The 72089-nt window shown below is 41.4% G+C and overlaps 1 protein-coding gene and 2 long non-coding RNA genes across 3 annotated transcripts; 1 reads left to right on the forward strand and 2 right to left on the reverse strand.

Moving 5' to 3' along the window:
• Positions 1-3393: 3393 nt before the first annotated feature.
• On the reverse strand, positions 3394-16986 carry LOC116982521. The gene is made up of 3 exons (XR_004414482.1): positions 16591-16986; positions 10424-10429; positions 3394-3406 (listed from the first exon to the last, which is right to left on the reverse strand). It is a non-coding gene; the product is annotated as an uncharacterized LOC116982521 (long non-coding RNA).
• LOC116982522 lies at positions 10448-32922 on the forward strand. Its single transcript, XR_004414483.1, has 3 exons — positions 10448-10529; positions 16905-16911; positions 32912-32922. It is a non-coding gene; the product is annotated as an uncharacterized LOC116982522 (long non-coding RNA).
• Positions 25649-58799, reverse strand: mphosph6 (M-phase phosphoprotein 6). The gene is made up of 5 exons (XM_033035773.1): positions 58534-58799; positions 50656-50768; positions 32202-32292; positions 29467-29564; positions 25649-26614 (listed from the first exon to the last, which is right to left on the reverse strand). The coding sequence occupies exons 1-5, from the start codon at positions 58582-58584 to the stop codon at positions 26482-26484; spliced, it is 486 nt and encodes a 161-aa protein (XP_032891664.1). The 5' UTR covers positions 58585-58799; the 3' UTR covers positions 25649-26481.
• Positions 58800-72089: the final 13290 nt, after the last annotated feature.

Genomic DNA, 72089 nt, shown 5'->3' on the forward strand with positions numbered 1-72089 from the left:
ACAGTGCTCCAGGTGTGTTCTCACTAGGGCCCAGTACAACTGCAGAAGAACTCTTTGCTCCTATACTCAATTCATCTTGTTATGAAGGCCAACATGCCATTGGCTTTCTTCACTGCCAGCTGTAGCTGCATGCTTACTTTCTGTGACTGATGTACAAGGACCCTGAGATCCCGTTGTACTTCCCCTTTTCCCAACTTGACACCATTCAGATAATAATCTGCCTTCCTGTTTTTGCCACCAAAGTGGATAACCTCACATTTATCCACAGTGAATTGCATCTGCCCACTCACCCCACCCATCCAAGTCACCCTGCATCCTCATAACTAATGCTATGTTTTAGCTACTTGTATGGTTATGTGCCGAACAACATAGTTGTTTATGCAGAAATATTAATATAATTATAATCATGGAAAAGGTTGCAGATTATTATAATGCTGAATGATTTAATTTATGAATTATTTTAGAACACAAATCAACAGTTGTGAAATTTTAAGAAAATCATATTCAATTTTGCAATGCTATTTTATTGAAAGGCTGAACAAAACTGAACAAAATTTCCCCAAATGTATCTCCCATCTGCGACAAATGTTTATCGCAAGAAGCATCTGTAACGCACTCCTACGCCTCTTGCATAAAACTCCATAAATTTTGGAAAGAAATCTTTGAAATCTTCTCAAAATTATTAAAAAACAAAACTGGACCTCCATACAGAATTGATTATTTTTGGAACAACAGGTACCTGCTCTGAGTTATCGATATTTCAAAGATGTTTCCTTAATTACGGCCTGATAATGGCAAAAAAACATATACTTAAATTTTGGAAAAATGCATCCATCCCAAGGCTTAAAATGTGGATCACAAGCATGTCTGAGACGCTACATCTTGAAGATATGAGACTCGTCTTCGCAGGAAAATCAGAGCAATTTTTAAAGATATGGTCTCCTTTCATTGATTCATTACAAGTATAGCAACACAACTGGATTAAACCGATTCACGAACAGGGTGATGGGTGTGGTGAGAAATGAAGCAGGTATATCAACACGTAAGGGTCCCTTTTTTCTTTTTCTTTATTATTTTTGGTTTTTGTCTTCTTATTCTTCTATAGGCTTTTACTCGTTCACTCCTGGACTGCACTATCTGGTAGTCTAGGGGTTTACACATCACTATTTCTTTCACTTTCTCTCTTTCTCGCTCTTTCTCTCTTGTTCTACTTCTTTCTTGTTAAATTTAAAATAGAAGATGTACATTAAATGTATTTTGTCATATGCCACGGTTTATACTACTGTACATTGCTTCTAATAAAAATACAAATTAAAAAAAAGAAAAGTCATGTTGAGCCTAGTGAAACCAAGGTGACAATGTCAGGAGATTCAGCAAGTTTTTGTTAGAAAGGGTTTCAAAGATATGGAGTTAAATTTATCGGGACGCATCTCGGCATGTTTTGGGGACAGCTCCATCCAAGACCGCAAGAAATTGCAGAGAGTTGTGGAAGCAGCCTAGTCCACCACACAAACCAACCTCATTTCCATCTACACTTCATGCTGCCTCAGTAAGGCCATCAGCAAAATCAAGGACAAGTCTTACCCTAATCACTCCCACTTCTTCCCTCTCCCATCAGGCTAAAGGTACAGAAGTGCAAAAACGCATACCTCCAGATTCAGGGACAGTTTCGTCCCAGCTGTTATTAGGCAACAAAACCATCCTCTCACCAATTAGAGAGTGGATCTGACCTTCCATCTACCTCATTGGAGACCGTTGAACTATATTTAATTGGATTTTACTGGACTTTATCTTGCACTAAACATTATACCCATTATCCTGTATCTTACACTGTGGATGGCTTGATTGTAATCACGCAAAGTCTATTCGTTGACTGGATAGCACACAACAAAAAAGCTTTTCACTGTACCCCCGGTGCACGTGACAATAATAAATGAAACTAAAGTAAACCAGACTAAAACTAAGTGGTAGGCAAACAGAATCTAGAGGGCGAATTAGTCTAGATGCACTCATTGGACTATGTTATGTTTCTGTGATGGCTAAAGATCAGTCAAGCTATTGGGCAGCAAATCATTTGCGATATTATATTTGTTCAACGGTGGCAAATTATCACTATTTCCATCATCAACACCCACTTGAAAATGTACAAAAACTGGGATCAAAATTGTGAATTAAAACAGAGATAAAAATCAAAAGCACATTTGTGAACCAGTTATATTCAGTAGGTTCCTGTTGGTCGTGGCAAAGGGAGATAAGTGTAAGTAAATTCTCAAGAATATTCAGATAAGCAGAAAAATGGAAACATTACCTTGTTCTTCACTTAACGATTGCACAAAGTAATTTTAAACCTGAGCACCATATATTGGTCGGCAGGATAATTAGTTGGAATTGAACCTCTGCCACTAGTTGCTTTAAACAACAGCATGTCTCTGCATTTTAGAAAAAGGTGTCAACAAAAAGTCATTAATCTGTAACATTAACTTTTTTTTGCTTCGTATGCTGCCTCCCTCTTTATCACTTTTGCCTTCCCAACAGTCCCAGATTAAAAATTAAAAACAAGCAGCCTTATATCAATTACTCACAGAGTTTTCAAGGTAGATGAAATGAATTACATGGACAATGGCAGGGTTTACTTGGATGAAATATAGGGTTTCTGGATAGAAGGAAAGGGTGCCGTTTCGACCCAAAACGTCACCCATTCCCTTTATCCAGAGATGCTGTTTGTCCGGCTGAGTTACTCCAGCATTTTGTGTCTATCTTCGGTATAAACCAGCATCTGCAGTTCCTTCCTACACATGATATATAGGATTTACCAGGATGGTTCTGCATGTGGTATAATCATATAGCCATATAACAATTACAGCACGGAAACAGGCCATCTCGACCCTTCTAGTCCGTGCCGAACACGTATTCTCCCCTAGTCCCATATACCTGCGCTCAGACCATAACCCTCCATTCCTTTCCCGTCCATATAACTATCCAATTTATTTTTAAATGATAAAAACGAACCTGCCTCCACCACCTTCACTGGAAGCTCATTCCACACAGCCACCACTCTCTGAGTAAAGAAGTTCCCCCTCATGTTACCCCTAAACTTCTGTCCCTTAATTCTCAAGTCATGTCCCCTTGTTTGAATCTTCCCTACTCTCAGTGGGAAAAGCTTATCCACGTCAACTCTGTCTATCCCTCTCATCATTTTAAAGACCTCTATCAAGTCCCCCCTTAACCTTCTGCGCTCCAAAGAATAAAGACCTAACTTGTTCAACCTTTCTCTGTAACTTAGTTGCTGAAACCCAGGCAACATTCTAGTAAATCTCCTCTGTACTCTCTCTATTTTGTTGACATCCTTCCTATAATTAGGCGACCAAAATTGTACCCCATACTCCAGAATTGGCCTCACCAATGCCTTGTACAATTTTAACATTACATCCCAACTTCTATACTCAATGCTCTGATTTATAAAGGCCAGCACTCCAAAAGCTTTCTTTACTGTGCACAGTTATTCCCAGATCCCTCTGTTCACCTGCATTCTTCAATTCCCTACCATTTACCATGTACGTCCTATTTTGATTTGTCCTGCCAAGATGTAGCACCCCACACTTATCAGCATTAAACTCCATCTGCCATCTTTCAGTCCACTCTTCCAACTGGCATAAATCTCTCTGTAGACTTTGAAAATCTACTTCATTATCCACAACCCCACCTATCTTAGTATCATCTGCATACTTACTAATCCAATTTACCACACCATCATCCAGATCATTGATGTACATGACAAACAACAGTGGACCCAACACAGATCCCTGTGGCACCCCACTAGTCACTGGCCTCCAACCTGACAAACAACCATCCACAATTACTCTCTGGCATCTCCCATTCAGCCACTGTTGAATCCATCTTGCTACTCCACCATTAATACCCAACCATTGAACCTTCTTAACCAACCTTCCATGAGGAACATTGTCAAAGGCCTTACTGAAGTCCATATATACAACATCCACTGCTTTACCCTCATCAATTTCCCGAGTAACCTCTTCAAAAAATTCAAGAAGATTAGTCAAACATGACCTTCCAGGCACAAATCCATGTTGACTGTTCCTAATCAGACCCTGTTTATCCAGATGCCTATATATATTATCTCTAAGTATCCTTTCCATTAATTTGCCCACCACTGACGTCAAACTAACAGGTCTATAATTGCTAGGTTTACTCTTAGACCCCTTTTTAAACAATGGAACAACATGCGCAGTACGCCAATCCTCCGGCACTATTCCCGTTTCTAATGACATTTGAAATATTTCTGTCATAGCCCCTGCTATTTCTACACTAACTTCCCTCAATGTCCTAGGGAATATCCTGTCCGGACCTGGAGACTTATCCACTTTTATATTTCATAAAAGTGTCAGTACTTCCTCTTCTTTGAATCTCATAGTTTCCATAGCTACTCTACTTGTTTCCCTTACCTCACATAATTCAATATCCTTCTCCTTGGTGAATAAGTTCAAGTTCAAGTTCAAGTGAGTTTATTGTCATGTGTCCCTGTATAGGACAATGAAATTCTTGCTTTGCTTAAGCACACAGAAAATAGTAGGCATTTACTACAAAACAGATAAATGTGTCCATATACCATGATATAAATATATACACACATGAATAAATAAACTGATAGTGCAAATAACAGAAAGTGGTTGGTAATAATCAGAGTTTTGTCCGAGCCAGGTTTAATAGCCTGATGGCTGAGGGGAAGTAACTATTCCTGAACCTGGTTGTTGCAGTCTTCAGGCTCCTGTACCTTCTACCTGAAGGTAGCAGGGAGATGAGTGTGTGGCCAGGATGGTGTGGGTCTTTGATGATACTGCCAGCCTTTTTGAGGCAGCGACTGCGATAAATCCCCTCGATGGAAGGAAGGTCAGAGCCGATGATGGACTGGGCAGTGTTTACTACTTTTTGTAGTCTTTTCCTTTCCAGGGCGCTCAAATTGCCGAACCAAGCCACGATGCAACCGGTCAGCATGCTCTCGACTGTGCACCTGTAGAAGTTAGAGAGAGTCTTCCTTGACAATCCGACTCTCCGTAATCTTCTCAGGAAGTAGAGGCGCTGATGTGCTTTTTTGATGATTGCATTAGTGTTCTCGGACCAGGAAAGATCTTCAGAGATGTGCACGCCCAGGAATTTGAAGCTCTTGACCCTTTCAACCATCGACCCGTTGATATAAATGGGGCTGTGGGTCCCCCTCCTACTCCTTCCAAAGTCCACAATCAGTTCCTTGGTTTTGCTGGTGTTGAGGGCCAGGTTATTGCGCTGGCACCATATGGACAGTTGCTCGATCTCTCTTCTGTACTCTGACTCATCCCCATCAGTGATACGCCCCACAATAGTGGTGTCGTCAGCGAACTTGATGATGGAGTTCGCACTGTGGTTCGCTACGCAGTCATGGGTATAGAGTGAGTACAGCAGGGGGCTGAGCACGCAGCCTTGAGGTGCTCCCGTGCTGATTGTTATTGAGGCTGACACATTTCCACCAATACGAACAGACTGTGGTCTGTGGACGAGGAAGTCAAGGATCCAGCAGAGGGATGCGCAGAGACCCAGTTCTGCAAGTTTGGTAACCAGTTTGGAGGGGATGATTGTGTTAAATGCCGAGCTGTAATCAATGAATAACAGCCTGACATATGAGTTTTTGTTGTCCAAGTGGTCCAGTGCGGAGTGGAGGGCCAGCGAGATCGCATCCACCGTTGATCTGTTGTGGCGGTACGCGAACTGCAGTGGGTCCAGGTTTTTGTCGATGTAGGAGTTGATTTGCTCCATGATCAACCTCTCAAAGCACTTCATCACCACCGGCGTTAGTGCCACTGGTCGATAGTCATTGAGGCATGTCACCTTACTCTTCTTGGGCACCGGTATAATTGATGCCCTTTTAAAGCAGGTGGGGACCTCAGACCTCAGAAGTGAGAGGTTGAAAATGTCCGTAAAAACTCCCGCCAGTTGGTCCGCACAGGTTTTTAGAACACGACCGGGTATACCATCAGGACCAGGTGCTTTTCGGGGGTTCACCCCTCTGAAGGATTTCCTGACATCGGCCTCTGTGACTGAGACTGAAATGCCATCGCAGCGAATGGGGGATCGGGAAGGCACATCAGTATTCTCCCTGTCAAAGCGTGCGTAAAACGCATTGAGCTCGTCAGGGAGTGATGTTACACCGGCATTCGAGCTGCCTCCTGGTTTTGCCTTGTAGGAGGTGATTGCATTCAGACCCTGCCACAGCTGCCGAACATCTGTCTCGTCCTCCAGTTTGGAGCAGAAGTCCCTTTTGGCCTTTTTGATGGCCTTACCAAGGTCGTATCTGGTCTTCATGTAGGCCACTGTATCATCGGAGGTGAATGCCCTGTGTCTGGACTTCAGGAGAGTGCGGATCTCAAAGTTCATCCAAGGTTTCTGATTGGGAAACACTCGGAAGGTTTTTGTAGGGATGCAGTCCTCCACACATTTCTTTATGAAGTCTGTAACGACTGTGGCATATTCGTTCAAGTCCGTTGCCGAGTCCTTGAACATTGCCCAGTCTACAGACTCCAAACAGTCCTGGAGTTGTTCTTCTGCCCCCCCCGACCAGCTCTGTGCTGTCCTCACTTCTGGGGGTGCGCTCTTTAATTGCTGCTTGTAGGCAGGAAGAAGCAGCACCGCAGTATGGTCGGATTTACCGAAGTGAGGGCGAGGGCGAAGAAAATAAATTGTTCAATATCTCCCCCATCTCTTTTGGCTCTGCAGATAGCTGTCCACTCTGACTCTCTAATGGACCAATTTTATCCCTCGTTATCCTTTTGCTATTAATATAGCTGTAGAAACCCTTTGGGTTTACTTTCACCTTACTTGCCAAAGCAACCTCATATCTTCTTTTAGCTTTTCTAATTTCTTTCTTAAGATTCTTTTTACATTCTTTATACTCCTCAAGCACCTCATTTACTCCATGCTGCCTATAATTATTGTAGATCTCCCTCTTTTTCCAAACCAAGTGTCCAATTTCCCTTGAAAACCATGGCTCTTTCCGATTTTTACTATTTCCTTTCAACCGAACAGGGACATAAAGATTCTGTACTCTTAAAATTTCACCTTTAAATGTACTCCATTTCTCTTCCACATCTTTCCCATAAAACAAAATGTCCCAATTTACTCCTTTTAAATCCTTTCGCATCTCCTCAAAGTTAGCCTTTCTCCAATCAAAAATCTCAACCCTAGGTCCAGTTCTGACCCTTTCCATAATTATATTGAAACTAATGGTATTGTGATCACTGGTCCCGAACTGTTCCCCAATGCATACCTCTGCCACCTGACCCGTCTCATTTCCTAACAGGAGGTCCAGCACTGCCCCTTCTCTAGTAGGTACTTCTATGTATTGCTGCAAAAAACTATCCTGCACACATTTTACAAACTCCAACCCATCCAGCCCATTTACAGAATGTGTTTCCCAGTCTATGTGTGGAAAATTGAAATCTCCCACAACCTCTACCTTGTGCTTACTACTAATATCTGCAATCTCCTTACATATTTGCTCTTCCAATTCTCGCTCCCCATTTGGCGGTCTATAATACACCCCTATAAGTGTTGCTACCCCTTTCCCATTTCTCAGTTCCACCCAAATGAGGTATGAGGACAGGGGAGAAACAACCATATGTAGGTTTGGGCTATGAGTCTTGTGGTTATGGAAATAATTTCTTCAGAGGAAATGAAGTCAGTGATCCTCCAGGAGACAGCGGCCTGTTGTTCAATGGTGGAGTATTGGTGAATTTGGGAAATTTGGGGAAGACTCTGAGAGCTTTCTTGGGAAAGTTGGTGGAAATATATGGCTAGGTTACAGTGAAACTAAATGTGAAAGTGTGATTGCTTTGTGAACTGGCATAATAACAATGGGCTGAAATACCCTCGTTCTATGCTGTAAGGAAATATGAAAATGCACAAATATGGAATTGTCATAGAATTTAAGTGTAATACGGATAATTAAGGGTTACATTTTAGATGAAGACGTAGCAAAGTCATTATTGGTCATCATTTTGGTGTGAGATGAATGAATAGGTACTACACTGAAATACTCTATTGTAGGAAAAACAGTACTATAACTAAAGGCCACAGGATATATTTTATCCCTTAAATGAAATAAAAAGTAATGATGGGTAACGACTGATCCTTTGCTTTGAAAATACAGTCAGAAGCTATTATCAAGACATCTTTAAGTGACACTCCAATCCAGGAAAGATGCTATTAGCAAGATCAAAGATTCTTGTTAATGTTACATGAACACAGAAGTAAATGCACTGAATGCAAGGTTCATTAAAAATTCTGTTCTCAGTAAGTTTCATGACATTTTATGGCAAGAGTTGAAATTCATTTATTAAAACAAGCTTGTAGAAAATGGTTATATTTGATTCTGATTTCCAGCATCTGCAGATGTTGTTTTGGCTTTAGGAGTTTCTTAATCTGCGGATCAACTAGTTAACCAGATGAGTTTTTAATATGAGGGTTTGTAAGACACCAGAAGGCAAGTTTTTTCTAAAGAAGGTACACATGCCAAGTCCAATTAGTGTCAAATAAATCTTCTGAATGTAAATTTTTATCACAGATGCATTAAAAAATAATTCTGTAAACACCAATTAAGATTCTTGTGAGCAGGCAGTGAAATATTTTCTCTCCTCCAAAATCAGTCGAAGTAACTTATTGAAAGGTAAAACATAGTGAGAATTAAGGAAATCTTTGCAGCAGGAATGTATTAATCTTACAAAATGATTTACAATTTAAGTTAAATTTTATTGTTATGTTGAGATTATAAGGTAGATTACAATGTGGCTTTATTTACATTTTGTTTAACCTTACATCAGCATAAAATTACAAACATAAATCAAGTAGAACAGACCAAATGTTTCGATAGATTTGGATCAATTTTATAAATCAGTTTGTAAAAAGAACAAATATCAAATGTCTGTATGTGCATTGGTTTGGGCGATTTTAAATTCCAAGGCTATTGGATATCACTGTTGATGGTTTTGAGCCACAATTTTGGCATTGCCACATTAATCAAATTAATGTGTGAATGTTGTAGTATCTTAGAATCAGTTTATGGCAATCATCACCAGATTGGAGCAGCTAATTTCAACATTTAGATATCATTTTTTAGGGATCCGCACTGTTCATATAATTTCCAGTAAATTTAACTTGCATAAAGTATTTATTTTGCAATTTTCAACTCTACATCATCTTTAAAATCTGCTTTATGAAACTAGAAATTGACATTCGAATATTTGAAGAAATAGTGTGCCTCATTGATCTTTCAAGAGTATTATTTTTTTAATGCATTATGAAAAAACGGGAATATCAGTCTTTCCTGTTCCAAACCATGACTCATTCAAAATGCCACGCACTGGAATAAATGACATGATTTTCTGCAATATGCTCCATGGATAGTCAATTAAACTCTGTTCCGGGGTGGAAAAGTTAAAGACTGGAGAGCATAGGTTTAAGGTGAAAGGGGCAAAGTTTAAAGGAGATGTGCGGGTCAAGTCAAGGTTGTGGGACGTATTATCATGTGTAGCAGTAGTGGCGGAAGATGCAATAGTGGCGATACAGAGACTTTTAGCTATCCCCATATGGAGGGATAAGGTTTATATGCTGGCAGTTGAGATAATTTTATCTTGGCATCATGTTCAGCAGACATTGTGGGCAAAAGGGCCTTTTCCAGTGCTGTACCTTTCTACGTTCTATAAATGCTTGTATATAAAGGACAAATGACATTTTTTGTCACATACACCAATTGGTGCAGTGAAATTTGAGCTACCATGCAGCACACGAATAAGATAAACACAACACTATAGAATTTAACATAAAACATAAAGCACCCCCCACAGCAGAATCAACGCTTCCCACTGTGAGGGAAGGCAATAAAAGTTCAGTCGTCTTCCTCTTGTTCACCCATGGTCGGGGCCTATTTGAGGCCTCCGCAGTCGCCGCTACGGACGGCCCGATGTTTCAGGCCCTCTCGCCGGATGATGGTACTCCGTATATATGCATTAAGAGAACTCCAAATTATTGTCAAGTCATTCACTATTGGTAAAAGAAAGGTTCTATGGATCCAGCACTACCCTTTTACAAAAAATATCAACAACTCTGGGGATTGATGGAAGATAGACACAAAAAGCTGGAGTAACTCAGCGGGGCAGGCAGCATCTCTGGAAAGGAATGGGTGACGTCTCAGGTCGAAACCCTTCTTCAGACTGGTTAGGGATAAGGGAAACTGACAGACAGGAAGCAGCATGTGAGGCTGGGAAAGCACATCTCGGACCCGCACTCAGCATAGGAGCACCGCAAGGCTGTGTACTCCGCAAGGCTGCGTACTCTCACCTCTCCTCTACTCTCTCTACACCAACAACTGCACCTCCACAGACACCTTCTCAAGTTTGCGGACGAAACAACCCTGATTGGACTGATCCAGGATGGGGAGGAATCTGCCTACAGACAGGAATTGTCACAGCTGGCTTCCTGGTGGCGTAGCAACAACCTAGAGCTCAATGCTCTTAAGAAAGTGGAATTGATTGTAGACTTTAGGAGAGCCCCCCCTCCCCTCACCCCACTCACCATCAACAACACCACAGTCACATCTGTGGAGTCTTTTAAGTTCCTGGGAACCATCATCTCCAAGGACCTTAAGTGGGGGGCTACCATCGACTCCACAGCCAAAAAGGCACAACAGAGGATGTACTTCCTGTGGCAGGTGAGGAAGCACAATCTGCCACAGGCAATGATGGTCAAATTCTACACGGCCATCGTAGAGTCTGTTCTCACCTTCTCCATCATGGTCTGGTTTGGCTCAGCCACCAAGCATGACATCTGGAGGCTGCAGCGAATCGTCCGATCAGCAGGGAAGATTATTGGCTGCAACCTTCCCTCCATTGATGAACTGTACACTGCAAGGGCCAGGAAGCAAGCGGGCAAAATCATCTCTGACCCCTCTCACCCTGGCCACAAACTCTTTGAATCACTTCCCTCTGGAAGGCGACTCTGGACAATCAAAGCTGCCACAGCCAGACATAAAATCAATTTTTATCCACGAGTAGTTGCTCTACTCAACAGCCAAAAATCTGTAGCCTACCTTTGATCTGGTATTTTGTTGGTTCACATGCTTGATCAATGGTGTTTTATCATTAATGTTTTATTATTATTGATGTTTAGTGTTTTCTGAGTCATTCATAACTGTCACGGTATGTCATGTTGTTACTTGTGGGCGGAGCACCAAGGCAAATTCCTTGTATGTGAATACTTGGCCAATAAACTTACTTACTTACTTATATGGAGAGATGAATTGAATTGAATTCCTTTATTTAGGTATGTTGCAAAGCCTACCTGAAGCGTCGCTGAAAATCTGTCGCAGCGGGTGTGCGCGATTTTGGCGCCGTTTAGAGGGGGCGGGATTAAAACGCGATTTTCTCTAGGCTGTTCCAATCGAAGATGTTCAGCCTTGTAAAATATTAACGAAAAATCGCTGGAAGACCCCGTCGCAAAAGCTATTATTAGTTTTAAAGGCCTTGAATAATAGTTATAGTAGTTTAAAAATCAATCTCTAAACCCGCGACCACCAGCAACCGCAGGGTCTCATAAAGTAGACAACTGAAGGTAGGCTGTATATTTTTACATTAAAAAGGGCTTCTAAAGATCCCTTTATACAAAGTTTAATATTGCGAGTAGCTCATTTTGCGCCCATTATATCCCGCAGTATTTTTCTGGGCATTTGGGGGCACAAATCTACCGCAATGTGAACGTTCTAAACCAGCGCGTTCCACAGGGACCCACTGGAAAGCTGATTTAAATGGGCATTTATTTACAGCAATTGAACACTAAATTCCTTCCATTTGGTCTATAAATTAATGTAAATGAGATTTTAAAATCATGTTTTATTGTGAATTATTTGTGAATATTATTTGGACATTTAGGCTATTTAAAAATGTTAATCATTTATTAAGAAATGGATAGATGTTTAGATCTAGTAATTGAAGTCTGAAATTAGCTACAATTAGGTAACTAACTAATTATATGCTTTAATTTCAGGTCATCCAAGTAAGATTATTTTATAATTGTTTCAGAATGCTTCAATCTATGATAACTGAAAATTTCATTCAGTTCTCTTAATATTTAAGAAAGTTATGGGCTTTTGACAGTTCACGATCACAGCTTTTTTGTTATGTCCATAGAAAATCAATAGGGAACAAGATGCTCATTTCCGAGTATGAAAATGGCCATAACTTTTTTAATACTTGAGATATGAAAGTGAATTAGGTGTCAAATTAAACTTATTTTTATGCTTTGTCTGATGGGATAAATTGCAGACTTGATTTTTAAAATCTCAAAATTTTGTAACATTGCTACTTTATTGTCATTCAGACCTTACGGTCTGAACGAAATTTCGTGCCTGCAGTCATACATACAATCATACAATAATAAACAACACTAAACACAAATTAACATCCACCACAGTGTACACTCCAAGCACCTCCTCACTGGTGGAGGCAAAAATCTTAGGGCTGCAGTCTCTTCCCTCCTCTTCTCCCTCTGCAAACAATGAACAATGAATGAAAGATATGCAAAAAAGTAACGATGATAAAGGAAACAGGCCTTAACAGGAAATAAGCTGTTTGTAGGGTGGAAATGAGAAGCTAGTGCGTCTTGGTTGGGGGAGAGATGGAGAGAGAGGGAGTGCCGGGGCTACCTGAAGTGAGAAAAATCAATATTCATACCACTAGACTAAGCTGCCCAAGCGAAATATGAGATGCTGTTCCTCCAATTTGCATTTAGCCTCACTAAAGGGGCTATCCCACGGCGGCGACCTAATTCGCGAGTTTAGAAGAGTTTAAGAGAGTTTGAAAAAATGTCATGTTGATCACCACCTTCGACTAAGTAAAAGACCTCCTTCGACTATGTTGAAGACTAGCTTCGACTAGCTTTGGGAAAATTGGACTCCAAATAGTGGAGAGTGAAGACGACCTCCTTCGATCTCCTTCGACCTCCCTTCGACTATGTTGAAGACTATCTACGACTGCCTTTGATTACCTTCGACTACCCTTGATTACCTATGAATAACATGCCGACCTACTACGACCTGCTTCGACTAAACGTACGAGTAAAAAAAAGCATCGATTTTTTCCATGGCGGCCTTTTTTTACTCGTGGGCATTTTTCAACATTGAAAAATACGCCGCGACCTAGCCGAGGCCTCGAGTACGCGGGGACTACCGTCGAGTTTGAAGGAGAGTTACAAAGACCTCTTAGGACCTTGTGTCGGCCATGCTGCGAGTATGAGTCGAGAGCAAACTCGCCAGAACTCGCGGATTAGATCGCCGCAGTGGGAAAGCCCCTTTACAATGGAGGAGACTGAGGACAGAAAGGTCTGTGTAGGAATGGGAAGGAGAATTAAAGTGTCCAGCAACCAAGAGATCAGGTTGGTTCATGCGGGCTGAGGGAAGGTGTTCTGCGAAACGATCGCCCAGTCTGCGTTTGGTCTTGCCGATATATGAGTCCATATCTTGAACAGATACAGTAGGTGGGAGGAGGTGCTAGTGAACCTCTGCCTAACCTGAAAGGACTGTCGGGGTCCCTGGACAGAGTCGAGGGAGGAGGTATAGCGACAGGTGTTGCATCTTCTACGGTTGCAGGGGAAGGTACGTGGGGAGATGGAGGTTTGGGTGGGAAGGGATGAGTTAACCAGGGAGTTGCGGAGGAAACGGTCTCAGTGGAAGGTGGTGGATATGGGAAAATGTGCCTAATGGTGGGATCCTGTTGGAGGTGCCGGAAACTTCGGAGGATTATGTGTTGTATGCGACAGCTGATGGGGTGGAAGGACTAGGGGAACTGTCTCTGTTGTGACTGGGAAGGGGGAGCAAGGGTGGAGCTGTGGGGTACTGAGGAGACATGAGTAAGGGCCTCTTCTATGATGGGAGAGTGGGACCCCGGTTACTGAAAGAATGAGGACATCTCGGATGTTCTAGCATGGAACACCTCAACCTGGGCGCAGATGGTGCGTAGATGGATAGATGGATTGTTTTCAGATCTTGGAACCTTTTCACTGGAAACAATATCAGCGATGAAATTCACCATCATCTCCAGCCTTTGGCATTCTGAAGAAAAATGTGCTTGAAGATCAAGAACTCAATTTTTAGATTTAGGTAGATTTAGGAGTAAGAAATCTTACAAAGCGACTCACAAGATTCTCTTGGAATAGAAAATAATGCTGTAAATTGTATTATTGATTAACTGCAGGATTGTATTGTTTCTAATTTTTTATTATAATTATACCCAAACAGCTCTAACGCAGAGTGCAACACATAATTCAGTTCTGAGACAGGGATCTCCTTCCATTTAAGCCAAATACACAATATGTAGATATCTCAAATACATTTTCTTGTCACCATGCTGCCCAAGTTGAACTTCATCCCTTATCCTCTAAAAAGATTGCATATACTGAATCATAAAAGAAGCAATAACATATTTTAATGCTGCCTATATTGAAATTAGCCTCAGCTTTGTTTTAGTTTTAGACATACAGCGCGGAAACAGGCCCTTCAGGCCACTGACTCAGCCCGACCATCGATCTAGTTATATCCCACACCCAAGGGTCAATTTACAGAAGCCAATTAACTGACAAATCTGCATGTCTTTGGAACATGGGAGGAAACCGAAGCACCCAGAGAAAACCCACATGGTCACAGGGGGAACGTAGAAACGCCATACAGACAGTGCCAGTAGTCAGGATTAAACCTGGGTCTCAGGTGCTGTAAGGCAGTAATTCTACTGCTGCTCCACTGTTGAAACTGCACATAAACTAGTGAAAATTACTCAAGAGTCCACAGTAACTGAGGTTGAGGAGGTGGTAGATGAGGAAATAGAGAAATATAGATTTTTTTTTTAAGTCTCCTGAATTTGAAACATTGTTTGGTGGAAGTCAATGGCTGATATTGTTATACAGAAATAACAGTTCACAAATGGAGTAGGATTACAGTTCCCAGCACACACGTGCAACTCACAAAATTCAGAAATATGCCGTATGTTTATATTTACCACACTATTTGAAAGTCATGCATTCATTTAGTGTCATGCTGTATTTTTGAAATGATATCCAGTGGTGTACCAGTCATGCAGAAACATTTGACAAACATTTGATCTCAGGAAGATTTTAATAATGACAAAATAACTAATTTATTTTCCGGGATGGATTATTGGGCATAATACAAGAGGAATGATTGGAAATTCCTGGGATCTTTAGCATTCTTCATTTAAATCAGAAAATGCAATATATGTCACCACGGTACAAGAGCTTTGGCTCAAATCAAAAAGGTTGAGTCTGAGATAGGAATGGTACTCTGCCAAAACGATTTACTTGGAATGAAAACCTTTGTGAAAAATGGGTATAATCTACGTTGACAATTATGGAAAATGCTCTTAAAATATATCGCCAATATTTTTTGCATCAGACCTTGCAAGATATAAATTTAACATTCAGCCCTTAAAAAGCGACTCAGCAGTTTGTTTCTTTTCAAAGTTCCCAGCGGTCTTTGAATGTTGACAATGAAAATCGATGAAATCTTTGCTGCATTTATAATGCAGAAATGCTTTGTAATTCACAGTCGTGCTGCAGTATCCCTAATAGATTTTCAGATAAGTGTTGATCACTGTGTCTAAAAGTAGTAATGACATTTATTACAGTGCAATCTCCATACAACTTTGTCTCTATATTCAAGATTCACAAACTTTTGTTTTCTTGACAATAAGATTTCCTCATGTGGTCCTGCTTCTTCTAGAAAGTACAGCCCATGTGCAGATGAGCCAGCAGTTATTCCGCATTTGTTCACAAATACCAAAGGAGTGTCTAATTTAATGAAAATGATTCTGAAAATTATCATAGCCATTGATAACCATGACAATACTTTCGCAACAAGCTATTTTGGTTGTCTTTTAAACAGTTTTTCTTTCAGTGAATTATTTCAAATAAGATCTTAGGAGACTAAAACTAAACGATCAAAGTCAGGGGGCTGCTCTTATGCCAAAAGATTGCATATAATAAATGAAAAAATGAACTGCTTTCACAGCATTTTGCATTGTCGTTATTGAAATCCAAGCTATTGCAAGGATAGAATGAGAAAATACCTTTTTTTGTACCACAACATATCTAAAAGATCAGTCCTTGTTGTACAATGTGACACTGTTAATTTCCAATACAAGATAACAATTAGGCTCTCTGCATAGATTATCAAATGCAGATCAGTGCAGTGGCCAGACCGCGACTTAAGACTCACCCAAAGTCACTGCATATAGATGCCATTCCCAGCATAGAATATTCTTATTCCAATAGTCTGGCCTTAATTTCAACCAAGTCTCAACTCCTCCATTTTCTATATTTTTATTTGACCACAAACTAAAATATCCTGTGAAAAATGGAATGTGGCTAGAATATGAAAAAATATCCGAACGTTCTCGATTATCTAAAGTTTCACAATTTGTCAAATTATTCATGTTGATTTGATTACATTTATTCGGGCAGAAAATAAAAAATCCAATTTTAAACAGCTGCTGTTAAAATGAGAACCAGCCACTTCACTCTATTATTGTCTCAGGTCTTCTCAAGGTCATGCTGCTACATGGCGAAATAAAATACACCACGATAAAAAACTGATCTGATGTTACCCATGTTCAAAATTCATCTGGTAAGTTATGCCGTTTCTTGCTCTCAACAAGTTCCATCAGCGTCCGATGACTGGACTTGGACTCTTTAAGTGGATGCATGACCTCAGTACTCAGTTGGACTCTCCACTAACTCAATGAAATGTTTGAAATCCCCAAAGCTCAGTTTTTGCTGTTAAATTCCATTGTTCCAAACAGTTCATAAGTCACAGGAGCAGAATTAAGTCCATTTGGCCCATCATGTCTATCACCATTCAATCATGGTTGATCCATCTTTCCCTCTCAACCCCACTCTCCTGGCTGATCCCCATAACCTTTGACACCCTTACATAGAAACATAGAAAATAGGTGCAGGAGTAGGCCATTCGGCCCTTCGAGCCTGCACCGCCATTCAATATGATCATGGCTGATCATCCAACCCAGTATCCTGTACCTGCCTTCTCTCCATACCTCCTGATCCCTTTAGCCACAAGGGCCACATCTAACTCTCTCTTAAATATAGCCAATGAACTGGCCTCAACTACTTTCTGTGGCAGAGAATTCCACAGATTCACCACTCTCTGTGTGAAAACAAATTTTCTCATCTCGGTCCTAAAAGACTTCCCCCTTATCCTTAAACTGTGACCCCTTATTCTGGACTTCCCCAACACCGGGAACAATCTTCCTGCATCTAGCCTGTCCAACCCCTTAAGAATTTTGTAAGTTTCTATAAGATCCCCCCTCAATTTTCTAAATTCTAGTGAGTACAAGCTGAGTCTATGCAGTCTTTCTTCATATGAAAGTCCTGCCATCCCAGGAATCAGTCTGGTGAACCTTCTCTGTACTCCCTCTATGGCAAGAGTGTCTTTCCTCAGATTAGGAGACCAAAACTGTACGCAATACTCCAGGTGTGGTCTCACCAAGGCCCTGTACAACTCAGTAGAACCTCCCTGCTCCTATTCTCAAATCCTTTTGCTATGAATGCCAACATACCATTCGCTTTCTTCACTGCCTGCTGCACCTGCATGCCCACTTTCAATGACTGGTGTACCATGTCACCCAGGTCTCATTGCATCTCCCCCTTTCCTAATCGGCCACCATTCAGATAATAGTCTACTTTCCTGTTTTTGCCACCAAAGTGGATAACCTCACATTTATCCACATTTTACTTCAGAGTCACGTGAGTGACTACGTGAAGAACCCCGTCCAGCCGCACGTGCGTCATTACGTCAGACGCATTGGTGCAGGCGACCGGTTGGAGCAGCAGAGCTCTTCCAGCGGGTAAGTTTAAACTTCAGGTAAGTTTGTATTTCTTACCTGCTTTATTTTCTTGCAGGAACCTCTTGTTGCAGAGGTTTCCTGCCGTATGATTGGCGAGGGCCGACGATGGAACCAGCTATGAGCTGAGGGGAAACCCCGGTTCTCGTCGTGGAAGCGGATAACTGGGGAATGTCGGGTTTCGCGAGTTCGGTCGCTGACGGGGTGGTCAGTGATTCCAGGCGCTCCGGGTGCCGGGAGGGTTTCCTTCCGATAGGCATGTAGAGGCTGGGGTTCCTGGGGAGGGGACCTCCAGCAGACCGGGTGCCGGGAGGGTTTTCCCTCCAATATGAATATAGATTCTGGGGTTCCCGGGGAAGGGACAGCCAGCAGACCGGGTGTCGGGAGGGTTTCTCTCCGATATGAATATAGATGCTGGGGTTCCTGGGGAGGGGACAGCCAGCAGACCGGGTGTCGGGAGGGTTTCCCCTCCGATATGCATTTAGATGCTGGGGTTCCCGGGTAGGGGAAATCCAGCAGTAATGCGGCTCTCAAACCGCAGGGGTCCCCGGCATAGGGGTTAAACGGACCAGAACGGTCAGCCCTGGTGCCGGTAGGGTTTCCCTCCGGTAATACATATAGATGCTGGGATTCCCGGGGAGGGGAAATCCAGCAGCAATTCAGTACCCAGACCGCAGTGGTCCCCAAGATATGGGGTAAATCGACCAAAATGGTCAGCCTTGGTGCCGGGAGGGTTCCTTTCCGGTAATTAGAAAATTTGGAGGTTGGCCAGGATGAAGCTCCTAATGGAGAGGAGGCTCCATCTAGATACACTCCAACAGCAGGAGTTGTGTCAGCGCGGGTCTATGGGAGAGCCCGCGCCAGCAGCGCTTTGGACAGGGCTGTTTAATGGGGATGCCGAGTCTATGGCAGTGTTGGGCATATGGGAGAGCCCGTGCCAGCAGCGCCTTGTAACAGGGCTGCTTAATGGGGATGCCGAGTCTATGGCAGTGCCGGCCTATGGGAGAGGCCGCGCCAGCAGCGCCTTGTAATAGGGCTGCTTAATGTATGGCAGCAGCACCTGTAGAAGGGCTGCATAATGTCTCCCTCATGGAGGAGATGAGCTTACCGGGGCAGTTTTGTTCTGACCCTGAAGTTGGAGGTATTGCAGAACAGCATACCACAAGGCATGGAAGCCGCCGGGTCAGTATTAGGCTGATGCCGAGCCAATGCCAGCGTTGGCCTGTAGGAGAGGCCGCGCCAGCTGCGCCTTGTAGCAGGGCTGCTTAATGTCTCCGTCATGGAGGAGGAGAGCATGCCGGGTCAGTGTAAATCTGACGCTGAGACTGAGGGTGTAGCTGTGGAGCATACCCCAAGGGACGTGTCAGAGGTACCATTCCTGGCAGCAAGGTTGCCATCCCAACACAATGCAGTGAACACCGCTATCAGGGGACGTTAGAGCCACCCGCCGAATCTTCTATTCAGGTAAGACCTATTCCACAGGCAAAACCTGGAGGACGAAGCATAAGCTGTTGGACCAATCAGGCAAACGACGAGCAAGGCTTCATAGTTTCGGTGACAACGCACCCTACGGCTTCATCGGCAGTAAGCGGTTCACTAAAGTTGGTAGCAGCATGAAAGCTGGCCAGAGGGTCCACGCACTCTGCCAGAGTTACTCTACAACTAAGGGACCACGTACAAGTTGGTAAGATTTACACAATACACAATACATTGATTGCACAATACACAAATGATTAAGACATTGTCATCTACTCAGAGGCATTTAACCAGGTAAAACTGGACATTACTAGCATTCCAAGCAGGTTGGAATTGGGCCAGAATTGTGTTGAGGCAGGTTCAGTATTTTAGCCAGGTTTGCCTTCGATACAGGCTCGGAAATATGGGCAGTATAGTCTTTCAAGGCAGGGTCAGAATTGTGACAAGAGTTGTCTTGGGACATGTTAGAATTATCGGTAATCGGGCCAGAGTTGCCGTTCAGGGCAGACATGAAATGATGGCAGGTGTGGCCTGTTCATTATGAATGAAGGGTGATTAAACTGATTTCATAGGGTTTCCATTTACAGTGATCATAGGAGATATTTGGAGGCATTGCTATGATGAGGCAATTTAACAGTATGATGACAATAAATCATTCAAAGAGGACTACTCAGAGTTCAAAAACACTTGTTATGTATTGTCTGGATATTTTGACGCTGTATTTGGCTAAAATCCACTCAATCCCAAGCTACTTGAGAAATTGGGCTCCTCTGTCCAGTTAAAATTAAGTTGTTATCAAATGGATAGTTGGCCTGTGACTCCGCCCTGGGCAACAGATTGGAGTCAATAGAAACCTGGAACAGCCTTGTTGTTATAAAGGAGCTTTCTATTCATTAGACTAATTGGCAATGTAATAGATGTGATGCAGCTGTACAAGGGGGAGAACTGACAGCATGCTAAATGGCAAACTCTAAAGTGCCATGAAGGTCATTGATAACACACCTTTGCTAATACCAGCTGAAGCTACTAAAGTCACTATGATGGACAAACAGTATTCAGCATTGCTCCAGTAGTTTGATCAATAAATATTTCATTATATTGCAAAATGATGCTAATGGCCTAAGGTGGGAATTGCGAATGTCATCTCTAGTTGGAGGTGGAGGAGATTTGCATGAGTTATTAACTCTTCAGTTAGTGGTATCAACTATCTATAAGACCCTACGTGCATTTTATGGGTTAAAGAGTGATTGAGCGAATATGCATATCTGCATGCTCAACTTCATGTTGATACACTATGATGGTGGCATATGATAGTCACGTGGGTGCAATAAGGTAAAAGAATCCTGTAATAAGTACATAATCTCATTTGCCACTGGAGTATCATCAAGTACAGATCAATGACAACACAGAATGGGTGTTGGACCACACCGTATTTATGAAATTCTGATTCAATGCAACACCGAATATAGATATGTTGTTTTCATGCTAATTCACAGGTTGCAAAAATATGTGGCATAACAGTGGCGAAAGATACATTCTCGCTACAAGCAGGAGAAATGGTCTTTTATGTCTTCCTCCATTTTGCTTCATCAGTCGGGTCTTCAAATAAAGTCATCAAGAGCCCGCTTTAGGTTTCCTGCTGTGTGATTGGCCTATGCAGTTTGATTCCCAATTTGTCGGGAATAATAATAATGCAACCTTATATGGTCATTCTAAACGTAACTTTGCTGGTTCAGCCTGTGGCTCGGGAAATCAGCCGTTGCATGATAAAATCAATTTATGTTCTACAGATTCTCAATAGACTGCCTACGGCTTGGGTTGTCACACCTATTCTTGTATGTATTCAAAGTGCTGGGATAGTACCAAAAAAGCAGTACTTTGCCTCTTCAGGAGATGGGAAGCGTTTGTTTAATGCTCATGTTACATTTAAAATGGTACAGATTTCTGAGCTCTTGGAGTTCATTTTAAATGGCCTTTGACAATATTGAGTTATAGGGTCATTAACTGTGCCAAGGCAGTTTCCATCAGATTTGCTGCAGCAAACGAGATCCACTTTGTTGGGTTCACCCCGGATATCGAGTTAGTAAAGGATATCTTTAACACAAGTTTTCCCAGGACAAGTACAATGCAGTATGGGATGTTGACATTGTGTTAACGCTATTTCACCAGGGAGTTCCAGCTACGTTCTTAGCTTTGGCCGGATCTCATTAGGTAGTTATCCTCCTGGCGCTGGTTAGCGCACCAGGCCACTCGCTACATAATTGCGACAGGACAGGATGATTACATCTGTAAATAATATGTATAGTATTTTATGTTATAATTTATTTAAGCAGAGCAGTAGGGGTGTCAGGTCTCAAAATAGGTCAAGGCATACCCAGGGACCTTTCGTTATGTGAGGGCACACATATACAACAATACGTCAAGGTCACCAAGAGCCTTTGAGGCTCTGAGCTAGCTATGATTGTTAGTTACAAATACTTTATAAGAACTTATCTGTTCAGACCATTTCCAGGTGTTAAAACAGAGTTGAGTTATGCAGGAGTAGATACTGATTCCAGATCTCACTCCACCAGGGCTGCTATAACAGCAGCAGCAAGGGTTAATTACGTTCTGCTGGACCACATCCTAACGGCTGCAGCATGGTCAAACGAACGAATTTCCAAACATTTTATAATAACCCGTTGCCAGACCAGGGGTATTTGTCAGCTTTATTTTACGTTCTGTTATAGGTTCCATCCGGATGAGAGATGTGACTATTAATATTACTTCATTTAACAGCATCAGCATGTTTAAATCTATGTCATGACTGTATGCATTATGAATGTTTTCCCTCATTTGTCAATGGAGCAGTTGAGGTTGTGTAGACTTGTTTCTCATGGCATGAAATCACAGAGTTTTGAAATCTTCACGTAGTCAACTCACGAGACTCCAAAGTAAAATAGTAAGATTAAATGAGAACTTACCAGTTTGAATTTTGATCTTTATTTTATGAGAAGTTACGATGAGGGACTACGTGCCCTCCGCTCCCAACCCTCATAAAGGTCATCTGGTAGTTCTAGTCTTCTCTCATCTTACTATTATACTTCAGTCACTATTATCTGTGATTTCACACCGCTGCTTTGAAGATTGACGCACGTGCGGCTGGACGGGGTTCTTCACGTAGTCTCTCATCGTAACGCCTCATAAAATAAAGTTCAAACTTCAAACTGGTAAGTTCTCATTTGATCTTACTATTATACTGCATATGCCATGCATTTGCCCACTCACCCAACCTATCCAAGTCATCTTGCAGCCTCCTAGCATCCTCCTCACAGCTAACACTGCCCCCCCAGCTTCGTGTCATCTGCAAACTTGGAGATGTTGCATTCAATTCCCTCATCCAAATCATTAATATATATTGTAAATAGCTGGGGTCCTAGCACTGAGCCTTGCTGTACCCCACTAGTCACTGCCTGCCATTCTGAAAAGGACCCGTTTACTCCTACTCTTTGCTTCCTGTCTGCCAGCCAGTTCTCTATCCACATCAATACTGAACCCCCAATACCGTGTGCTTTAAGTTTGCATACTAATCTCTTATGTGGGACCTTGTCGAAAGCCTTCTGAAAGTCCAGATATAACACATCCACTGGTTCTCCCTTATCCACTCTACTAGTTACATCCTTGAAAAATTCTATAAGATTCGTCAGACATGATTTACCTTTCATAAATCCATGCTGACTTTGTCCAATGAATTCACCACTTTCCAAATGTGCTGCTATCCCATCTTTAATAACTGACTCTAGCATTTTCCCCACTACCGATGTTAGACTAACATAGAAACATAGAAATTAGGTGCAGGAGTAGGCCATTCGGTCCTTCGAGCCTGCACCGCCATTCAATATGATCATGGCTGATCATCCAACTCAGTATCCCGTACCTGCCTTCTCTCTATACCCTCTGATCCCCTTAGCCACAAGGGCCACATCTAACTCCCTCTTAAATATAGCCAATGAACTGGCCTCGACTACCCTCTGTGGCAGGGAGTTCCAGAGATTCACCACTGTCTGTGTGAAAAAAGTTCTTCTCATCTCGGTTTTAAAGGATTCCCCCCTTATCCTTAAGCTGTGACCCCTTGTCCTGGACTTCCCCAACATCGGGAGCAATCTTCCTGCATCTAGCCTGTCCAACCCCTTAAGAATTTTGTAAGTTTCTATAAGATCCCCTCTCAATCTCCTAAATTCTAGAGAGTATAAACCAAGTCTATCCAGTCTTTCTTCATAAGACAGTCCTGACATCCCAGGAATCAGTCTGGTGAACCTTCTCTGCACTCCCTCTATGGCAATAATGTCCTTCCTCAGATTTGGAGACCAAAACTGTACGCAATACTCCAGGTGTGGTCTCACCAAGACCCTGTACAACTGCAGTAGAACCTCCCTGCTCCTGTACTCAAATCCTTTTGCTATGAAAGCTAACATACCATTCGCTTTCTTCACTGCCTGCTGCACCTGCATGCCCACTTTCAATGACTGGTGTACCATGACACCCAGGTCTCGCTGCATCTCCCCTTTTCCTAGTCGGCCACCATTTAGATAATAGTCTGCTTTCCTGTTTTTGCCACCAAAATGGATAACCTCACATTTATCCACATTATACTGCATCAGCCAAACATTTGCCCACTCACCCAGCCTATCCAAGTCACCTTGCAGTCTCCTAGCATCCTCCTCACAGCTAACACTGCCCCCCAGCTTAGTGTCATCCGCAAACTTGGAGATATTGCCTTCAATTCCCTCATCCAGATCATTAATATATATTGTAAATAGCTGGGGTCCCAGCACTGAGCCTTGCGGTACCCCACTAGTCACTGCCTGCCATTGTGAAAAGGACCCGTTTACTCCTACTCTTTGCTTCCTGTTTGCCAGCCAGTTCTCTATCCACATCAATACTGAACCCCCAATGCCGTGTGCTTTAAGTTTATAAACTAATCTCTTATGTGGGACCTTGTCGAAAGCCTTCTGGAAGTCCAGATACACCACATCCACTGGTTCTCCCCTATCCACGCTACTAGTTAGCTCCTCGAAAAATTCTATAAGATTCGTCAGACATGATTTACCTTTTGTAGATCCAGGCTGACTTTGTCCAATGATTTCACCACTTTCCAAATGTGCTGCTATCCCATCTTTAATAACTGACTCTAGCAGTTTCCCCACTACCGATGTTAGACTAACTGGTCTGTAATTCCCCGTTTTCTCTCTCCCTCCCTTCTTAAAAAGTGGGGTTACGTTTGCTACCCGCCAATCCTCAGGAACTACTCCAGAATCTAAAGAGTTTTGAAAGATTACTGGTCTGTAATTCCCTGTTTTCTCTCTCCCTCCCTTTTTAAAAAGTGGGGTTACATTAGCTACCCTCCAATCCTCAGGAACTACTCCAGAATCTAGAGTTTTGAAAAATTATCACATGCATCCATTATTTCTGGGGCTACTTCCTTAAGCACTCTGGGATGCAGCCTATCTGGCCCAGGGAATTTATCGGCCTTTAATCCATTCAATTTACCTAACACCACTTCCCGACTAACCTTGATTTCACTCTGCTCCTCCATCTCATTTGACCTCCGGTCCCCTGCTATTTCCAGCAAATTATTTATGTCTTCCTTAGTGAAGACAGAACCAAAGTAGTTATTCAATTGATCTGTCATGTCCTTGTTCCCCATGATCAATTCACCTGTTTCTGACTGCAAGGGACCCACATTAGTTTTAACTAATCTTTTTCTCTTCACATATCTATAAAAGCTTTTGCAGTCAGTTTTTATGTTCCCTGCCAGTTTTCTGTCATAATCTATTTTCCCTTTCCTAATTAAGCCCTTTGTCCTACTCTGCTGGACTCTGAATTTCTCCCAGTCCTCTGGTAGGCTGCTTTTTCTGGCTAATTTGTATGCTTACTAATCAAGTACCTGTCAATCTCTGCTTTAAAAATACCGAAAGGCAGCCTCCACAGCTGTCTATGGCAATGAATTCCACAGATTCACCACCCTCTGGCTAAAGAAATTCCTCCTCATCTCCTTTCTAAAGGTACATCCTATTATTCTGAGGAGGTACTTTTGTAGTTAAATGTTGAAGTTCCAACCTACTCAGCAATAATATATCTTTTAACTTAGATATATAAATTTACCATTAAAGATCAATAAAATCTATAATAAACATCTACTACTTTTTATATATAGAGGCATTCAAAAATTCAGGATTTTTAAATGTACTTTAATTTTTCAAAACAAGCTGAAGGTTAACATGATGTTCAAATATGTTGTATTATACATTGCCTGTTAAATAATGTAATGGTTCTGCTGTTACAAAGCAGCTGACCTTCCAATTTGCCGTGAAAGAATGATTTCAGTGGTTCTGAGCAATGTTCCTGGTGGAAGGGAAAAATCACACAACCACCCCATTGATAGAGAGGGACAGTCTAACTAGCAGCATGTACAAATCTAATCTCAGGATTTATTTGGAAACCTGCTCGGCTACAGAGACTTCAAATCCTCACATTCTTGATTCAGCTTCCTAATGCGTATTTTCATTTCATAGAAGGGATAAGAAACCTGAACATTCTCATCACAGGATATTTATATTTTTAGTAATTTAAGTTATTATCAGTAGAAAAGTCCATCGGAAGGGAAGACTATTTCATTTCCTGTGAGAAATATAAAATCGTATATATTATGTTTGGATCTTTATATACTGTCATATATATACTTGGATATTTCTGTCCCAAGGTAGTTTTCCCTTAAAGTCAACACTGAGCATAATTGAACTGATCACTTGAGCAGATGCTGTAACATACCACGGGTATGCAAGGGAAAACAGCCAGTATCCTTTCAATACAAGGAAACAGCAAAATAATTTCCCTTCACAAATTACTCAGTGCAACAACCTGCAACACTTACCAACTCTAAACTTCGATGCAAACAAAGCATACATTTCCTTAATTAACAATAAACAGCCAGCTGCTGCAGTTTCAGACAGGAAGTCTATCTTCTTGTTTATGAAAATATTTAAAGCCACACTTGTGTCATTTATTCTTGAGGCTTCATGAATGTCTTCTTGACTTTGCCACCTCTCTTGCTACCTTCTGTTTCTTCTTGAAGAGTTGATCGATCTCGCTTCTTGGTAAACTTCCTTTTTATGGATCCCACTAAGGTCTCGTATCTGAAAAAGACAAGATTTGATAACTCTTCACTGAATGCAGTATTAACACAGCACAAGTTCTAAATTACAATTTTATGCCGTACTCTATATCTAACACCAGAGAATAAATCACAACAAATGTTTTAACCACCTGTGCATGTACAAGGAACGTTTGAGTTATTTATACCATAATTCATAAATCAGAATGGTACCAGCGTTGCAAAGTCTAGGATGCAAACTGATATGGCAATTGGGGAGTATTCATTGACCTTGATAACGAAGGAGAGAATTTGAAGGAACATGGAAATCTGTCCAAACAGCAGAGATTGAGCAGGAATTGGGTATTAGGATCAAGATCAAAGGATATCATATGTGCCTTTAAATAGGTAGCGAAAGAAACAGTGTTGAAGACATTAGAGAAAGTAGCAAAATTATTGATTTTAAGATACAACAATGCCGAGGATTGATGAAGAATGGCGGTATAAGGGCGGTAGTGCCCTGCAATTACAAGAGTGTATTTTCATGAGGAGAGTGATGATAACAGCATTGTGAATTATGCTACAGGGAGCAAAACCCAAAATGTTTGAAGAATTCATTGGGTCAGCCAGAATCTATGGAGGGAATGGATAGGTGATGTTTCAGGTCTTTCTTTCTTCAGACTTTGTCCATTCTCTCCACTGAGACTGCATAAAGTTTTGTCTTTTGGGGTCATCGAGAAAATTACCAGTGCGGCAGAGTGTGGCTATAAATTTGGCCAAGGTGTTGACAATCAGTCTGTACCACAGATAAGCACCAGACTTGGAAGAAGTAGGTTTGCATGATAGAAAAGAGAGAGGGTGACAGTGCTCAACAGAGAAAAATATAAGTAGGATGGGCTCCAAAATAAACCTAAAGCCAAAAGGAGCAGGCAAATATAGAGGAAAATTCAAATCAAAGGCAAACCACATTGTATTATAATTATAAACACATGTTAGAGAGGAGATTATATGATAGACTACAAAGTTAAATTTTGTGATGAGGTACAGATATAATTATACAGGTCCTCCTCAACTTCCAAATAACCAAGCAATGTATAGCCCGTACATACAAATGAGCATTTGGGAGAAGGGCAAGATGGATGAGCCGGCTGCGGTGGGACTGCAAGTATCTTCTACCGTGTGGGAACTCAGTTTGTGACCGAATTTCCGACTTGCAAACAGTTCTCAGGAATAGAACGCTGCCCTAAACTGGGAAGGACCTGTGTCTAGGTCTATTGTCATGGAGGGAGTGAATCTATGAGGTGGCCAAGAAACAAACAATCAGTGGATGCTTTGTTGGAAATCATCCGTGGAAGAGAATTGAGAAAGGTTGGACATGATCATGAACAAGCCAAGGTACATTGTAGCATCTGCTTCCAGTGGCATCCATCCATATATTTACCGTAGCAAAGAGCTTTCGGAGTGAAATTAAAGGATGGACAACAACAAAGCCCAGGGTACCAATCAAAGTCAGGATCAGAAGCTTGAAGAGTTTGTGGGTTCTCAAACAATTCAAATGTGAAGAATTCCTGGAGATTATACAAACGATGAGTGAAGTTGGTAACCGCAAGAAACAAAAAACAATCATTCAGTAAAGATACATATCTCAGCAAAATGCAACCTGTTTGAGAATTGGACTTCCCTGTGTCTCACAACTCCACCCCTCCCACTCCTCTGGCTCATCTTTCACTCTGGTTTGGGTGGGAAGGGATGAGCGAACCAAAATGTTACGAAGAGAGTGATCTTTGTGGAAGGTGAAGATGGGTGGAGCTAGAAAGATGTAACTTCCCAGAAGGGTTTCCCCCCTTCTGTTATAGATGGATCTTTCACTCACATATCCTCTGTGCCCCGTAGTTCTGCTCTTGCTCTCCTTCCCCAGACACAAGGATATAGTTCCCCTGGTCCTCACCTTTCATCCCAGCAGCCTCTGCATTCAACATATCATCCTCCAACATTTCCGTCACCTCCAACATGATACCACCACCATAGACCTGTCCTCTACCTCCTGCCTTGCCTCATCCAAGGACCCCAAGTTTGCATACTCTATTGTATGCAAACAGCACCTCATATTCTGCCTGAGTAGCTGATAGCCCAACAGTAGGAACATCGGATTCTCCAATTTTAGGTAATCTCCTATCTACCACATCCCCCATTTTTCCTCCTCCCTCCTCATCTCCTCCCGAGCCCCACCTGGACTCCCACCTACTTCTCACCCCCCATTCACTCCTGCTACTTTCCTCCTTCAAATTTTGCAGGTCCTTAACCTAGATTCACACTTGATTTTATTTCTGGCCTTTGTTCCAACTATCTGGCTATCAAAATTAAACACCTCGTCTATGTCCACGTATTACCTGCCACACTTTGTTCTGCATCTTCCCTCTTTTAGCTTTCTTCACCCCTTTTCAATCAGTCTGAAGAAGGGTCTTGACCTATGATGTTCTCCAGAGATGCTGCCCGAGCTGCTTAGTTACTCCAGCACATTGAGCTCAATTGCTTTGGATGACATTTTTGTTTAATATCAAAATAATGGCACCAATAAATCTATGAATCCATTTTTTCCTTGAAAGCTAGAATAATTTATTCTATTTAAAATTCAGTGACTCTCTAATTCTTTACTGCCTAAACTTCAGCATTATTTTCATGGTTTATGATTTTTACAACAGGAGAAATAAAAACATTTGCGAATGATGTACTGCAACACCTCAAAATTAGGTGTAATCTGAACATCCATTATTTGTCTTGAAATACGCATTTAATCTGAAACTGAAGTTGTTAAATACATTCTGTATTCCAGGTTTGATTGATGAATTCAACCGAATGTGTTGAATTGTAAGTTTAAGAAATATATTAGCTTACCTCTTCGCCATTTCTTCATCTGAAACGTCTACTTCCATATTAATTTGATCTTCAGGCTCTTCATTTTCACTCTGAGAATACATCCGTGCTACTAGTTTCTGTAATAAAAGTAATTCTTCTGCATTATTTGAACATCCAACATTTTGCTGAATGCAATTATATATTTGGTTGTCTCGAACAAATAGCTCATAAATTTTTGTTGTGGTGTTCTTTCTTAATTTAAAACAAGTAAAGGATGGCAGAGCTGTTGAGATGTAATTCACTGGTATTTGCAAAACATTAAAATTAATAGGATGATTTTAGTTCTTAGGCTTCTGCAGCACTGACAATCTCTATCAATAATCAAGACTGCAAAGACTGATATTGATTCCTTTACATCTCACTGGTTTACTCGGCTTCTTCAGATGACTAATAGCGAACCATACTGTGAGATTGAACTTGTGTACCCCAGTGTAGGCACTTTGAAGGATATTAATGAGCCGGGATTCTTTTATTTCAATAAAGAGCAACTAGTTCATAAATTACCAGATATATTGACCTCAATTTCAACTCCATAAGTAGCGATAGTGTAAATTTAATGAATGAATTTGATTTTCTGAGTACTGCAAAAACTATATAATCTGAATTTTATTTCAGACCAAGCTAGACCAACAAAAAATGGTTTCATCTCATCGCAGTATGCCTTCTGTTCATGGTGGGTACTGTACATATTTTGCCGCTGCAATCTTATTCAAATTCCAATTTAAAAAACAATACAATAAAGGGAATTGAATTGAATTGAATACTTTATTGTCACACGTGACAAGTCAGTGAAATCCTTTCCTTGCATACCCAAGGTATGCAAATAGTTATCACAAAAAGTTACAAAGTATGCTTAGTTACAAACATCTAATGCAAAATGTTTTCATAACTGATAAAAGCCTTCTTTAAAATTACTCTCTGCAATTACTGCAGCCTCTGCCAGCCTTGTCCCTCTTTCATTCTCGTCTTTTCTGCTTCACCTCTTGTACTACCAGTTGCAAATCTTGTTATCTCCAAGGTGCTGTTTGTTGACTGGCTCCAATTCTCCCCACCATGCATATTTTTTTCTCTTGTCTCTAAACTCCACTAAACTCACTTGGTGCTGTTCATTTGTGCTCCTTTAAAGGCCTGTCCCGCTTTCGCGACCTCTGACGAGTTTGCCTCGACTCATACTCGCAGCATGGTTGTCACAACGTTGTAGGTAGGTCGTAGGTAGGTCGTGATGCTAGTCGTAGGTACTCGTGGCATTAAGTAGGTCGGGCCATTTTTCAAGCCTGATGAAAAATGTCCACGAGTAAAAAAGGTCGTGAAAGTCGGACAGGCCCTTTATGTTTGTTGACTGGCTCCAATTCTCCCCACCATGCATATTTTTGTGTCTTGTCTCTAAACTCCACTAAACTCACTTGGTGCTGTTCATTTGTGATCCTTTACCTTTCATCGGTGCCTGTTTAAATTCAGTCTCTTCCCAAAATCACTCCAGTGGTAGCAACATTGGAGACTTATTCTTAAGCTCACTTATGGTATCTAAGGAATCATGAAATTTGACAGCACCGGAGGAGGCTTAATCCATCATGTCAACGCTGGCTTTCTGAATGCTTTTTCACATCAATGCACTCCTTTTGACATACCCAATTCCTTTTCAATTTCAGTTTTCAAATGCTTCTCCTACATTTCTTCAAAATATTTTCATGGAATCACCCGACTATTATTTTGGTGATACATTATGTGTTATAATGTTCTTGTGAAAATTAAAAAAAACTGTGAACTTAAGATCTCCATTCTTTGCAGTGCCAGTACTTTGGGTATAAATTTAAAATTACTTCACTGAACAGCAAAATTTGAGTAACAATGAATTAATTTTTTACAGGCATTCAACTAATAGCATGATCCTTAATAAATGTATAATTCATGGCATGACCCTTAACACCATTGGTATTCAGAGGGATCTTAAGATCCTAGACCATAACTTCCTGAAAGTGGCAACACAAGTAATTAGAGCAGTAAAGAATGCATATGGTCTGCTTGCCTTCATTGGTCAAGGCAATGAGTATAAAAGTCAGGAAGTCATGATGCATTAATCTTGGTTTAACCACATTTGGAGGACTGTGTGCAGTTCTGGTTGCCCCATTACAGGGTGCAGAAGAGGTTTACCAGAATGATGCCTGGATTAGGGGGTTTAATCTACAGCAAGGGGTTAGGCAGGCTTGGATTGATTTCCCTGGAACGCCAGAGTTGTGGGAAGATCGGATAGCAATATATACAACAATGAGAGGCACAGATAGGGTAGACAGTCACAAACCTTTTACCCGGGATGAAAATATCAAATATTAGAAGGCATAGCTTTAAAATGAGGGGGGCAAAGTTTAAAGGAGATGTACGGAGTTTTTTTTAACATAGAGGGTGGTGAGAGCCTGCAACGAGCTGCTGGAGGCGTTGGTTGAGGCAGCTACAATAGTGGTATTTTAGAGACTTTTGAATAGGCAATTGGATGTGCAGGGAATGGATTATGGGCAGTGAGATAAAATGTAGCCTTGGCACCAAATTTGGCACAAGACTCTGCGGTCCTTAGTTCTATGTTCGATATAAGCATACTGACATCCAGCAACACCTCCTATAATATGTTTAATTTAATTGTATGATGTTCAGACTATTTGTTGGTGTATAAAAGCGCACTAAAGTCATTCAGCATTCTGAACTCAAAATACAAACCATACCTCAATCTCTGGATTAAAACCTTTAAAAGACATTCGGCCAAACAGCAAGTCTTCACAAGGCACAAAACTTTTTTCTTCAATAACATGATTTCTAAAACAAATAAATATGTTGGCAGCATTAAAAATAAAGAGAATCCAGTGAAAGAAAATTGCAAGTAACCATTCATATTCCTCTGTAATCAATATACTACATTTATTTGAAGATGGGTCCCGACCCAAAACATCACCTATCTATGTTCTCCAGAGATGCTGCCTAACCCATTAAGTTACTCCAGCACAGCGTATCCCGTTTTTGTAAACCAGCATCAGCAGTTCCTTGTTTTTCTATTGAACTTTTTTCATTAGGTCTGCATGCATTGATCTTTAAGCAAGGTCCACCATGAAGTGTGTGTGTTGTGTGTATATATCCTCCACTTCTACTTCTGCATACTGTGGCATAAAAGTACAGAAGGTCCTGGATGCGAGATGAGGCAACAGCTGACGCTCTGATTTGCCACTGGACCAGATACTGAGCTGGGAGGATGGATACTCTTTGTATCAGTAACCCTGACCTAACCCCACAACCCCCACTCAGCATGTTACCACATGTATGTGAATGGGAATCACTAACCTTCATGGATATGGTGCTGTGTAAATGTGTGTGTTAACTAAAAATATATATTGTTTCGCTATTTAAATATCTTCCAACTGTTTAAACATGCTTCCTGGAGCAATCATGGAGACATTTAGAAATAGTGAAAAAGACTGTATGGTCATCACGAGCCATCATAAGGTAACTGAGCATCTGTTGCCAATGCATGGAATGGCTGTGGCACTGATATGTCCGAACATTGAGAGTTGCAAGGGTGCTGGGATCCTGCAGGAAGAGGACATGGGCTCAGTCAAGTACAATCTGGCCCACTGCTGTTGTGCCAAAATCTGACGAGATTTCAACACACCTCCCATCTCAATTAGTCTGAAGAAGGGTTTCGGCCCGAAACGTCGCCTATTTCCTTCGCTCCATAGATGCTGCTGCACCCGCTGAGTTTCCCCAGCAATTGTGTGTACCTCCCATCTCAATTATACATCTTTAGCTGACAAAGTAAATGTCAACACAAACTTGTGTCATAAATCACTTGAATGATTTTCCCTTTCTGTCCCAAATAATAATAATGTAAAAAGGAAACAAGAAAGTACCGAGGCATTAATTACTGTAAAACTGGACAGTCAAAAGAGCCAATTGAGAAACAAGAACTGCAGATACAAAAAAGACACAAAGGGCTGAAGTAATTCAGCAGGTCAAGCAGCATCAAGAGGGACAGTGGCTTTGACAATGAGTGAGGCAGGTATGAGGATCTTGAAGGGACTACTGGAGGAAAATGAACCTTGTACTTTCCTTAAAGATTGAGATTGTAGGATGAGAAACTGAGATTGCAGGGTGAGAAGCAAGCTGATAACAGCACTATGGTACAAAGAAGAATGAGAAAGAATTTGGCGGTCGGATACACGACAGTATAGTGAGGGATATAGTGAGTACAGTAGTTCTATACAGTTGCACATGCGGCTCTCAAAGGTTGTGTGCCTATTTAGTGCCAGGTCTAACGACTTCTCCTTGGGGCTGGTGATGTCCTAAGAATAGAAGGGAAAAGGCCTAGTTCTCATGGTTCACATGGGAACCAATGTCATGGGCAAAAGTTTCTGCTGAAGATATATGAATACAGAATCACAAAGATAATCTCAGGATTATTAACTAGACAATACGATCAGAGAGCCAAATGTGGAGTGAAATGAGTTGAGGTCGGCAGGTGGTAGAGTTGCTGCCTTACAGCACCAGAGGTCCAGGTGCGATCCTGACTACAGGTACTATCTGTAAGGAGTTTGTATGTTCTCCCTGTGACCGCATGGGTTTTCTCCAAGTGCTCCGGTTTCCTCCCACATTCCAAAGACGTCCAGGTTTGTAGGTGCTAGTAATAGTGCTAACGTATGGGATGATCGCTGGTCATCACGGACTCGGTGGGCTGAAGGGCCCATTACCACACTGTATCTCTAAAGTTTCAAGTAAAGTCTAAAGAGTTTCATATCATTGTACCTATACTGGGGAAGAGGGTGTTGTTCCACTTGGATCAGCTTGGGACCGAAGCCGAGAACAAACAACTAGGTCTATAGACCGATCTTGAAACAAAATAGTATTCGAGTAGCGGTTGTGATAAGGGAAGGCTCAGCGAGGAGCGATTTGAAAAAGTTGGAGAAGGAATAAGCCAAAAGTCCAGAGTAGTGAAATGGTAACTACTCTGCACTTTGCAGGAAAGGATAACATGTACAAACATAAGTGTATACATGATTAGAATCAGAGCAGGGGAAATGGTGAAAAGACAGTTTGAATACCCACTTTATGAATGCATTCAGCATTCCTGACACAATTACTGAATAAGTAGGATAAACTGAAATAAATTCATCTAATAGCAATTACAGACACATAGTTTTGAAATGTCTAAGAATGAGGTCTGAATAATCCAGAGCACTTGATTTTTAGAAAAAAAGAAGCAAAATGAAAAAGCAAAAAGGGCAGTCCTGATATTATTGCTCAGAAAATCAAATGAGTCAGTTTTGATGGAGCAAATAAACAGTAACAGGCAGGAAACATTGGTGAACATTGTATGTAAATCTCCAATACAGATCATACCATTTATCAGGGAATTTCAGGTAAAACAAGGGTAATGCAGCAATTACATGGGACTTTAATCTCCATGTAGCAAAACAAATTAGCAGTAATGGTACAAAGGATAAATCCATGGAGTGCATAAAATTTGATTTTCTAGGTCTGTATGCTGAGGAACCAATGAAGGAACAGACTATTATAAATCTCATGTTTCGGCTGGAATACTGCCACAAGCAAGATTTTTGCTGTATCTACACCTTGCCGTACATGTGCAGATGATAATAAACTCGATTTAATTCACAATCTGGTAATTAAGGTGCTTTTGGAGAACAGTGATAAAATTTCAAATAATTATTTCAAGTGATTCCGTTCATTTTCAACAGGATTCTTAAATTGGACTCAAGCAACTACAACATGTAAATTAGTTACAGTAAATAGAAATAGACAATAGGTGCAGGAGTAGGCGATTCGGCCCTTCCGCTATTCAATGTGATCATGGCTGATCATCCACAATCAGTACCCCGCTCCTGCCTTCTCCCCATATTCCCTGACTCCGCTATCTTTAAGAGCCCAATCTAGCTCTCTCTTGAAAGTATCGAGAGAGCCGCCCTCCACCGCCTTCTGAGGCAGAGAATTCCACAGACTCACAACTTTTTGTGTGAAAAGGTGTTTCCTCATCTCCGTTCTTAATGGCTTACCCCTTATTCTTAAACTGTGGCCCCTGGTTCTGGACTCCCCCAACATCGGGAACATGTTTCCTGGTCTAGCGTGTCCAAACCCTTAATAATCTTATAAGTTTCATTAAGATCCCCCTCATCCTTCTAAATTCCAGAATATACAAGCCCAGCCGCTCCATTCTCTCAGCATATGACAGTCCCACCATCCCGGGAATTAACCTTGTGAACCTACGCTGCACTGTTAGTCGATGCCGATTTTCAGAACGCACCTTTCCAATCAGCACTCCCGGCAAAGATAGATCAATACGTAGACCAGACCTGTTTCACTACCCCACCAATTGGATACCAAATCTGGACAATGGGCCACTCCTCGCCCTCGAAGCGCGTCAGGCTATCGTCTGCCAACTATGACCAAGTTTTGGGCCACTCCTCGCCCTGTTTTATGGGCCCCTAACCCAAAGGAGTGCTAACCACCCCCGTTCTTGCTAGACTCTGTTCTAACGATCTCGATTGGACCCTTTCCCAAGCCCGCGAATGATCGATCCGCTCCGACTATCGAAGTGCTGAAAATCAATGTGAAAACTGCACAGTGGGCCCGATTTCTGCACTCGCGATCGAAACAGCTCCACACCCTTGATCACAAACTTGTGTTTGGGGGTCCGTTTGGATCCCAGACGAGCCCCCAATGTAAATAGCTCATTCTAAGCTTCCCCCCAGTCTAGTTTCAGTCAATAATCACTGACTCAAGCACTTGCGCAACTAATCTTTATTTTCACAAAACACAATTACAGTTCTCACCACTATACCTAACCACCGTGGGTTTGATCCTCGTATCTGCCTGGTCAAGCCCTCTCAGCCTCGTTCCAGCAGAGACACTCCAGAAGGTCACACAGTCCCAAGCGTTCTCCCAGAAGATCGATACAGGACCTCGTGGGAGCGGCCTTTTATAGGTCCCCGAACTTTGAGGGGCCGAACCACATGGGGGTGGTCTCATTACAGTCCAATAACCAATAACGATTAACCCAGTACATGATAGACATTTCCCCAACCCAATAATACAGTGACTAATACAATGTATTCAAACGGAGTTTCTGAAAGGAAGCAAACATCGCAACATGTGCCTTGATATTCAAGAAACCCAGACAAGTCTCAATACTTAATCCAATCAACATCTAGCAAAGTAAAGCTTTGCAACATTATTTCCAATGTATATGTCTGGTTTGCATCATCCAACCCATTCCATGCAATTTGCACCTAATTGTCAGGATCTGCAGATGTCCCATTCTCTTCCTGCAGCTCTTATCTGGGCTCTAGACAAATTGGCACCATTCTGCAGCTTGTCCTATTTCTGCAGAAGGCACATTTAAATTGACCAAATGGCCTAGCAGCCCAGAAGCCTTTACTCAATGTTAGTGTCCTGGCCTCTCCAATTTGGCCAGAATTAACAAAGCGACCTAATCACTGAGTATATTCAAGGCATAAATGGTTAGATTTTGGAAGATGAAGGTATACGGGGTTAATACAGGTAATTGACATTGATCTAAATGGTCAGTTATTCTCTTAATCAAGGCTGAATGGTCTACTCTTGCTTCTGTTTCTAAAGTTTACACATAATTGGATTATTCATTAATCTTGCATTGTTCAACGCCAAGGAGATATCAACTGCCTTACATTTCATTGCTTTGTAAATTACACATTACAAAACATAATTTTATAAGGCATTTGCATTTCTTTTTGGCATGCCTAATGTACAGCATTGCAATAGCATTTGTTTATACATTGGCTCTGAAAATGAATTTGTGATTTACGGAATTTATAAATCGGTATTAGAAGTTTTCAAACATATACAATGCACCGAAAAGTATGATATTACTCTTCACGGTTAAAATTATTCAGTGACAGTCTTTTGCATAATAATCAACAGGCTATATAAAACAGAACAGACAGGATCATAGTACAGAATGTGCTTTCGTAATGTGTTTTTTTTAGAAAGATCAGTGGTGGGAACGTTACTGAAGGGGAATCTGAGAGACAGGATCTTTTGGAACAGCAAGAACTAATTTTTAAAATAAACTTTTGGAAGTTAGAAAGACAGAGTCATCTTGGTAGAGAATTTCAAACAGCACATTTATAGAACTGAATGACTTGACATGAGCATGAACTGGAAATTAAACAGTATATGCTTTGGACATATAGTGCAGAAACAGAACCATCGGCCCACCGAGACCGTGCTGACCAGCGATCATGCCGTTCACTAGCACTATCCTATACAGTAGGGACAATTTACAATTTTACAGAAGCCAATTAACCTACAAACCTGTATGTCCTTGGAGCGTGGAAGAAAACCGGAACACACGGAGAAAACCCACGAGATCATAGCGAGAACAAACAAACTGTACTGAGAGCACACATAAATCAGGATCGAATCTAGGACTGTGGCGCTGTAAGGCAGCAACTCTACCTCTGTGCCACTGAATTATAATTTCTGCTGCAGGAGATCAGAAACATGTAAAGTCCAATAAAGCAAGAAATAATGGAATTCCAGTGTTTACATTTTCATTCAGCATCATTAAATCACACAGTATGGGAACAGGCCCACTAAGACCATGCTGACCATTAAGCACCCATTTTACACTTTCCCTTCACATAGCCATTTTTTTTCTCCTCACATCACCATCAACATTCATCCAAATTCCACAACTTATGAAAACCTGGAGGAGCAATCTACGGTGGCCAATTAATCTGCCATCCAGCACTTCTTTAAGATTGTAAATCAAGTGGACACATACAGAATGCATATTCCACACAAACATTTATACAAAAGATTGTTATTCCACAATTAAAGTGTGGGTTGATAAAGGTTGTTAGAAAATCTCAGGTAACCTATTTCATCCGGGCCATTGAAATCACATTTCATACAGAGTCAATTCTTAAAGATGATGGCAAAGGATGAAAACTGTACTCAGCGGCACAGTGGTGCAGCGGTAGAGCGGCTGCCTTACAGTGCAAGAAACCCAGGTTCAATCCCGACTATGGGTGCTGCCTGTACGGAATTTATACGTTCTCCCTGTGACCTTGTGGGTTTCCTCCCACACTCACAAAGGTTTATGCAGGTTTATCGGTTAATAGGCTTCTGTAAATTGTACTTGGTGTGTGGGATAGTGTTAGTGTACGGGGTGAACGCTGGTCAATGTGGATCGGTGGGCCTGTTTCCACACTGTATAAAGTCTAAAGCTTTGAAATAGTAGATGCATTTCAATGGGTGCATTAATGGATGAGGAGAAATGTAACACAAAATGATGGAAATAATCAGCAGATCAGAACCATCTGTAGAATGAGACACATTTCATGAATGAGACCTTTCCAGGATATTAGATTCTTTTGACTGTCATTAAATGGAGAAATTTAAGTTTGTTTCTAATTATTATTCTGCACTGAGATCAAGTCTGTTACGAGATCCATTGCTTAGGATCACATTGCATGCGATCATGAAATTGACTGAATGTTGGACACAGATTTCTGTAGGCAGTACAATTTAAGGAGATACCATGGTTCCTCTTGACTAATGAATTAAATGACTTCTGTGAAGACCAAAAAAATGCTATGTACAGTGTTTCATGTTGGGGAAAGGCTATTTGGGAGGACACACACAATGCCTTTGCTAGTGGTAAACAGTAGGAGACCCCTCTGCAATAACCACAATTAGATGTTGCCATTCCTGAAGAATGGTCTCAACCCGAAACATCACCCATTCCTTCTCTCCAGAGATGCTGCACTATCCCGCTGAGTGATTCCAGTTTCTTGTGTCTATCTTTGCCTTTCTGGAAGATGGTCGCCATTATGGAATCTCTGAGACCCTCTGGCATGTTCTCCTCTAGCCAGACCTGGAATTTGAGATTTGGAATTTGTGCCTAAAGTTTCTCTCTGCCAAATTTTAAAATGGCAGTTGGAATGCAATCTGTTCCCAAGGCACTGTTGTTTTTCAGTTGGCAAATGGCCTGCCAGCTTCTTGTTGAGAATGGTTGCAAATGGATAGCTTGTTGTGGAATGACGTCAAAGGTGCTCAGATCAAGGGTAGAATCACAGTGAAGGGGTTCTTCAAAGTGTTCTTTTCAGTGAACACCTACTGCCTTAAGAAGCTTAGGAGAAAGCAAAAATGGAAATATTTCAACATGTATACCAATATGTGCAGTCTACCACAGAGTCCTTCTGCCAAATGAAATATCAGCTAAGAATTAAGCTCTTCATGTAGACTGTATGCTACTAATTCAGCATAAATGAGGCTGATCAGAGTAATTGACTGAAATGAAGTCAGAGGCCAATATCTTTTCATATTGGCAACACTGCAGAATTTAAGCAAGTACTGCAGAAAGAGTATGTATTTTTTTTTCTTTTGTTCAATTTTCATTATTGGCAAGGCCAGCATTTATTGCTTACCGCTAACTGTCTTTGAGAGTCTTAGGAATATTCAGCATAAAAATGGTCTGTTACAACCTATCTTGTCCTTGCTGACCATACCAATCTATTATCAAACCATTTGCCTGTATCCTTTTTCTCCCTGCCTATCTAAATACCTTTCCAAACGTTTATTTTTAAAACACAAGACGGATTTAAGCCAGCAGTGATGAAAGAACAACAAAATATTTCTAATTCAGAACAATTAAGTGACTAGCTGGGTACATACAACTTGTGGCGTTCCTCGCATCTGCTGCCCATGTCTTTGATGGTTGAGATCCCAGGTTTGAATGGTGCCCAATAGGTAATTGCAATGTAAATGATAAACATTGTAGCCAATGTGCACTGGTGGTGGAGGGAATTAATGTTTCGAGTGGTGACTATAAAAGAACATCTGGGCATAGGTTTTGGCAAAGAAAGTGCCATTTAATGGCACTGCTAATAATAGATTTTAGCATTTATCCTGGTCTTCGAGAAGATCAATTGGGCATTAATTAGCCTCATTGGATTTATCTTGCTTTTTGTGAATAAGCAATATTTGGACAAAAGGGTAGACACTTCTATTGTAACTTCTTGAGCTGCTTCGCTAAAGGTACAGTATAGGTTTTCAGCGCTAGAGCTGGAATGTAGTTGGGTCTCCTTGCCTATACTTATTACCTTCACTGGTCCCTTAATATTATGATTAATCAATATTATTGAATTAGTTAAAGTCCAGCTTTTGGATGGCAAGGATCTTATGAGGAAACCAAGATGGATCTGCATGAATGCTGTTGCTAATGTTTCAGCCTCATTTTTTTAGGAAATGCATGTTGGCTTTATCATTATTGATTATGGTGATTTTCTTGGACCCTCTTCCTCCTGTCAACTATAATTGCCCACCATCACTCATGACCATATGTGACATTTTGATCTGATCTGCTGGTTGTGAGATTGTTTAGCTCTCCCTGGTTGTATGTAATTTTGTGGTTCAGCAGACACAAATTGCAGCTTCACTACATTGGCAGTTTATGCCTTAATGCCTCCAGTCATTCACCATCATAAAATGTTTCGACATGCAGGTCATGACACACATTAACTCTCACATCCCAGACAGCCTTGACCCACTGCAATTTCCCTACTGTTGCAAGCAGATGGCGTCCAGGACAGATGCCATGTCCCTGTCCTATATTCATCCCAGAACATCTTTGTGCTGCCTCGGGAAGGCAACCAATATATCCAAGGACCACAAACACTCCAGTTATTCCCACTTCTCCCTTCTCCCATTAGGCTGAAAATACAAAAGCTTGAAAGCAAATACCATTAGATTCAGGAATGCTATTTCCCTGGCTATTATTAGACCACTAAACAGACCTCACATAAGCTAATGGTGCAGCAGTTTTGCCCAACTTCTGCTCCCTGCTCCGGGAACATTTTGCTGTGAAGTGACATCCCTTCTCCCTTCCAAGGGATTTCACATCCATCATCATGACTGCGATCTACATCTGCCTCAGATGTTTGGCTAGCACTGAAGGGGCTGCACACTGCAGTCAATAAACACTTGACAGAGTACTCAGACGCCTTTCCTATCACAATCTGGAACTTCAACACAGCTAGTTCGAAGAAGTAGCTTTGTAATTGCTACCAGCTGTATCCTGCAGTAGCAGAGGATCAAATACTCTTGAACATTGCTACTCCATCACTAAAGATCTCAGTCGCTCCATGCCTCACTTTGGAAAATCAAACCACCTGGTTGTGCTTCCTCCTGCATACAGATGAGGATTGCATAGATCTGATCATGGGAGGCAGAGGAATGACTCCACAACTGCTTGTCGTTGGTAGACTGGGCTATGTTCAAGGTCTCGGCAATACACTGGATGAATCCACCAAGGTTGTTACGGACTTCATAAGGAAAAGTATGGAGGTGTGTGTTCTCACCAAGATCATGTGAGTGTTTCCGAATCAGATGCTTTGGATAAATCAGGAGGCCATAATTTACTGAGGACAAGATCTTGGACATTCAAATATGAACCCGGACGGTGCACTTTACCTATACCTTCTTCCCAATGGCAGGAGTGTCAAACTTATCAAACTCAGAGAACTGGGTCTCTGCTTATCTCTATGTAACTGAATTTCAACCTCTTCATCGGCAAACCACATTCAGTATGAATTGGCAACACTTCCGCCTCGATAACATAGAGACATAGAAAATAGGTGCAGGAGTAGGCCATTCAGCCCTTCGAGCCTGCACCGCCATTCAATATGACCATGGCTGATCATCCAACTCAGTATCCTGTACCTGCCTTCTCTCCATACCCCGTGATCCCTTTAGCCACAAGGGCCACATCTAACTCCCTCTTAAATATAGCCAATGAACTGGCCTCAACTACCTTCTGTGGCAGAGAATTCCATAGATTCATCACACTCTCTGTGTGAAAAATGTTTTTCTCATCTCGGTCCTAAAAGACTTCCCCCTTATCCTTAAACTGTGACCCCTTGTTCTGGACTTCCCAAACATCGGGAACAATCTTCCTGCACCTAGCCTGTCCAACCCCTTAAGAATTTTGTAAGTTTCTATAAGGTTCCCCCTCAATCAACACGAGAACCTCAAGGCTATGTGTGCTGCTCCCCTGTTCTGCTGTCTCTTTACTGATGTCTGTGTAGCCAGATACAACTCGAACGCCATCTTTAAATTCACAGCAATACTCCCATCAGTGGATGATTAATGAGTAGAGCCAGGATGTTTAGGCACTTAAATACTCTGAAATAGGCAGGCAAAAAAGCAAAATACAATTACAAAAAAGGCACGAAAAAGGCATTTATTGACAAAAAAGGCATTTATTTCCACCACCATTATATTAAAAATAATAATATAAAGGGCCTGTCCCACTTACGCAACTTTTTAGGCGACTGCCGGCACCCGTCGTAGGTTGTTGCAGGTCAGCGAAAATTTTCAACGTTGAAAATCCAGCGGCGACCGGAGCAAGGTACGACCTTTGGGCGACTACTCACGACCATACAGGCTTCACCACGCGACATGTCGCCAGGGTGTGACCTTTATGGTTGTGAGTAGTCTCCTCAGTCACCCAAAGAGTCGTAGCGTCTTTCTGGTCGCCGCTAAATTTTCTACATGTTGAAAATTTTCGCAGACCTGCAACAACCTATGACGGGTGCCGGCAGTCACCGAAAAAGTTGTGTAAGTGGGACAGGCCCTTAAAGGTATACTACATTAAATGACCAAAGTTGCCTGGTTGCACATAATTACTAGCATTTTTTTCAAATTATCTTGTGGTAAACTATGCCGTCTGTCAGACTGAATATGCTTCAGTTGTGAAAAACTTCTTTCTACCCCAGCTGAGGTCACTGGTGCATACCCGAAACAAGCTACAGACTCCATATTCATGTTGATAACTTCAGCATTACAACTACCTTTGAGAACTTTAGCTATGTTTTCTATTTCTTCAAGATCTTTGTTAGCTAAAATCACTCTCTCACATTTTCCTTGCATGTCTTTACTTACATCGCCAAGAACTTTACGAATATCGTCAGTTACTTTGTCGAAAACCTGCAAGTTATTCACTAATGTTACGCCACATTTATCAAGGGAAGTGATAGCTTGTTGGAAGTTTGCAAAATTGGAAGCAATAAACAAAGATCGCGGTGGAGGGACTTTTTCTGCATGATTTCACTGACGATCCTGACTGCAGCAGATTCATCTTCTTCAAGATTTATGTTATCTTTTCAAAATTTGCCGCATAGTAGAGTACAGCAGAGAGCCTTGTACCCCACCTAGTCAAAACGGGCTGAGGAGGTAGCGGAATCTTGGGTGCTATTTCCTTGAACAACTGCACACGTGACGGTACTTTGAGGAAGATTTTCTTGACATTGCCTAGGCGATCAACATTTGGAAACAAGCTACGTCTGTGCTTGGCAATTTTATGAAGTCCTTGAGCTAAGCATGTCAAATGCAACATTTTGGGGAGTAAAACTTTAAGTCACAAACAGAAGTACATTCTCGTGTTTTATACATTCTGGCCAAAGTACAACAAGTGAAGATGTAAACAACTGAGCAATAGTTGAGCTGTTTGACCTCCAATACTTCTGATGTCAACAAATACTCCTTTGATGGTTGACCTCAGTGTACAGATGACCACATTGGCAGCATATCTCCCCTCAGCATCGGTTGTCTCGCCTATTGGGATCCATATTTTGGTGCATGCAACTTCATCTCTAATTTTCTGCACAACAATGTTGAAGTTGCTGTCAACGTAATTTTTCCATAATGATGACTCGCTTGATATATGTTCCTCTGTGTCTTTCTCTAAAAAACCTTACAGTTTTGTTCTCCAATTTCCAAAGTGGAATTCCAGCATCAATGAATGCCTTGCACAGATCACTCGAAAACTCAGATTTGCGACTGGAGCCAGCAGTAAATGTAGTGAGGAGACAAGCTTGGGTATTTCGCTTGGCTAGTCTGCCCCCAGTGGTATCAACATTGACCTCTAATTTTAGCTGGCCCTTGTCTTCTCCCTCCTCCCCCTCTCCAGCTCTCCTTCTAGTCCTACTGTCTCCACCTCTTCCTTTCTTCCCCCCCCCCCACATCAGTCTGAAGAAGAGTGTTGACCCGAAACGTCGCCTGTTCCTTCTTTCCGTAGATGCTGCCTCACCCACTGTTTCTCAAGCATTTTTTGTCTACCTTTGATTTTTTTCCAGCATCTGCAGTTCTTTCTTAAATAGATCTTGGAGTAAACTGAACCAGAGGGCAGCAGCACGAACGAATGAACGACCAACGGTGGAGCCCCCGGTTTTGCCCCCGTGGTGGAAGTTTTCTTGCAAGTTATACTATGTTAACACGTTAATAATAACATTAATATTAACGTGTTAACATAGAAAACGTCATTGTAATCACGGTACAACTAGAGGAAATAGCATGACCTTTTAGCAAAACAGCAGAAAAAGGCTGATTTAGGCACTTGATCGTGAAAAAGGCATTATCCTGGTGAAATCATCAAAAAAGGTATAAAAACACATGGCATTCATGGCAAAATCCTGGCTCTATTGATGAGTAATTAATCAGTAAGGATCTGATTGATAACCAGGAGGGGAAATCCGATGATCCATAAACTGGTCATCGATGGGACGGCAGTGGAAAGAGTCAACAGGTTCAAGTTCCTGGATGTGTATATCTGCCCTGGGCCCAGCACGTTAATACAATGCCATAGAAAGCTCATCAACCCCTCTACTTCCTTGGAAAATGGAGATTTGGTATGTCAAAGATTCTATTGAACTTCTACAGGTGTCTGGTAGAGAGCACACTGACAGGTTGCATTACGGCCTGGTTTAAAAATTCAAACGCCCAGGAATGAAATGGATTACAGAGAATGACAGACACTGCCCAGTCCATCACAGAGACTGACCTCTCCGCTATCGAAGGGATCTATAGGAAGAAATGCCTGACAAGTACAGCTTGGCCACACTCTCATTTCGCTCCTACCATTGGGAAGAAGGCACAGGAAATTGAAAACCATGACTGCCAGATTCAAGAATAGTTCTGACCAGCAACCTTCAGGGTCTTGAGCATTACACAACACTAACCTCAGCAACTCAGAACATTTATTGGCTGTGCCTTTGGTTGCAATCAGTATTTATTTGTGCTAGTATCACTGTTATTAATTAATTTTGTTAATATTATTATATTTTTCTGTGTGTACTGTGTTTACTAGCATGTGTAGTTGCTGTAAGAAATAATTCATTGTTCCATTGTCAGTACATATGACAATTAAATATTCCAGATTCTCCTGAACTAACCTTGATCTGTCAACCAACGTGGTTGCAGCCCTTCCACTGTTTTAATCAGCAATTTCTCTGTATCTGTAACAGTAAATTCCACACTCTTATTTTTCTCGTACTTCCTGTTGTACCTGTGTAGGGCTTGAATGGGGTCTAATATCACCAGGTAGCAACCAAAACAAAGTTTTCACTGGTGGTACATGTGACATTAATAAAGCAATCCCAATATTATCTAGTCTATTCAATAAATATAACAGACCAGAGGAGGCATATATCATGCATCAAGGAGATCCTTGGATACTCTGGCAATGGTGCCAACTAGTTAGGTCAACTGCAAAATAGTGCATCCTGAGCAGGATGAAAACTTGTGCCAGTGGAGAATTTAAAAACAGACAATATACAATATTTTTTGTTTAAATGAAAAAAAAACTCAGTAGATCAGCCGGCATCTGTGTACAAAAAGTTGTCATTGCATTATTTCTCAATATATTCATAATTAGTGTCCAATCTAACAACCAGAAGCAATACAATACAACTGCAGCATACATGGAACATCAGGAATGCATATAAACCCAGAAAGAAACTAATATTCAAAATGGGACCATCTATATATCCCCAGCCTAAATTACTTTCTGTTTTCTGGATGAGGCACTGTGCACTTCTTACTGCATAGGGAGATGATAATGATTTGTTCTATGCCACAATGAACACAATATAATACAATGAATATTATTTCCCAGTAATAAACTGGGAATGAATCTTGCATCCCACTGATTATCATATGATAAAACTGCTGTGATTATGTCACAGCCGTTGATGCTTCATTGCAAATATCATCAGGTAGCAACCACATCCAGAATACTGATCACAATATTTTTCTCTGGTAAACAAAAGAACATACATTTAAAACAGGCTAATAAAACTCAGAAACTACACAATACATGAACATTAATAGCTGAAAATATACAAGGTGTAAGGGAATAAATGCATAGCAGAAACTCAGATTTGGCATGCTGACATTGCTTAAAGCATGTTTACACACACCTCTGGAACATTAGCAATTCTTGGAAAAAGTTCGTATTCTGAAATTTCTAAAGTAAAGAAAGCAAATAATGGATGCAAACAGAAGTGGAGCACTTGGGAGCGTTGACAGACTAAACAGTGAAATGAATTATCTGCTATGAAACTGCACAATAATGTGTCTTTTTTAATTCTTTTTTTTGGGGCTGCAGTTCTCATTGGCAAGTGCAGCAATTACTGTCATTCTCTAAATGCCCTTCAAAAGGTGATTGTGAATCATCTTGAACATTTGCAGTCTTTGAGGTAAAGGCACTCCCGTAACACTATGGGATAGAAAGTTCCAGGATTTGGATCTAGTGAGAATGGACAAACAGCAACTTTATTCCAATTCAGGATAGTGAACGACTTGGAAGGGAAATTGCCCAAAATTTGTTCCATGCATCATGTACCCTTGTCTTATGAACTTACAAATTAGGAGCCGGGGATGGCCACTTGGCCCTTCATGACTAATATTCCATAAGATCTGAAAGAAAACTTGGAAGGAAACTTGCAAGAAATTTGTTCCCATCTGAATTCCCATGGTAACCATTCATCTTGTTATTTATCAAGAATAAAATATTCAAGAGTATGTTTCCACTGTTCGAGGAAGAGATTTCCAAAGAATGCACAGCTCTCACGATAAAATTATTACATTACGTTTTAAAGGAACGGCACATTTTGAAACAGTGAACAAAATCCCTCAAGATCTTGCGTCAATCAAGTTCCCTCTCGCTCTATTAAACTCGAGCAAAGGCAAACACCACACTCTACAACCATTCATCATAGGACAACCTGATGCATGGTCTTGACCCGAAAAGTCAACCATTCTTTTGCCTTTACAGATGCTGCTTTACTGGTATTCAATTTACAAATTCACAGACGACACCACCATTGTGGGCCAGATATCAAATAATGATGAGACGGAGTACAGGAAATGTTAATTCTGGCCAAATTGGAGAGGCCAGGACACTAAAATTGAGTAAAGGCTTCTGGGCTGCTAGGCATTTGGTCAATTTAAATGTGCCTTCTGCAGAAATAGGACAAGCTACAGAATAGTGCCAGTTTGTCTAGAGCCTAGATAAGAGCTGTAGGAAGAGAATGAAACATCTGCAGATCCTGACAATCAGGTGCAAATTGCATGGAATGGATTGAATGAATGCAAAACAGACTTGTATATAACGTTGCAAAGCTTTACTTTGCTAGATGTTGATTGGATTAAGTATTGAGCCTTGTCTGGGTTTCTTGAACATCAAGGCACATGTTGCGATGTTTGTTTCCTCTTCAGAAGTACCGTTTGAATACATTGTATTAGTCACTGTATTATTGGGTTAGGGAGATGTCTATCATATACTGTGTTAATCGATATCTGTTATTGGACTTTATAGAGACCACCCCTATGTTTCGGCCCCTCAAGGTTCGGGGACCTATAAAAGACCGCTTCCACGAGGTCCTGTTTCGATCTTCTGGGAGAACGCTTAGGACTGCGTGACCTTCTGGAGTGTCTCTGCTTGAGCGAGGCTAAAGAGGGCTTGATCAGGCAGATACGAGGATCGAACCCGTGGTGGTTAGGTATAGTAGTGGAACTGTAATTGTGTTTAGTCAAAATAAAGTTTAGATGCGCAAGTGCTTGACTCAGTGATTTTTGACTGAAACTAGACTGGGGGGAAGTTTAGAACGAGCTATTTACAGAAGGACATTGAGAACCTTGTGTACTGGTGTGGAGACAACAACCTTTCTCTCACTGCCAGCACGACAAAGGAGATAGTGATCGACTTCAGGAAGCAAAGCAGTACACATACCCCAGTTTGCACTGATGGGCCGAAGTAAAGATGATTGAAAACATCAAATTCCTGGGAGTAAATATCACCAACAACTTCTCCTGGACCACCTATGTTGAACGACCAAAAAGTACACCAAAGTCTCTACTTCCTTAGAAGGCTTTGGAAGTTCTGCATGTCCCCAACAACTCTCATTAACTTCTACAGATGCGCCTTAGAAAGCATTTTATCAGGATGCATCACTGCTTGGTTTGGGAACAGCACCATCCAAGATCGCAGGAAATTGCAGTGAATTGTGGATGCAGTCCAGGCCATCACACAAACCAACTTCTTTCCAATTACTCCATTTATGCCTCATGCTGCCTTGGCAAGGCCAGAAGCATAATCAAGAACAAGTCACATCTTGGCCATCGCTTCTCCTCTCTCCCATCGGGCAAAGGGTATAGAAGTGTGAAAACACACACCTCCAGATTCTGGAACAGTTTCATCTCAGCTGTTATCAGGCAACTGAACCAGTGGCCGGTGGCACTCCGTGTCGGCTGCCTCGCCTGCAGCGGGTTGGTTGTTTTGACTATTTTTTTTTTTTTTAGTATGTCTGAAAGTATGTTTTAGTGTTTCTCTGTATGTCGTGTAGGGGGTGGTGGGGATAGGGGGGAGAATAGGGTGAAATTGTGACGAAGATGCGACTTTCTTCCTTGTCACTTCTTCGCTCCCCTCCTCGCAGCCTTACAGCTGGTTTGGTGTGGCCTTTCCCGGAGTTGAGCTTCAGCGACGGGGCAGTGGGGACTTTTAACACCACGGATCCCCTTTCCAGAGGTCGCCGGAGAAGCGCTCCGACCGCTGGCCTGCGGCCTACAAATTCTTGGAGTCTCGGTCTGTGGAGTTTCTGGCAGCAGGCGTGGAGCGGACCTTCCATCGTGGAGCGGGCGATCCCTCGCCGGGGGTTGCCAGAGAAGAGCTCCGACCGCCGGCCTGCAACAGCTGGAAGCCGCAATCTCCGGTAAGGAGGTGGCCGATTGGGAGCTCTTATCCGCGGGGTGTGCTCGACCTGTCCCGACGTCGGCGTTCCGACCATCCTGACCAGAGGGCTTGAACATCGGACCGTCCGTAGCGACGACTACCGAGGGTCAGGGCCCCGACCACGGGTAAACAAGGGAGGAGGAGGAGGACTGTCTGAACTGTATTGCCTTCCACCACAGTGATAAATGCTGTGGTGGATGTCTGTGTTGAATTATGTTGTGTATTATGTCTTTTTTTAATTGTAACGCTGCATGGTAAATTACATATCACTGCACCTTATGGTGCATGTGACAAATACATTTTAACTTGAATTTGAACTTGAACAAGAGAGCAGTCCTGAACTACTATCTACTTCATTGGAGATCCTTGGACTATCTTTGATCAGACTTTACTGGCTTTATCTTGCACTAAACGTCATTTCCCAATCACGTAGTTGTCCTTTGCAAATGGCACGATTGTAATCATGTATTGTCTTTCCGCTGACTGGTTAGCATGCAACAAAAGCTTTTCACTGTAGCTCGATACACGTGACAATAAACTAAATTGAATTGAGCTTCTACAGGAGTTTGATTTTTGCTCCAGATTCCTGCATCCATGTCTAAGAAGTACGTAGGAGAACAGAGACCACTGCTACCGTTGGAAAGGATCACATGCAATAAAGTATAAAATAGAATAATAAATATACAACTATACAGCAAATTTATACAAAATGAAACCATGGTCTTTTGTTTTTAAGAATGTAAACCTAAGAGACCGCAATTGCTGGAATCTTGAGCATAGAAGAACTGCTGGAAGAACTCAGTGGGTCACACAACATTCATGGAAGGAAATGGACAGAGGGCATTTTGGATCTGAACCCTCCTTCAGAATGATGACTTAGAACATAATTTATGTTTGTTTTGCTTTCCAAATCAAGTTCAATTCAGTGAAGTTAGTTAATCTTACATTATTGTTGAGTCCATTAAGAATTTCCTGAATCTCAAAAACGAACTCAAGATTTTTCATAGGGGTATTGCTAGCTAGAGAGATCAATGAATCTTCAAAAAGATTTGTTCACTTACTCTTTTTCTTTCAGTTCTGGCAAGTCCAAATACCAGTGCTCATCACTAATTATCTTTTTCTCCTCTTCTTCCAATTGCTGTTTGGTCTCCGTATCCAAACTCCTCTGCATAAACTGAAAAAAAAACACAAAAAAATCAAGTCTTAATATAACATTTTCAAAGAACATTTTGGAACAGTAGTAAACAACTACAGACCCACATTTATTTTAGATTAATGAATGATTAGTTGAATTTAAAAGGAACAATAGACATAATTACAATATATAAGGTTTTAGTTTCTGATAAAATTACCTAGGCTCTAAATAGCAGGTGTACTTCAATAAATTGCAGCAAGGTTGCTCACACATCACATAAAAATGTGGAAGAATAAGATTTAGTGCTGCTATTGTCAGTAATTTGCAAACGTCAGTAACCATATTCATTTTGCAGAGGAAAACACTTTTAAAATACTTCAATACTTTTTATACTGGTTAGTGGCGGCGCGGCTCTGGCTGCAGCGGCTCTCCGGCAGTCCTGTTTGTTTTGTGTTTTTTGGTTGTTTATTTTCGTTTTGGTTAGTCTAGTTTTTGGTTTTTAGTTTGTGTTTTTGGGGGGGGGGGGTTGAAACGGGGCTTGCTGTCTCTCCCTGCGGGGGAATGCGACTTTTATGTCGTATTCCCCTTCTCTGCCTCCGTCTGCGCTGAGGCCTAATGGCGGAGCTGGCGACCTCGAGGCTCAGGAGGCAGAGCCCGCCAGGACTCGCACTGAGCTCGCTCCCGTGAGGACGGCCCGGCTCGGGGCTGGAACAGGGCTTTCGTGAGGGGCTGTGACGGCCGGCCCGAGGAAGGAACGGTGCTCCCGTCGGAGTAGCCGAGCTCGGGGAGGTACGGCGTTCCCAGCCTGAGGGAGGAGCGGCGCCCGGTCGGGGCGGCCCAGCCTGAGGGAGGAGCGGCGGCCTGGCGCAAGGCTGAGACGGTGGCAGTACTCACGTGAGGGCGATCCGGCTCGGGGCTGGAACGGTGCTCCGGGGGCTGGGACGGCAGTTCTGGTGGCGGTGGCCTGAGACCGGGGGTTCGGCCGCGGGCCAGCGGCTGCGTCAGCAGGTCTGGTGAGCGGCAGCTTCGACTACCCCGGGCCGCGGTGTTTGAGCCGCGAGGACAGGTTTTAACATCGCCCGGGGGGTATCGCCTCAGCGCAGAAGGAGAAGAGGAGGGAAGAGACTGCAGCCCTAAGACTTTTGCCTCCATCACAGTGAGGAGATGTTGGGTGGACTCACTGTGGTGGATGTTAATATGTGTTTATTGTTGTTTTTTATTGTATTGTATTATATTATATGTATGACTGCTTAAATTTCTTTCAGACTTCGGTCTGGATGACAATAAAAGGCTATTCTATTCTATTCTATTCTATACATGTTTTAAAACATTTGAATCATGTCATTTAATTATATCAGTAAGATGATCTTTTCCAAAGAACTATCATTTTAATATAAATCTGCAGTGCAGGACAATTCACCATACTAATCCAGGGAAGTGATTGGTTTGATTCATGGGCTCTGCTTCAAAAGCTGACCTTCGAGATTCTTTGTCTGGAGACTGGAAAAGGGTGGGCATAAGGCCTGGCCCTGGAGTGGCACAGTAGAATGAAAATCCAGAAGTGGGTCAGATGTAGGCAGAAACCTTGTAGGGAGAAGCAGGTTGGATGATCAAGCCCACAAATTGAAGTAGTACGAACTAGATAACACTCCAGCAAATATGTAAAAAATTAAATACAGCTGTAACGGTGCAAATAAAAAAATTTGCGGCATGATTCAGAAGAGTAGCCTAGCTCTCTGGTCCTAACTGACATTTATTATTCAATCCATATGTTGTCAACAAATAAACAAATCACCTCATTGTGTTGCTGTTCAAGAGATTTGACCATGCACAAAAACCATTCATAGTCCTTGTCTATAAAACAGTAATGATCATTTTTCTTTAAAAGTAGTTTATTGCCTGTTAAGTGTTTTGGGAGTTCTGAGAACACAACAGTAATTATTTTAAAAGAGGTACTTTTTTCCCTTTCTTAATGCTACTCATTTATCTTGCAAAAATTCATTTAAAAATACTACCAATTGATGGATTATGGATTTTATGGATTAAACCGATGCAATCTTAATTTCTCGTGTTTAGAGAAGCACCTAAAAGAGAAAATTAAAATGATATTTTCCCTTATTGTGCAATGCTCATGTAAATTTGTGTTCCCTACTCAGAGTACTTCTCAAAGTCTACTTAAAATAGAAAAATAGAGTATATAATACAAATCAATGGGCCGTTAACCCATAAAAACTTAATTACATTGTGCACAAAATATCATCTCTATAATGGGAGGTGATTATCTCTAAAGTGTGTTGTTAACAGTTAAGGAGTAGTGGGGGGAAAGAGAATCCTGCTTGAATGCAATTATACCAATATTATCGATGATTAGACAAAATGAGAAAATATATACAATTTTCCTTTTTTTGAACTGTACTTATACCTTAACTTAACAATAATGGAAGAATCTTGGAGAAATTTTCAATCACCCATAAAATACAAATTCCAGAAAACTTATATCACTTTGACAATACATTAACTCTAAATCTGTTTATCGAACAGCAGGGCAAATAAACCCAGGGATCTAACTCTTATTTTTCATTTTATGCCATTTTCTAATTAAGATTTATTTGAAACCCACTGATTGTTAAGGCTGCATTTGTTTGGACTACCTGAACTGTTAAAATCTTTGCTCCTATGTTTACAGATTAATTTTAAAATATACAATAATGTTTCAAAATTGCATAGCCTACATTTATTTTCATACATTAATAACACTTAACATTATATAAACTACATTTTTAAGAAACGTGTTTTTTATATTGAGTTGAACATACATAATAATGTAGTTCAACTCAAGCAGATTAGGAGAATAGTGAAAAGGCTGTAACTAATGCACTGATATATTTAGGACGACGACAGAATATGTGAGATGCAATTACACTTATCTGCAAAATACAGGCTGCATCTACAATCCAAATGGTTAACAGGATAATACTTCCAAAAGTAGAACTGGAAGTGGCAGGCATGGAATAAGTAAAATACCATAACACAGTGTGCATGAATAATTAGGCTTTCACAGGCAAGCTGCTTAAACAGTGTTTGTAATATAGCCAAGTTAAATGGTACTTGAGTGATGGGATATATTCATGGATATTGTCCTTGGCTGAAAAATCTCTCCAAAACATAGATAACAAATATAGTCAAAGGTTATCATCATAAAATTGCAAACCAAAATGGCATTATTAATATTGGAGTATTAAATAGATTCATCCTGGAACAATTGAGGAAATAGCCTTTTTTTTAAATCTGCTATTTAATCATGACCAACCCACATGATCAAAGCTGAATGATAAATAGTATGGGTTTCTGATGCATACCAAGGGTTGATGATTCAAATGTGCTGAAATGCTGATGGCTTTACAATTCGTGCCAAGCAACGTTAGTTATGAAAATGTCTCATATGTTTAAGACATAAACTTTAAGACAAAGCAATTACTGAGCATTCGAGCATATATATAAAATGAATAAATCAAATGTCGCTTTTCAAAGAGTTAGCTTGGTTAGAAGTCCATAACGAACAAATATATTACTTGAAATAATTAAATATCTATTGGATTCCTTTTGCTTTGAATGATCCAAGAGGGACATGAAGAACAAGTTACAAATAGATAAAATGCCAAACTTTCAACTGATCATATTTTCATCCTTCCATTCAAATAGAGCACATTCTCACTCTCATAAGTTATCCTAGAAAGACGCATTTCAGTACTATATCAGGACAGCTGCAGACTATGGCAAGATCCTGCATGGATTCAACTGTTTACTGCTTAAAATATCACTGTCGTTTATATTAGCAACAAACGTGATTCCAGCACATTGAATTCTTCCATTGAATCATTTTAAATTGCTTATTTTTCCTGGTTTTCAATGCTGATCAATGTGATTCTTCACCAATGCACAAGATTTTTAACTAAAAGAAAGGAAATTCCCTAATCAAAAGCGGCAAAAGTGCTCCTCCATCAATAAGTGTATCCATAGAAACCACTGATCTACACCATTCAAATGGAATACTACACACCTGAGCAACACAAAAATACAGTAAAATCATGGAATGACAAAATAAAATTTGCAATTTGGCAAAATGCCCACCTCCCTAAAAAGAGGAATTTGCCAGTTACGTCTGCAGGTGCTGATTAACTTGCTTCCTATGTAACTGTTTCTTGAACAGTGCTGTGGTTGTTTTCCTACGATTGCATGCAATTAATGTGATAATTAAGTTGTTAATGTAGTCAATTGTAGTCAACCTCCCAAGGCTAGGAAGCATCGTTCTTATCAGCAAAACACAAAATGCTGGAGGGACTCAGCGGGTCAGGTAAGCATCTGTGGAGGTCGAGACCTTTCTTCCAACTTTGGAGCTTGGAGAAAAAAGCTGAAGGTGGGGTGGGTCAAGGCCGGGGGGAGGGGGTATCCAGTGGCATCATTGCCCACATTGTTGCTGACTCACAGCGCCAGAGACACAAATGCAGTCCTGACCTTGGGTGCTGTCTGTGTGGTTTGCATGTTCTCCTTGTTTGCATGTTCTCCTTGGTTTCTCTGGGTGCTCCTGTTTCCTCCCATATCATAAAGACATGCAGGTTTGTAGGTTTACCTGGTCTCCGTAAATTTGCCCCTTGTGTGTAGGGAGTGAATGAGAAACTTGGATAACATAAAACTAATGTGAACGGGTGATTGGTGTGGACTTGGTGGGTCAAAGGGCCGTTATCCTTGTTGTATCTCTAACCAAAACAAAATCCATAAATGTAGACACAAAGAACTGTGGATGCTGGTTTACAAAAAAAAGAAAACGTGGTGGAGAAAGCGAGCTAGGCAGTGTTACTGGAGTACATGGATAGGCATTGGAGAAGAAGGCTGGAAGAGAGGTGGGCGGCAGGATAAAGCCAGGCAATTAATAGGTGTATTCAGGTTAGGTCAATTCAATTTGCCAGTGGGTGAACGAACGCCAGAGTTGGAAAATGATAAAAAGGCTGTGAGATAAGGAGAGAAGATGCGTGAACTCTGAAGTGATATAGGTGGAACGGAAGTGGGAAGGGGAAAGAGTGGTGGGTTACTGGGAGAAACGGGTGTACATCCAGGTGGGGCACAGAGCAGGGGGAGGGTAAGAGCGAGAGGAGAGGGGGTGTGTTGATGCTACCTAAAATAGAAGAATTCAATGATCGTACTGGTGGGTTGTGAGATGTCCAAGCGATGACGTGTTGTTCCCAAAATTTGTGTGTGGCCTCACACTGGCAATGGAAGTAGCCCAGGACAGAAAGGACAACGTCGGAATGGTTATGGGCGTTAAAATCAACCGCAACCGAGATGCAGCAGGCCTTGACTGACTGATTGCAAGCGTTCGTCGAAACAGTTGCCGAGTATATCTTTGGTCTCGCTGATGTAAAGGAAGTCACATTGGGAGCACCAAATGCAACAGATAAGGTTAGAAGAGGTGCATGTGAACTTCTGTCTCACCTGGAAGGGCAACTGGGGTTCCTGGATGTATGTGAAAGAGGAGGTATACGAATAGGTGTTACATTTCCTGGTTTTGCTGGGGAAAGTACCTGGGGAAGGGGTGGTTTAGGGAGGAGGACCAAGTGCACCAAGTAGTTGCTAAGGGTACGGTTGCTATGGAAAACAGAGTTGGATGGGAACGGGAAGAAGTGAGAAGTGGTGGGATAATTTTGCTAGTAGCGGAAATGTCAGGTAATAAAATGTTGGAAGGCTAGTGGCGTCAAAGGTAAGGACCCGGATAACTCTATCCTTGTTCCATCCGGGGCGGGGGGGGGAGGAGCGAGAGCGGAAGATGCAGGCGAGGGATCCATTGATGTCAGCTGGGAGGAAATCACATTTACTAAAGAAATAGGACATCTCGGATATCCTATAGTGGAAAGCCTCATCTTTGAGCAAATGTAACAGAGATGGAGAAATTAAGATTAGGGGATGGTGTCTTTTCAAAACGCAGAGTGGGAGGAGGTGTAGTCTAGATAACTGTGTCAATGGGTTCATAGTTGACGTCAGTCAATCTCCCCTTGATGGAGACTGAGAGATTATGAAAGGGGAGAAAGGTGTCAGAGATAGTCCAAGTGAACGTGAGGGAAGGGTGGATTTTAGTGGTAAAGTTGATGAAATCAATGTGTTCTGCATGGGTGTAAGAGGCAGTGCCAATGCAGTTGTTGACGTAGCAGCGAAAGAGTTTGCAACAAGGACTATTCAATGTAACCAACAAAAAGGCTGGCATAGCATGCGAGTGCCCATGGCTACGACTTTAATTTGAAGAAAATGAGAGTGTCAAAAATACGTTGTTGAGGGTGATGATGTTCCACCTGGCGGAGGAGTGTGTTAGTAGAAGGGAACTGATTGGGTATCTGCTAAAGGAAGAACCAGAAGGTCTTGAGATGTTCCTAGTGAAGAATGGAGGTGCAAAGGGACTGGATGTCCATGGTAAAGAAGAGGCAATGGGAGCCTTGGAATTGAAAGGTGTTGAAATGCGTGCGAGGTGTCATCCATAAATTTTGAGATTGTACCAATAGAAGTTTCAGGATTTATTTCGAGTGCAATAGTACCTACTGACTCACAGTTATCTGGACTACACTTCTTCCCAACCTGCCTCCTATAAAGATGCTATCTCCTACTTTCAATTCTTCCATCTCCACCGCATATACTCCTAAAATAACGTTTTCCATACAAGGAGATCAGAGATGTCCTCATTCTTTGGTGAACGTCGTTTCCTCCCTACTGTTATAAGATGTCTCTCACATGCGTCTCCTCTGTGTCCAATAATTCTGCTCTCGCTGCCCTCCCAGATGCAACGACAGAGGTCCTGTGACCCTCACCTTTCACACCACCAGCCTCTGCACCCAACATACCGTTCTCCAACATTTCGGTCACTTCCGACGTGATCCCACCACTAATCACATCTTCCCATCCCCACCCCTTTCCACCTTGTGCGAGACCTCGCTCCCTCCGCAATTCCTCGGTTCACTCGCCCCATCCCACTCAAGCCACCCCCTCTCCAGGTATCTCCCCCTGCAACCTCAGGAGCCCTTATACCTTCTCCCCCACCTCCATCACCTGGGGTGGGATGGAGTATGTGTGCGGCCCCTGGGGCGGTGGGGTGAGGGTGGGGGTCTGTGCGCGTTCCCTGTTGGGGGGGTATGTGTGTGTCCCTTGTTGGGGGGGGGAGGGGGTATGTGCGCGTCCCCTGTTTGGGGGGGGGGGGTCTGTGCGCGTCCCCCGTTGGGGGGGGTATGTGCGCGTCCCCTGTTGGGGGGGGGGGCTGTGCGTGTCCCCTGTTGGGGGGGGGGCTGTGCGCGTCCCCTGTTGGGGGGGGAGGGGTATGTGCGCGTCCCCTGTTGGGGGGGGGGGGGGGGCTGTGCGCGTCCCCTGTTGGGGGGGGGGGGTGTCTGTGCGCGTCCCCTGTTGGGGGGGGGGGGGCTGTGCGCGTCCCCTGTTGGGGGGGGGGGGGTGTCTGTGCGCGTCCCCTGTTTGGGGGGGGGGGCTGTGCGCGTCCCCTGTTGGGGGGGGGGGGGTTATGTGTGTGTCCCGTTGGGGGGGGGGGGGGGGGGGGCTGTGCGCGTCCCCTGTTGGGGGGGGGGGGGGGGGGGTCTGTGCGCGTCCCCTGTTGGGGGAGGGGGGGGGGGGGGGGGGTATGTGCGCGTCCCCTGTTGGGGGGGTCTTTGCGCGCCCCCGGCCAGCGGCGCCCGGGCCTACGGACACCGAGGCTCCGGTTCTCTCCGGCTGTGACAGGTCGGGCCCAGCCGCTCGCACCCGCCAGGCAGCGACGCACCTTCATCTTCAACAAATTCTTCGACAGCTTCATCGTGTTTTCTCTCGCCATCGATGACACGGTGGGGGATCCGGCTGAAGTTAAAACGAAACGCAGGTCGGACCAACACTCCCCCCTCCTCCTCCTCCTCTGCCCCGGCAACACGCTGGCAACTGGCGCCTGCTGCAGTCACCCGCACAACCCGCCAACCGCCACAGGCCGCGGAATCGATCGCAGAGGAGGGAGAGAGAGAGTGTGAGAGAGAGAGACGGGGGAGAGAGTGATAGTGTGAGGGGGAGAGAATGATATTGAGAGAGGGTAGTGAGAGGGACGGGGGAGAGAGAGTGGGGGCGGGGGGCGGGGAGAGAGAGTGATAGTGTGAGAGGGGTGGTGGGGAGAGAGGGAGAGGACATGGGGGAGGGAGGGACAGGGAAAGTGGAAGGGAGGGAAGGTGACAGGGAAGGAGAGATGGATGGAGTGAGAGGGAGAGTGCTGGTGAAGATAACAACTTGCAATGAGGACATATATTTCTGACCCTGTTTTTCATACTATTAAACACAAAGCATACTTTAAAAATAAGTTATCTTTAAAAAATAAATCTCTGAGGGTATTGGACTTGAAACACGCCCAATCCCTCCCTCTACAAATATCTGACCTGCTAAATATTTCCAACTTCCACAGTATATTGGTTATCTATTTTAAGATGTTGTTGTACATGTTGTGTTAGATATTGATTTAATTCCTTCAGGGATGTTTGGATTGGTAAGGACCAATGAATTATTGTACCACTGGTGACCCAATGAATTATCTCTCCACAAGACCATCTCTCTTCCACTATCAAAAACACTCCACAGAAACGACCCGGTGACATCTTTGATCCCATATGTCCTAATGTGCTGACCTAATTTTCTTGTCTTGTGAAGGGGTTACATCTGCGTTTTATATATGGAACAAATTGCCCTTAGAGGATGGTGATAACTCACTTCTCGAATTATTGCAGTACTTCAGGGTAGTACAGTGACGCTGCTAGTAGAGCTGCTACTTCACACCACCTGACACAGTTTAAAACTGACATTGGTGCTGTCTATGCATGTTCTCTGTGACTGCGTGAGTTTCCCCAGGTGCTTCGGTTTCTTTCCACATCCTGAAGACGTGCAGGTTTGTAGGTTAATTGCCTTCTTTAACTTGCCCCTAGGGTGTAGGGATGATGTAGAACCAGTATGAACAGGTGATCAATGCTGGCCTGGACTCAATGGGCCAAAGGGCCTGTTTGCATACTGTATCTGTAAACTAACCTAAACTTCTGTTGGATTTTCTAACTAAACTAAACTTTTGATGGGTGTTCTATAAGTTCTAGAACTTAGTCATAACATTGATGAGACTGAAATATATATCCAAGTCAGATGATGTGTGATGGATGAGAAGCAGTACATGGTGGCTTGTGATGACCTTTATTCATACTTTGTGCATTCAGTTGAAGTGTTGGATAAATTGATACTAGTCTTCAAAGTAATAACAGTGACAGATTGCAGAAATAAATAAACAATTTATTTATCAGTGTGTTGGATCAGGTAGAAGATGTTTCAAAATTGGATTTCCCCCCCACAAAATTGTGAATATGTGGATAGGACTCAAAAGACTAGGATGCATAGAAATAAAGAACTGCAGATACTGGTTAATACCCAAAAGCACAAAGTGCTGAAGTAACTCAGCAGGTCGGGCAGAACATGGGTCCAAGGAGAACATAAATGGTCTGAAGAAGGCGCTCAACCCAAAACATCACCTATCCATGTTCTCCACTGATGGTGTATAACCTGCTGATTTAATCCAGCTCTTTGTGTCCTTTTAAGAAAAGAGCTTGTCTCAGAAAGTTACACGGCAAATCAGGGTCACTTTGCACCATAGCATCTAGATCATATATTATTACTATTGCAAAACATTTCATCAAAAATTTGCACTTAATTTAAATGACCTTTGTTCCATTGTAAAGTCAAAAATCGAAATGTTTGCTGATGATTACTCCATGTTCAATTTCATTGGCAACTCTTCGGCAGATGTTCCTATCTATGCCTCTGGGCAACAACATGGACTGAGAAGTGTCAGTTAACATTCAGGACACAAAAGTGATGGGCATTGGTACTTCGAGCAAGGACTAATCTAACTAACTGTCCTTGATATTCAATCTCAATAACATTGCCAAGTTCGTCAACGTCAATGAGCAATGGAACATGATGGTTCCAAAATCCATTTGGATTAACCATGTAACTACTGAGGCAGAAAGAGCAGTTCAGAGGCTGGGTATCATGCAATGTGTGTCTCACCTCCTGACAATCCTAAGGTCTTGTACTATCTACCAGTTAGTAGTCTAAAATTAACATTCTGCAGGATTTAGGCATTGCTGGCAAGTGTTATTTAAACATCCTTAATTGCTCTTGAAAAGTTGAGCCACCTTCTTGACTTGCTGTAATCGTCCTGGTGAAAGTATTCCCTTGATACTCTGGGATTTAGAGCAGCGATATTGAAAACATGGTGATGCTTTTGATTATCTGCATGATGGATGACTTTGGAAGGGATTACGCAGATGGTTTAGTTCCCAAGAGCAGCTGCCCTTGTCCGCATTTGGGAGATGTTATTTGAGTCGTCTGGCTGAGTGACTTCAGTGTAGTTTGTAGGTGGTATATAATTTTGTCACTGTGCACCATTGGTGAGAAATTAATTTTAGATTGGTGGACAGGGAGCCATTTGGATGGGTTGCTCTGCCCTCTATGATGTTGAGTTACTTAATGTCATTGGAGCTGAATTCATCCAGGCTGATCCTTTGGTGTTGTGCCTTGTAGATGGCGGAAAGGCTTTGGTGGAGGGAAATTACTCACTACACACTGGTCAAGTTCAAGAGACATTTATTATCACATGCACCAATTGGTACAGTGAGATTTGAATTACCATACAGCCATACGAATAAAAAGAACACAATGCACGATGGAATTTAACATGAACATCCCCACACAGCCGAATCAATGTTTCCCATTGTGAGGGAAGGCAATAAAGTTCAGTCCTCTTCTTCTTTGATCACCCGTGGCCATGGCCTTTTGAGCCCTCCGCAATCGCCGCTACGGTGGCCCAATGTTTCAGGCCCTCTCACCAGGATGATCGGAGCTCCGGCATCGGAATGGAGAGCACTCTCAGCGGCTTGGATTTTCTGAATCGGCCATTTCCTACCGGAGACCGCGGCTCCCGAAGTCCACAGGCCGAGCTGGACGGAGCTCCAACACTGGTGATCCTCGGCAAGATCCCAGGCTCCGTGATGTTAAAAGTCAGCGCCGCCCGCGGCTGGAAGCTCTGCAAACCCCAGCCTCAAGTCAGCTGGCCCAACACTCCGGAGCCTCAACCCGGCGATCCCAGGTAAGGCATCGCACGCTCCGCATGGTAATTCAGTGCTGCGCTGCCGCTGAAGCTCTGGTCGGTCTCCAGCAGGAAAGGCTGCGCCAATCCAATGGTAGGCCGCGGGGGGGGGGGGGGGGCGAAGATGCGACTCGAAGAATAGACGCATCCCGACCAGGAAGTGACTGGGAAACGACTTCCCTCTTCCCCTCCCCACCTCCCCCACATAAAAAAGACTAAGAAACCTCCAGGAACATACTTTTAAACAGACTAAAAATAACAAAAAGGGTGAAAGGACGAACAGACTGCTGGCGAGGCTGCTGCGCGCGCCGCCACCCGATGATGGATGACGATGACCCTGTGCTTCCCTCACTTCCCCAGCCATATCCCATTTTGTCTGAACTTCTTTTCATGTCCATCTCGTTACAAATGTTGGCCTCGCTGTCATCGTCCGTCCTGAAAAGGCCGCAAGCTTCCGGCGACAATCAGTGGACTTGTCGCAATAGATGACGTGGACGCTTCTTTTGTCTGATTCTATCAATATATAATCTTGACCATCCCTCGTCCAGTCCTGAAACAGTTAGCTTTTACAATTGTGTTGCACCATATGATTCTAAAAAGACGACAAATGGAGACCAACTCGTTATGAATTGGTCTGATTTATCCATTAAGAGGAATCGCATTTCCTCAAGATGTGCGGTGTCCAACATGCTTGCAATCCACATTTTGTAATATATTTTTTTATTAAAGGTAATCAATTACAATGCTTCAAACAACTTTATATCAAATTAATTCAATTTGCATTAAGTAAAACACTAGTAATACTTATCTACTATTTTTTTTAGAAATAATGATAGAGAAAGAATAGAACAGTTATAAATCATTAAGAGAGTGATTAAATAATAATTTGATTATATATAAGAAAGAAAAGAGAAACCAAAAAAAAAAAAAAAAAAAAAAAAAAAAAAATTGAGAAACCACAATATGTATTATTAATAACATTACTACAAGTGATAGTATCAATAAAGACATATATGTTAATTCCAATATAAAAATGAATTATTCTCACCAAATCCCGCAGGGTGCACGCCGAGCTGTGTTGCCAAGAACAGCTACTTCTCTAAATACTGTATATATGGAGACCATATCTGTTCAAAAGAATTATACTTGTCCAATAGGACAAATCTAATTCTTTCCAGATGTAACGTCTCCATCATCTCTGTTGCCCACATTTTGGTTGTGGGGGATAATGTTCCCTTCCAAAATTTCAATATGATTTTTTTCCCAATTATCAAACAGTAATCAAAGAAATTTCTTTGATTTACTGTAAGTGATAGATGTAAATCCGGAATTCCAAATATTATTAGCTTTGGGTTAGGGTCCAATTTAACTTTGATGACTTCAGAAATAACTTTAAAAATTTCTGTCCAGTAATAATTCAATTTAGGACATGTAACGAAACTATGTATTAAATTTGCCTCTGCTTTCTTGCACTTATCACAAATAGCGGAGAGATTCGGAAAAATACTATTTAATTTAGTTTTCGAATAATGTAACCTATATAATACTTTAAATTGTATCAGTATATGTCTGGCGTTTAATGAACACCGGTGTATTCGTTGTACTTTCTTCCCAGTTTTCTTTTGTTATAGCCAATCCCATTTCATTTTCCCATGCTTGACGATATACTTCCGTTATTGGATTCTCCTTATCCAAAATGATGTTATATATATAGGCTATTAATTTTTCTGTATTTGGATATAAATTAAACAGTTCGTCTAACAATCCTGCTTCTTTATTTTTATAATCTTGTGTATTGGATTTAATATAATCTCTAATTTGTAAATACCTAAACAAATGTTGTGGAGACAATCCATAAATATCTTGTAACTCCTGGAATAAAAGAAATTTTCCTTTTCTATAAAGGTGTTCTATCCTTGTAATTCCTAAATCATCCCATTGTTTAAACCCCCTATCTAATTAGTAACAAGTTTAATTCACCAGCTGCACAAATCGCATTGGTCTTTCTCTTCACAGTCTGTTCAGTTCCAGACTCCAGAGGGAAGATCGTTCTGAAGACAGTTTGTCGAAACAAAGCTGGACCTGGCCACGTTTAAGCATAAAATTATATTTCAAAAATGTATTTCCATTGATTTTCATTATGTGAAAGTCCTGTTGCCGGCAAAAACTTTCTTGGCAAGATATTAACACATTTAGCAGAATACAACGTTGATGCATTGTTCTCCTGTGGCGGTTGCAAAGTTTCTAAGGGGTCATTACTCACATTTTTGTCTCCCCTCACATGTGTAAAAAGTTCACAGTTTTATATTGGAAAGAGGCCTCCCGAACAGCTCCACGACAGAGTGAAAAGTGCACACAAATTTAATACAGTAATTTTTTTATCAATTGAGACTGGACAGTCATTTAATTTGAAGGATGTTAAATAGGAAAAAGAGACTGAGGTAACATATCTCAGCTGAACAAGAAAATAACAAAGGACTGTTGATTTGGTTAAAAAAAAAAACAGCAAGTCAAATAAAAATAGAAAAGTGAAAAAATGCAGACATTTTCCCTGCTATCTTCATGACTCTTTGATAACTCCCAGATTAAGGAGGCTGGGTGGGGATGGTGGGACTGTGCAAGAGATATTTACTGGCTCTGCCGACACAGTGTATGAAGCTGTTGGTGGGAGCAGTTTTGGCAGCGGTGTTGCATTGACCTCTGCTCTGTTTTTTTCTACTTCTGGATATACATTTGTCCTGAACAATCTACTTCCATCACTACATTACATCTTATTTCAAATGATCTGATTGTGAATCGCTTTAGGATGTCCTGAGTTCAAGAACGTTACAGTGCCCAGACTTTGCCTGGACTATCAACATGTTCTGAATGCAAAGCCATACACGTTAAAGTCTTGTGTGGGAAGGAACTGCAGATGCTGGTTTAAGCCAAAGATAAACACAAAATGCTGGAGTAACTCAGCAGGACAGGCAGCATCTCTGGAGAGAAGGAATGGGTGAAATTTCGGGTTGAGACGTCTGCAGAAGGGTCTCGACCCGAAACATCACTCATGCCTCTATCCAAGGATGCTTCCTGTCCTGCTGAGTTACACATTAGTCTTTCACTTTATCCCTTAACACAATGGCCATTGAATTTTTAAAAATTGAAGGAACGATTAGAAATGTTTCCCTCTGGCATTGTGGGCTTTTGGCCAATGCTGCAAATTGCAATTGGTACCAAAGGGTGTTTGATATTTAGTATGAGCAAGGTGGGCCAAGAGACCTTTGTAGACATAAGAGTCTACGATAATAAGAAGAGAGAAACTGTGTTCATTCGTGGAAGGGTCAAGAACTGGAATGAAGGCAGTTGATAAAAGAAACAAAAGTAATGTGAAATAATTGTTTTACTCATCAAGTGGTTAGTGTCAGGAATGTGCTGCTATCATCAGAGGTACATGCATTGTACTATTTGAAGTGGAGCTGGATAAGTATCTAACGGAAACAAATGTGCAGGGCAAAGGGAAGGGGATGAAGGAGTGCGATTAACTGAATTGTTCTTAAATACAACTGTTGCAGACTTGATGGGTCAAATGGCTCCCCCTCTGTGCTTTAAACATTCTGTGATTTTGTGCCTCAGAGGGTTGTGCCTTATTTCATTCTGGGTGGCATGGTGTCGCAATGTTACAAAATTTTGAGATTTAAAAAATCAAGTCTGCAATTTATCCCATCAGATAAAGCATAAAAAGAAGTTTAATTTGACACCTAATTCACTTTCATATCTTCAGTATTAAAAGGGTTATGGCCATTTTCATACTCTGAAATTAGCATCTTGCTTTTCCATTGACTTAACTCAAAAGCTGTGATCGAGGACAGTCAAAAGCCCATAAATTTCTTAAAAATTAAGAGAACTGAATGAAATTTTCAGTTATTATAGATTGAAGCATTCTGAAACAAATATGAAACAATCTTACTTGGATGACCTGAAATTAAAGCATATATAATTAGTTAGTTACCTAATTTCATTTCATAATCACCAGACTGATTCCTGGGACCAGACTGATTCCTGGGATGTCAGGACTTTCATATGAAGAAAGACTGGATAGACTCGGCTTGTACTCGCTAGAATTTAGGAAATTGAGGGGGGATCTTATAGAAACTTACAAAATTCTTAAGGGGTTGGACAGGCTAGATGCAGGAAGATTGTTCCCGATGTTGGGGAAGTCCAGGACAAGGGGTCACAACTTAAGGATAAGGGGGAAATCCTTTAAGACCGAGATGAGAAAAACATTTTTCACACAGAGAGTGGTGAATCTCTGGAACTCTCTGCCACAGAGGGTAGTTGAGGCCAGTACATTGGCTATATTTAAGAGGGCCCTTGTGGCTAATGGGATCAGGGGGTATGGAGAGAAGGCAGGTACGGGATACTGAGTTGGATGATCAGCCATGATCATATTGAATGGCGGTGCAGGCTCGAAGGGCCGAATGGCCTACTCCTGCACCTATTTTCTATGTATCTATGTATAGCAGGTTTAAACGATGGATTATTCATAATTGGTAATCTAAATGAGAGATTATCCAAATGTAGAGTCTTAACTATTTGTTTCCAAATACGTCTATTATTATATATTATTAGGTTGTCTTTATAATATTTTTTTTGTACTTCCGTTGGTGCAAAAATTATCGAACCTACATTGAAAGGTAGACAGTCTTCCTTTTCTATATTTAACCATGTCGGTTCATGATCCATATTTACCCACCAGAAATTCATATTCTTAATCTGAACAGCCCAAAAATAATATAAAAAGTTTGGAAGTGCTAATCCTCCATTTATCTTAGCTTTGCATAGATGTTTTTTATTTATTCTGTGATTTTTATAATCCCAAATAAAACTATTGACAATATTATCAATTTAAAAAAAAAAAGTTTTCGGAAGAAAAAAAGGAATAGCCTGAAACAAATATAACAACTGTGGTAGAAATACCATCTTTATGGCACTTATTCTACCAATCATGGATATAGGAAGTGTTTTCCAATATAAAATATTTTTTCTAAGTTTATCTAATAGTTGAGGATAGTTGGATTTTATTAATGAGTTATGAGTTTTAGTTACGTTAATCCCTAAATATTTAAGTTTGTCTGTAACTACTTTTAATGGGTATTGTTGTAATGTATTTAGATTTATTCCTGTTATTGGCATAATCTCGCTTTTATCCCAATTAATCCTATACCCAGAAAATGCACCAAACTTAGTTATAATGTTTAGCAGGTTGGGAATACTAATTTCCGGTTTTGTAATATAAATCAAAACATCATCTGCATATAAAGAAATTTTATTAATTGTTGTATCAGTATTATAGCCATATATTTCAGGTTCAGATCTAATTTTTTCCGCCAATGGTTCTATCACCAATGCGAACAATAAGGGTGATAACGGACATCCCTGTCTGCATCCCCTAGAGAGTTTGAATTTGGCTGATAAAATTTGGTTAGTCAAAATTCTTGCCATAGGATTCGAGTATAAAATTCTTACCCATTTACAAAATCTATCCCCCAATTGAAACTTTTCCATTATATTAAATAAATACATCCATTCCACCTGATCAAACGCTTTTTCTGCATCTAGTGATATAACCGCTAGTTCCGTATCTCGTATTCTTTTTGAATATATAATATTAAACAAACGTCTGAGATTATGGGATGAGTAACGTTTTGGGATAAAACCTGTTTGATCATAATGTATTAATTTAGAGATCACTAAACTTAATCTCCTAGATAAGACCTTAGTTAATATTTTTTGGTCTGTATTTAAAAGGGCAATCGCTCTATATGATCCAGGATCTTCCAAATCCTTATCTACTTTAGGGATGAGTGTAATTGTGGATTCATTTAGAGATTCTGGTAATTTTCCTTGGTCATATGCATATCTATACATTATTTGTAATCTTGGAGAAATCAGATCTTGAAATTTTTTATAAAATTCTGCACTCAGGCCATCTGGGCCCGCTGCTTTTCCGTTCTTTAGCGAACTAATTGATTCTATAATGTCTTTTACTGTTATTTCAGCATTTAACAATTCTCTACCTTCCTGATCTAAGCTATTGATTTGACATTCTTGTAAAAATATTTCCATACTATCTGTTTGTCCTGTTAGTTTTGACGAATAAAGATTTTTATAATATTGTAAAAATCTATCATTAATATCTTTTGGAGTAATTAATATATTTCCATACTCAGATCTAATTCCGTGTATCATCTTCTCATCTTCTAATTTTCTAAGCTGTCGTGCTAGTAATTTTTGTGGCTTATCTCCAAATTCAAAATACACTTGCTTAGTTTGTTGAAAAAGTTTAATCACTTGATTAGAATATATTTTATTTAATCTATATTTTACTGATGCAATTTTATTACTTAACTCTTTGGAAGGCTGTTTTATATTTTCATTATCTAGACGTTTTATCTCATTTTCTAAATTTTGTTCTATTTTTCGATTTTCTTTATTGAGATGTGCTTGTGCGGATATTATTGCGCCACGCATGAATGCCTTAAATGTGTCCCAAAATAGTGATGGAGAAGTTTCAGGATTATCTTTAGTTTCAAAAAATAATTTAATCTGATCCATCACATATTTACAACAGTCATTGTCCTTTAATATCTGAGGGTTAAATCTCCATGTAGTAGTTTTATTAGATATATCTTTTAATTTTATCTTAAATGTTAATGGCGCATGATCCGAGATGATAATATTATGATATTTTGCATCATACGTAAAAGGAAGTAATTTAGAATCTATTAAAAAATAATCTATCCTCGAATAGGTTCCATGTACGGGCGAGAAAAAAGAATATTCTCGTCCGGATGGATTATCTAACCTCCAGATGTCTTTAATATTAGATGTATTGATAAAAGCATTTATGAATTTACTTGATTTCGAGGCAGCTTTCCTTTTTGCAGATGATCTATCTAGATAGTTATCTAAAGTACAATTTAAATCACCTCCAATTATTAAATTGTGTTGAGTGGATATAGGAATATTATTAAATATTTTCTTAAAAAATAATGGATTATCAAAATTAGGGGCATATATATTCATTAAAATTACCCTTTTTGAATATAATTCCCCTGTAATTATTACATATCTGCCTTCTTTATCCTCTATAATAGAACTTTGTATGAAAGGTATACCTTTGCGAATAATTATTGCAACTCCTCTAGATTTATGAATAAATGTAGAATGATACACCTTAGAAATCCATTTAGCTGTTAATCTATGTTGAGCATCTTTTTTAAGATGAGTCTCTTGAAGGAAAATGACATCTGTCTTCAATCTGTTCAACTGAGCTAACACCTTTCCCCTTTTAATTGGTTCATTAATTCCTTTTACATTCCAACTGCAGAAGGTTACTCCATCACCCCCAGTCTTCACCTTTATATCATGCATTTTACTATTAGGGTGGCTTTTTTTGGAGTAGCCTTCTTGACTCCCCCAGCTCCCCGTTGCACCCGGACATCAATCCAATGAGAATTTCTATCCACCTTAATCCGCATCTATGTCTTCTTAAACTAAATACACAATATCCTTCACATCTACATTCAAATAATATATAATATAAGATCAATAAAAAACAAAAACAATAAGAAATATCAATAATAAAAAAAAAGTAAAAGGTGTTAATAGGGTGCTCAGAAAAAAAAGAAACTACACTTGTATAGTGTGTAGTATGTGAAGGTGAAAGCCACACTAACGTGGCCATTAATCTAAAGACTTCCGTTTTTTTAATAAAAAAAAAGATGTTAATTATACCAGCTCCTATCTCAAATGCTATATATATTGGGGTGGGGTACTAACTTTATATACTTAGTACTTAGTAATTATTTCTATTATTCATATTACTATTTGCTAATTACTAATATCAATTGTATTTAATACTATAATATGTAATACTATTATCATGGAATAATTAAATATTTTCTAATAATTAATACAGAACTACAACTAAATGTCCATTATTCCACTTCCTTCTAAGTGAGTATTTCATAACCACAGGTCGATGATAAAAGTTCAGTCCTCTCCTTCTCCCTCGGGTTCTTCCTCCGCGTCTTCTCTCTCTTCATCTTCTGGCTTCTGCTGTATGCCTCGGGCGAATTCCAATGCTTCAGTATGCTTAACGAAACGATATTCCTTGTCATCATAAGTTACTCTCAGTGTTGCTGGGTACATCAAGCCATATCTCAGATCCTTAGTATTCTGTAAATTCCTCAGGATACCTTTTGTTTCTTTAAATAGTGATCTTTTCTTGGCCACTTCTGCTGGGTAGTCTCTAAAGATACTGATGTTGTCTCCCTCGTATTTCAGGTTTCTCTTTTTTATTATTATCTTCATCATTTCTTCGAAGACATGGTCAAATGCCACTTTTACAATCATTTGTCTGGGCGATGAACCTATCCCAGGGGCCCGTCTTAGAGCCCTATGTGCACGGCTCAACAGGGGTTCATGATCCAAATTCAGAATATCCATTAAAAGTTTTGCAACAAATTTTCGAGGATCTTGACTCCCCTCACGACCTTCGCTCAGACCAACTATACGCAAATTTTTACGGCGTTGGCGTCCCTCCAGATCAATACATTTCTCGTTTGTTTTACGTAATAATTCTAAGAGACGTTTGTTCTCGGCACGGAGTTTTTCGGTCTCCTTAGTATTCACTTCAGCAATCTTAGTTAGCTCTTTAATTGCTTCGCCTTGTTGGTCTAGCGAAATTATAGTAGGATCTATCTTGTCATCCAGCTTTCTTTCCATCCCAGCAGCTATATCCTTTACCTCCTCAATTTGAGTTTGTAACTCGGCATTAGCCTTTTCCTTCCACTCATCCATCATACTTTTTACCGTCGTTATAACTTGTTTTATTAAGTCTTCTTTATTTTTCTCGTGAGACACCAGCATATCCGCTTTTAAACTTTTTATCTCCTCCATATACTCCTTCCTCTGCTTCTTTATCTCCTCCATATACTCCTTCCTCTGCTTCTTTATCTCACCTAGAATGGTAGTCTTGAGTTCCTCCATTTCAGCTTTCCTCTGTGAGATATCTTCTTGAGAAGCAGAAGCAGCACCCGAGCTGAGGCCAGTTTCCCTTCTCGTAGTTTTTTTTCCAGTGGTGGGGGGAGGGGAGCGCTGGGTCATAATTTCTTCTTAAAATCGCGCGCCTGATGACGTCACGCACCTTTTAAACGCTGCCGGAGCCGTTCGCAATCGATCTCCTGTGGTAAGTGCGTTTGTTTGACCCTTTTACCCCCGTTTTAAATTCAGTTTTTTGCGGAGCTGTAATGGCGCGATTCCACTCACATCGTGGCGCCAACCGGAAGTCTGCAATCCACATTTTAAGCATTGGTATTGATGTATTATTCCAAAATTTAAGTATTAATTTTTTTGCTATTAAACCATAATTAAAATATATATTTTTTAAACTTGATTTTATTCCTGAATATAATTGAATGTCTGAGCGTGCATCAGGGGCAGTGATCAACAAATGCTTACTAACGCTTGTGTGACATTTCAGCGCCTATCCTGTCCATCTCCCTCAGGACTTCAATGAAGTCAACTCTAATTTTTCTAAGTTCCATTGAGTGTAGGCTGGTCTTACACAATCTCTTCGAAGGAAAATGCTTTGGTGCACACACACAGACACACACACGCACGCACGCACGCACGCACGCACGCACACACGCACACACGCACACACGCACACACACACACACACACACACACACACGTAAAAAGCAAACAATAATAGTGCAATAATGACAATAAATGCCCCGTTCTAGAACCTGGACATTACAGTTTTCAGGCTCCTGTATCTTCTTCCCGATGGCAGGGGCGAAATGAGTGTGTGGCTAGGGTGGTGTGGGTCTCTGATGATGCTGGCTGCCTTTTTGAGGCAGCGACTCCGGTAAATCCGTTCGATGGTGGGGAGGTCAGAACCCGTGATAGACTGGGCAATGTTCACAACTTTTTTCAGTCTTCTTCGCTCCTGGGCATTCGTTGCCCAGTTGCCGAACCAGGCCATGATGCAGCCAGGTACACAAAAATGCTGGAGAAACTCAGCGGGTGCAGCAGCATCTATGGAGCGAAGGAGATAAGCAATGTTTTGGGCCGAAACCCTTCTTCCTGATGCAGCCAGTCGGTATGATCTCTACTGTACACTT

The sequence above is a fragment of the Amblyraja radiata genome, chromosome 17, assembly GCF_010909765.2.
Source record: "Amblyraja radiata isolate CabotCenter1 chromosome 17, sAmbRad1.1.pri, whole genome shotgun sequence".
Classification (NCBI taxonomy): domain Eukaryota; kingdom Metazoa; phylum Chordata; class Chondrichthyes; order Rajiformes; family Rajidae; genus Amblyraja; species Amblyraja radiata.

What these genes read in the sequence shown, in the direction of transcription:
- mphosph6 (XM_033035773.1), bottom strand. Translation starts at nt 58,584, where the DNA reads ATGGCGAGAGAAAACACGATGAAGCTGTCGAAGAATTTGTTGAAGATG. An exon ending in AGAATTTGTTGAAGATGAAG is followed by an intron (nt 50,769 to 58,533) that starts GTGCGTCGCTGC and finishes TTTTTTTTTCAG; the next exon opens with TTTATGCAGAGGAGTTTGGA. An exon ending in CCAGAACTGAAAGAAAAAGA is followed by an intron (nt 32,293 to 50,655) that starts GTAAGTGAACAA and finishes TATTTGTTTTAG; the next exon opens with AAATCATGTTATTGAAGAAA.